The following is a 72,089-nucleotide window of genomic DNA, read 5'->3' as shown; positions in this document are numbered from 1 at the left end:
TCTTCTCCATTTTATGGCCTTAATCCATGACCTCCTAAGCCTCTACTTCACAGTTGTCCTCAATAGGGGTATAGGGTTGATATGTCAAAGACAAGCCTTCTCAATATGGGAGACGTAAGCCCTTGTTGTGCGGAGAAGTAAAGGAGGAGCCAGATGAATGAAGCTCATGCTGAGCAGCTGAGACTTGACAGATGTGTAGATGTACTCACCACCCCTGCTCATGGGACCAAATAAAAGTTAGTGCTGACAACCCTTCATACCCACCCTGCATCTCAGTCCTTTGCAGGACTGTGACAACACCAGGTGATCTTTTCATCTTCCCCAGCAGATCTTAGCAAATCTGGTCCTTTCATGCACAACAGCTCTCTGTTTGAACCTGACAGCAAATACGTATTTTTCTAGAGGGTAGAAGTATGCCTTTTAACAAAAAAAAAAATTGCCCATGATTGAGAATTTCATAATGTACCTTATCACTGCTGGCTATTTGATCTCCTTCCATTCCTGTAGTAAGAACAGAAATGTTACCTTGAAACTGTGAAAACTGAAGGAGAGATGTTGCATCCCTTAACAGCTTGAGGATGTTCAACTGTCAAATGTGCACACAGTTTATTTGATAACCCAGCTTTATTTTAATAAATTTTTTAAATGTCATATGTCAGTTTTTCACTTGATTTTTCAAGATAATTAACTCCTTGGGCGTGAGTATATTAAAGAGAAAATTTTAACTGTTCTATCCATTCAAAAATTTATACCTGAAGTTTTGTTAGAGTTTATTTGTAATGCATGGAGTGAAATCCTATCTTCTGATCTGGAAATAACAAGTATTAAAACTGTATACAAAACTACATGAAAATCCTATAGCTTGTCAGATTTAAAGGGATTAACACAAATGCAAGTGCATCCCAGCACTCTCTCCTTCATCTGAAAGGCTGACAGGAAAATGTGGTTTAAACACAATTTTACATAGAATATATTAATAAAGCAAAGCCAAACAATAGGAGAAAATGTGCATTTATATGTGAAGTAAACGAAAATTTGCTTACTGGAATGCCAGGAGGAAAACAGGGAAAGAAGCAAGAATCCCTTGTGGTTAGTTACTCAATCCTTGTGCTAGAAAAACTCAGCATAAAGCCACGTTGTCTGTGGTGCCTGCAGAGGGATGCAAATTAAACTACTTTTTCCCCCTCTTCTGTATTGATCCTGACCAAGAAACCACTGCACATTTAGGAGTCAGTGATCCCCATGACAGGTAACCTGAGCAGGCGCAAGCCTGTGCTGTACTTCACAACCAGCCTGGCCCTTAGGCTTGTGTGGTGTACAAGGTCCTTGGCTGCAGGATAACCTTGGCCACACTATTGCAACCAAGGAGTCTGCAGGCAGGTCCCACTTGGTACCAGTGCTGGCACCACTTGCCTGGCCACCCTGCTGCAGAACAGCTTCCAGCAAAACTCAGTTTAATATCATCGCATTTGAAAAAAGATACAAAATCACTATATCACTCCCCCAAAATATCTCCAAGCATTCCTCCCAGCAATGGCTCCTCTAAAACTAAATTTGTTTTTAATTTGGTTTTTTTGCATCAAGGATAGGTACATGAGCCACCGCCTCCCTCTAACAGGAAGGCAATATTGACTCTACCTGTTTGAAGAAGGTACAGGCAGTTTACTGGCAGGATACCAGCACAAACCTTCCATCTGCATTCCCTTACAGGTGCTGTGCTGACATCTATAAATTGACTCTTTCTGTTTCCTTCAATTAGAATCACTCCATTAAGGACAACAGTGAAAAACATGTGACTCCCAAATAAAGTGTCCTGTATCTTTTCAGATGTACAGTGCATCACAGGCAGGGAATAATATATTTTATTTGAAGTTCCCTAGTAAAACAAGCAATCATTTCAAAACATCAGTGCAGATTAAATCCAGTACAATCTGCAATACCATCAAATCCAACTGTTTGGATACCCATCTCTCCTAGGAAGGCTAAAAAAGAGTTTATACTTTTCCTGTATCAAATTATTTTTTTCAGAGGCACTGTGGATGGTGATTTTAATTAAGGCTGCCTGCTCATCACCCCAGTTCCTCTTATTTTTGCTAAATTTTAGCCACTGGTTAATAATGGTAAAGTGGACAATAACCAGTTTTGTACAATCTAATTTAGAAGTGCTTGACCTTGCAATCTTAATCTACTCTCATTAATGATGATCATGAGCAGGCAAAGTCTACTTATCATGGTCAAAACTCTGCACGGATACTATATACTTAAATAACTTCCTGATTCAGAAAATCTGGGCAGAATGTGTTTAAAATTACTAGCTCGAGGCTATAAAAGTAGGTAATATCAAAATTGCCAATGGATTACGGAAGTTTCTTACCTCCAATTTCGTGATTTATCCACTAATACTTTTTATTAAATAGAATTTTAACTCAGATTTTATTCTTTTGACAGTCTATAGTACTAACTTGAAATACTAGTTAGTTCTTCTATTTTTATGTCAGATGATCACAGAGTAAAATTCCCCTAGCTACAAGCAAATGGAACAGCTACTTGCTGATGGTATTGTGAAACATTACACAGGACTTTCACTTCTGCTCCAAAACCGCAGTTTACTAAGGTAATGCTTCATATACCATAGCTGGTTCATTAACCATACAAGGTCTGATAACAGCAAATATAATTTAAAATTTAATCTATTAAAGCAATAGCTAGGTACAACAGTGACAGGCTCCAGAGAAAAGAAAAGGAAAAAAGAAAACAAACCACAACTGTTTATTGTTATTCAGAGGACATTCCCACACTCTCTCCTTTTTGCTCTTGCTATTTGCAGAGAAAAACTTACTTCCCTCTCAGGTGTTCAGATATCGGTGCACTGAGTTTTTATATCATTACCCAGCATGGTGGGTCTTTTAACTAGAAACTCCTTCTCAAATAAAGGAAGGCTTCTACTACCAATTATAGTATCTGTAATACAGACATGAAACATTAAAAACAGGCTAAAATATATGTAATGTCAACATTTTGAAGCAGAACTGTCAACATTAAAAACATTACCAAGATAAACTGGCATATGCACTGACATTAAACATTCTAAAGCCACATTCATTCTTCTAGGATAAAAGCTATAAATAGTGTATCATTTTTAGAAGTAGATGCACATTTAACAGCAAGATTGTTTTTCTATTAGCATAGTAAATGTAGCCAAAAATATTGTAGATGGAAAACTGAAGCAGCATACAAGAATTTGGTGAGGCTGATCTGCTGATACACAAGTCTATGGAACAGCAGTGTGAATACATACCCATTCATTTATCAGGTACCTGTTGGTTGTTTCCATGTCTATTCTGGTGATTATGAATTATTTATGCTTCATCCATAGTCGGTTATAGCAATTCCTAAGTAAGCAGATGGTTATAGAATGTTTAAATGTATAGAATAAGAACACGACTGATGCACAAAGGAAAAACAGGTTTGGGGACATCAAACTGATTTTAGACTCACTGAAGCAGGATGATGACATACAGAAATCTGCATGCAGATTCAGCATGCAGAAACATGTGCACACATATACATATTTGCATCATCTACATGCGCATGCATGCTTCATAATTGCTTGCAAAGAGGCAAGATATATAACTACAATGATGTCTTCATTTGATTTTGCAAGCAACAGATATAACTTTTGTACCATATAGACACTGGTATATGGTGAATACGTACAGAACCATACACTGAGAGTACACATACCCTTACATAGATCCAGAAGATGCCATTGCTGCTCTGTAACATCAGGTCAGGACAGCATCTATTTGTGCCCTACCTCTTTACCACTGGTAGATCAGTTCTACCTAAATTAATGAAAAACTTATCCATAGATCTCAAAGCACTTTATAGAGATAGCTAGATAATATTTCTACTCACAAATGTGTAGTAGACATGCCTAAACTCAAGCAGTGAGCTTCAAGTCTTTAACCACATGCAACTAATCACGACACCCTTCATGCAACAACCTTAACTGACATCTAGTCCCGAAATCCATTTCGTTTCTCTTTGTGTTGCACCCTCTTAAACCTGAGGTCGTCTGAAATGTGTGATCACTCCTTTCCTGAGGGCTAAACGTATGTAGTGAACTTCGTCATTCCATTTGCAGGAGGAGACTCAATTCACAGAGGTAACCGCTAGAGGTCAGGCAGGATATAATTCATGGCCACAAAGAGATTTTTTTTCTACGGGTGTTCTCAGCAAGAGAAATGAGTGACCGGAGTGACGCTTCTGCAAGAAGACTTTTCCTGCTTTTCATGTCAGAAAGCAAAACCGTGCTCTTGGAAAAAAAGGTATATTCAAGACAGATCACATGCACTGGTATGAAGGTAATGGTGAGGAAATAGTTTTATTAGATAGAAAACAGGTGTACAGTTAAATATGGGCATTTAATATAAGTAGACGTTGGTCACAGTAAACATCTCACTCAGCAAGTGTTTAAATCTACCCAAATTTTACTTGTTTACTGGATCTTCAGTTGCCACCTGAAGCAGTTTTTCAATATTGCTTTCCTTATACAAGGTGTGTGTGGAGAGGAGAGTATGAAGTAGAAAAACATTATAATACTCTATTTGTCTCAGGTGAAGGAGAAATGCAGTCGCAGCCTTGGAATACATGCAGAATATCACACTGAAATATTCAATATAGTTCGGCAGCTACTTCCCTGAATCACTCACTCTGCTGTGACTCTTTTGGTGCACTCTGTGGTGACATTCATTCCTTCAGTGAAAACAGGTGAGTCAAATTCAGTAGGTACATAGATGACCACTTCTTGTCACAAAACAAGTAGCACCACTGAGTGGGAGAGCCGATGTGCGGCTGTCATGGCTCTCTTTGCCTCACTGGCTTTTCCTGTCCACAAAGTGCTACTTCTGAACAAAATGCCTCCCCCCTCCAATACACATGCTCACATTCCCTAGCAGCGTATACAGGGCTTATAAGCTCAAAGGTTTGGTAGCAATTTTTACTTCACAGAATATATTTCAGAGAACTTCCTCACACAATCACGTTTCTTTTTCCCACATACCATTTCACTACCTGATACACTCTTCATCCTGCCTGACTTGCAGCTGAGTGTTCTGTTGGCACTTCTGTATTTCTTGGAAGCTCATTTGCTTGGAAGAATTTAAAATAATTCCACCAACATTGATGTTAAGGTAGAAAAAAAAAAAAAAGCTGCAGTGTCTTTGGTTAGCTTATTCACTTGCAAATGTTTTATCAAGTACTAAACCCAGAACGAACAGAAAAAAATGACTGAAAATCTGGTAACAATTACTAAGCTTCTCATTTAACTATATGTCATATGTTCCTAATTTAGTATAGACCTGTAAATCTATACTTAGACGTACCTGTCTCTGATAGCTCTGTCAAAAACAGCACATCCACCAGGACCGTTATTTTATTCAGGTTAGCCAAAATCTGCATAGGTACTCATCACCTACTAGGCTGTGAGATAGTTAAGTATGTGAGTCCTTAGTGGTATTAGGCAAAATTATATACAATAACTTTAGCTGGCAGTATATGAAAGTAAATAAAAAAAGGGAAAACACATGCCATATGTATTACTAGTTAAAAGAGAATCTGCTAATCTTTTAATACTTGTCGATTTTTCATAAATCTTTTCCTCCTCCTGTAATCTTTAACAGATATTCCTCCTCATGTAATCTTTAACAGATAGTCAATAATAGGTCCTGCATCTTCCATGCAGCTGCTTCAATGTCAGACTTGGCCTCACACAAAGTGGGGAAAACCGAGAACAGGGAACTCTTCTGGTTTGGATTTGTATCTGAACAGAGGAACAAAAATTGATGTCTAATTGTTACCCATGACGGCGTAAACTTGTTTCTGCAACTGTGGCTCATGCTGACTTATTTATTTATAGTAGGAGCAATCTACCTCTGATCACTATGACTAGGGACTACAGAAGTAAACTGAAGGGTGCTACAAAAATCTGTTCTTGTTCCTGTGTCCTTATACATTTTATATATGTGATATTGCTGTTTTCATAATTTCGTACCATATGCATAGACAAATATCCACGTATCCTTCAGTTTCCTTAGATTATTGCAAAAAAAAATTAAAACAGAGAGGGTCAAGTGTTCATCAGTTTCCATGGAGAGGGACAGGGAAATATGAAGACACAGGAAAACTCACTGTTTCTCTCTTGATTTTATTTCTACCTTCCCTGTAAAGCCCTGAATTTCACATCACACAGCAGTTAGAAGTTGGAGAGTAACACCTGGTGGATGGAGAGAGAAATAAATGTCACAGCTCTGTTCACAGGACAGTACAAGCTTTATTATCAGCACGTACACAATGTAATCTGCAATTGCATTTCAAATGAGAATTGTAAGAAAACAGTCTCAATACTCAATGAGCTGCAAGTTAACAAAGGCCTTACCAGAAACAGAGCACAGGTATGGAATGAGGCATGCACAGTATGTGATCAATACAGGCCAATTTATCCAGATAGGCTGTATTGACATGCTGCTTCTATATACCATCCTCTTTGGTAGAAACAGAGAATGTATCTTCACAGGAAAAGCTCCTGAGCGCCACAACTGGATGGAGTGAAGCATGGACAACAAGTGGCTCCGCAAACCCACAGTGGATGAGCACAAAGCTTTAAAAATAGCTGGAGCTGCAGAAATATTCTGAGCATAGGACTCTCCCTCTCCTTTTCTGTGCTATTTGAGACTTTATGATCTCATGAATCTGCTAAGAAATTAGACCAAGGTGTTCATTAGTATATGCACAGTTAATCAAAAATACAAATAAACTGTAAGTGGCAGAATCAGGAGAGGCTACAATACACAGTCTTTTCCATTCTCTAGGGTAATGCAGACACTTTGGGAGGCCCTGGATAGCACTGTGCTGAGACACCTGGGCTGGTTCCACTGCTCCAGCAATGCATCTCCTAGGAAGAGAAAGACGCAGATATTTGTATCCGTAGTCTACTAGCAGTAATGATGATGGTATACTATGTCACTGTACCTACCATCACGATCATTAGCAGCTATGTCTCTGAAGCGTGACATATACAGGACATGCAATCTGACAGAATCCACTATTACCTAGCTGTCTTGTTGAGACTACCATAAGGGCCCTGCAGAATTCCCACAAGTTATGCTGGAATAATGCATGTTGCAGGTTTGCCAGAGCTTTCAGTAACTACACTAATAAAGTGACAGCTATCATTTTAAGCTGTTTAATGCTAGGATGTTATTTATTCTACAGGAAAGACATACAGGTACTAGAGAGAGTGCAGAGGAGGGTGACTAAGCTGTTGAGCGGCCTGGAGCACAAGTCTCATGAGGAGCGGCTGAGGGAACTGGGGCTGTTCAGCCTGGAGAAAAGGAGGCTCAGGGGAAACATTATCACTGTCTGCAACTACCTGAGAGGAGGTTGTAGCATAGAGGGTGTTGATCTCTTCTCCCAAGTAGCAAGTGATAGGATGAGAGGAAATAGCCTCAAGTTGCACCGGGGAGGTTTAGATTGGATATTAGGAAAAAATTCTTCATGGAAAGGATTGTGAGGCATTGGAACAGGCTGCCCAGGGAAGTGGTGGAGTCACCATTCCTGGAGGTGTTTAAAAGGCATTTAGATGAGGTTCTTAGGGACATGGTTTAGTGCTAGAGTTAGGTTATGGTTGGACTTGATGATCCTGAGGGTCTCTTCCAACTGAAATGATTCTATGTTTCTATTCCTCCCACCCCCTGCTAAAACCATATAGCAAAAACATAACTTGGGAGGATCATAGAATCACAGAATGCTAGGGATTGGAAGGCACCTCGAAAGATCATCTAGTCCAATCCCCCTGTCAGAGCAGGAACACCTAGATGAGGTGACACAGGAAGGCATCCAGGCGGGTTTTGAATGTCTCCAGAGTAGGAGACTCTACAACCTCCCTGGGCAGCCTGTTCCAGTGCTCTGCCACCCTCACGGAAAAGAAGTTTCGTCTCAAGTTTAAGTGGAACCTTTTGTGTTCCAGCTTAAACCCATCACCCCTTGTCCTACCATTATTTGTCACTGAGAAGAGCCTGGCTCCATCCTCGTGACACTCACCCTTTGTATATTTGTAAACATTAATGAGATCACCCCTCAGTCTCCTCTTGTCCAAGCTAAAGAGCCCCAGCTCCCTCAGCCTTTCCTCATAAGGGAGATGCTCCACTCCCTTAATCATCTTTGTTGCCCTGCTCTGGACTCTCTCCAGCAGTTCCCTGTCCTTCTGGAACTGAGGAGCCCAGAACTGGACACAATATTCCAGGTGTGGTCTCACCAGGGCAGAGTAGAGGGGAAGGAGAACCTCTCTCGACCTACTAACCACCCCCCTTATAATACACCCCAGGATGCCATTGGCCCTCTTGGCCATAAGGGCACAGTGCTGGCTCATGGTCATCCTGCTGTCCACTAGGATCCCCAGGTCCCTCTCCCCTACACTGCTCTCTAATGGATCATTCCCCAACTTATACTGGAACCTGGGGTTGTTTCTGCCCAGATGCAATACTCTACATTTGCCCTTGTTATATTTAATTAAATTTTTCCCCACCCAGCTAGGAAGTTACTGTTTAACTGACAAAACTGACTTGCAGAAATTTGCCTTGCTCAGCAAATATGTAAGTGGTTAACTATTTTTTTTTTGTACTCAATAAACAGCAATATTGATGAGAGTCTATGTTTTCTGAGTTTGTTTTGTCGTAATGCCTTTTCAGAGTGAGTAAGCATCCTAACCAGTGAACTGACATACTCTCTCTGTCTTTATTATGCCAATTGTTGAGAGAAAAAACCTTGGGATATCATGCCATTTTTACTGACATATGCAAGATGTAATGGATCTAACTGACAGCAATATTTGCAGGTTTTATTTTTAGTTTGCTGACAATTGCTAACAACAGCCACGGCATCAGTTGTGTATTTATGACAAGTTCCATCAGATTATTGTGACTGTTGCAGACAGCACAAATCTTTGACAATAATGCCACAGCTTTAATTAATTCAATTTAATTTCCTGTATAAGATCATTCTAATATGTGTGGATAAACCATTGGCAGCTTTCATACATCATTTGAATATCCAATTAAATAACAATAAGTAAATAATAATCTAAGGACAGTTTACAAAACTGTTAAGGTCAATGATAAGAATTCCACTGACTTCAAAAACATTTGAAGAAGGTTTGTTTTATACCAAAGAAGCATATGCTTAACCTTTTAGTTTAGGCTTTGATATTATACTTCATCATATCTCTTTCCAACTGGATATAAGTGAATAAAAATAATGCCTAGTTTCTTTCACTGTCTCTCTTTAAAGCCACATGAACAACAATGTGTAGATCCTTTGTAGCAGTTGATGGTAAAGGGTCAAATATAGTAAAGGCTGAATTTCACTTTCTCAGAGTTATGTTAAAAAGAAACAAAATCCAAGTTTGAATGGAGGGTCTCTTTTCCCCATACCACTTGCATTGTAGGATGTTCAGTGCCAGGGCTTGGGATAACATCAATAGGAAGATTCATTCAGTTTTAGAGGGGCTTTAAGTTCCTGAAGGCTTTTCTTCATTTTGCAGTGCATACTTTTCTCCAAGCCAATTTTCACAGTATCACAGCATCATAGTATGTTTGGGATTGGAAGGGACCTCAAAAGATCATCTAGTCCAATCCCCCTGCTGGAGCAGGAACACCTAGGTAAGGTCACACAGGAACATGTTCAGGTGGGTTTTGAATGTCTCCAGCAAGGAAACTCCACAACCCCCCTGGGCAGCCTGTTCCAGTGCTCTGTCACCCTCACTGAGAAGAAGTTTTTTCTCAAATTTAAGTGGAACCTCTTGTGTTCCAGCTTGATCCCATTACCCCTTGTCCTATCATTGTTTGCCACCGAGAAGAGCCTGGCTCCATCCTTGTGGCACTCACCCTTTATATATTTATAAACATTAATAAGGTCACCCCTCAGTCTCCTCTTCTCCAAACTAAAGAGACTCAGCTCCCTCAGCCTTTCTTCATAAGGGAGGAGGAGGGAAGGGGCAGCATTGCAAGACAGCACTGCTCCAGACTGTACTGTACTGGAGATCCTCACCAAACTGAGAGCAAAATGTTTCATAATCCACATAATCCATTTACCAAGAAGAGATATATACCCATTCAAGAAAGCTATTCCCTCTTGCAAAAGAAGAAGAACCCAGGCCAAATGGTTACATAAATAGATTATGCTAAGAGCATTACCACAGTTCTGCCTCTGTTAATATGAAGAGATGCTCCATGTACTAAATAGCGAATGGACAAGAGAAAGAAAAAATATGGATTGGGTTGGACTAGATGATCTCCAGAGGTCCCTTCCAATACCAACCATTCCGTGATTATGTGAAAGAAAGAAAGAAATCAAGAATAAAAAGGACAAAAAGTAAAAGGTTGCTGAGTAAAACTGAACACCATGTCACACAGGCATCTCAAAAACACCACAAAGAGATCTCAGGTGCAGCATTTTTAGTTGACATACCCTATCTATGTTTTTACAAGAAAGTCACAACTGGAGACATGATTGAAATATAAATTATGCAAGAACATTTATCATTATTGTGAATGAATAGCATTTTTGTTAACATACAAAATCAAATTTTTTCCAGTGCAGTACCAGAACAAGTGTCTGTGCTGCAGTTAAGGCTTTTCTTACATCTGTTGCCAAACATATTTATTTTTTGACACAAACAGCCTGCAAAAGCAGGACATGTTCCACTTCTGTGAAGAAATCTGCCCCTCAACAAAGTATTCTAGCTCTTTCTTTTTTTTTTTTTTTTTTTTTTTCCTTCAAATATGAGTAGTAACAGTCATAACTGATTCCTTACACTTATCTATCCTGCATCTTGGCATATGATTGTCAGGAACAACCCCACCAACCATATAATATTTTTTCACTGTTATAGCATCCTTCATTTGAGATTCTGAAGGCTCTTCACAACTGTAGAAAAATATTGGATTATGGATGGGAAAATGAAGGCACAGGAAATGATGGTTTGGACAACGGTGTCTCCCTGTGACACCGTGACTGTTGCTGTTATTGCTTGCTGTTTGTTAAACATCACTAGTGAAAACTTCAAAACCTGAGAAAAAAAAAGGAAGTTATTGTCCTTGCCCTTTGATTTATAAGCAGAGACTCAGTTTATTAAACACATTACAATATACAAAATATTCTTCAAAATACTAGGGTGTTTAAATCAGCCACTAGTATTACATAACTGGCTGAGTTTTGAACGACTTCCACTGATCCTCTGATGCTCACAGGACAACCAGTGTAACAGCAAACAATCTGCACAAAGCCAGGACCATACTGGTCTGAAACGGTACATCTCAGGGTGGAACCAAAGGACCAGATTTTGTTATGGTACTGAATGGAATACTAACACACTTTTCATTGATGTTTTTGAATGTTCAATCAATAAATTCCCTGTATATAATCAGTATTATTAATCTGGACATTCTAAACCTGAAAACTGTGGTTTTGATTGAAGATTTATTTCATACTCCATAATTACAAGCTATGTACTTAGAGCAATTATAGCTTACAGCAAACACACAGATCATATACACCATAAAATCTGTGTACAGTACTCAGGCAGTTGCATTTCCTTCTAGTGTTTGCAGCTAGGTCCATAAATACTGTTCCATAAAACATTCAAAGGCCAGAAATACAGTGTATTTCAGCTTTTTAATGTGGGTGATATCAATGCTTGTGTTTAAGTTTCATTTTGTAACTTGGGATGCTGAACTAAGGTTGTTCATTTTCTGATTTGGTTTGAAAGTGGAGGGCTTCAGAAAGTGCTTAGAGCACACACACACAAAAAAAAAAAAAACAAGACAGTTCCAAATCTAACAAGATTTGGAAGCCAGTAGTCAATGTCTCTCCTGGTTGTAAGATCTTGCCACCATGAAAAAAGGGGGTCCCAGGAAATTCCCATCTTAGTAGAGGTAAGGAAATGGTAACACCTGCTGAAGTACACAGTCCATGAATGGAAAATTGCAGACCTATCAAGTAGCACCTCCAGTGGCAACTGTCTCTACTGTATTTGTAGAAACTCAAAGTGTTCAGCACCATCTTTTTAGGTTTTCCAGACAGAGCTGTTTCCTACTAAAAGTAGACCTATGACTACTCTCCAAATAAAAAACTGGAAGATTGCATTTGTATGCATGTTATCTTGAGGCACTGATCTGGATCAAAATACAAGCGGCAGTAAAGAAAGTTTGAAGTATAAAATGTTTTATTCTGGATTATCTTGAAACTTTTAAACATTTAATTTGTTTGTTCTACTTCTCATATTACCCAAACACTCCAGTCATTCATTCACCCAACACATAAATTATAACAACTTACCCTCACTTTCTAAACTGTAACTTTTACAGACATCGCCTCTGAATTAGGGTAATAATGCAGAAGTAGATGTCATTCTTTTTCTCAATGGCTATAATTTCTACAAAAGGCAGAATTTCACTATCTGCAATTCTTCCCATAAAGCTGGGAAAATTCAGTTTTTCAACTTTTTCTAAAACCCTACAATTTTACCTACAGTACTAGAATCTATAATTATCTATATGCAGCTGACCAAGTTCAATAATTATTTATTTTCATTTAACTAGAAAATCACATTGGTATGACTGTCAGTAGCCGGTTGTTTATTGCTTTAACAATGAGTACTGTGAAAAAAAGAGATGTTGCTTGTGTTTCCCCTTTGTTTTTATCAGTGTCTAATGCTCCCAATTCTCATTTGCTTACTAGCAAAGATTTCAACTTTGTCAGCACTGCAAAGCCCATACTGTTGTGAAAAAGCAAACTGTAACCTATTCAGACTCTTTCACCATCAGCAAAGCTTTGGGCTAAGTTCTCCTGATTGTGATACTCAGCTATACTGAACAGTCCCTTGCTTTGGAAGAGAGACTCTGCTGTCACTCATGCCAGCATAAGCTCTCGGGTGTTTAACCCTTCATTGCAACAGTTTGCTTGAAAGCAATTTCAGTCTCCTAAGGAATAAACAGTAATAAGTGACAGCCTTTGTAGTCATCACTTGTGGGGCTGCAGATGGAGTACTGCTTCCAGTCTGGGCTCCCCAGGCTAAAAGAGACATTGACATACTGGAGGGAGTCCATTGGAAGAAGACCAAGAAGATAAGACAACTTAAGCACACAACATACAACAAAAAGCTGAAGGAAATTGGCTTGTTCTGTTCTGAGATGACATGGTTAAGGTGGGGGGAGAGCTATCTTACTACTGTCTTCAGCTACGTCATGGGAATATAGAGAAAAGACAGAGCCAAGCTCTCCTTGAAGAGGCAGGTAGAGGATAAGAGGTAACAAATATAAAGTTACAACAGGGAAATTTTTATTAGATATAAGGGGTTTTTGTTTGTTTGTTTGGTGAAAGCAATCAAAGATAGGAACAAACTGCCAGGAAAAGTTGTGGTTTCCTTGCATTTTGAGGTACTCAGAACTTGACTGGAAAAGTACCTGAGCCATCTCATCTAAATTAGCCCTGCTTTGAGCAGGGATTAGATCAGGTGAGCTTCAGTGGTTTCTTACAAGCTAAATTATTCTGTGTTTGTATAATTTTATTATTTTAATTTAGAGAAATAACTGAGATTATCAAGAGAGAATTTCTTGAACTTGAATTTCCTGTGAACTGCTCCTGAAAAGAGAAATAAGGTTATAGCTAAAAGGTAAAGGGTAAAGGCACAAATATATTAGTTTGGTTTAGACATGCAGACAGTAATAATTACTTATACCCATACTTTTGTAAATAGGAGAACGTACAGTATTTAAATGTGAAATAAACAAAGAAAACCATAAAAACCTACTGGCATCTACAAACAACACTGAAAGAGAGAAGGCCTAAGCCAAAAGGAGATTTGTACTCTGTGTTAATAAATAAGCCCAGCCTGGTTATTTATGGGTCAAACCCCCAAACCATTATGCCCCTACTGATCTTGCTGAGAGTATTTGTCAGCACTGATACACTCCTTGCTTCAGTCTTCGGAGCCAAACTCTTGTTTAGTAACTGACTTCTAGATCATGTTTGCTAAGCAGTGTCCAAGGAAGGGGCAGTTCGACTCCATGGGAAGATGCATTTCCACAGTCCTTCCTGGCTACCAAAGGCTGGCACTCAAGTTACTGCCTTATTCTCCAAGGTCCAGCCTCACTGGAATTAATGAACAAGTACCAAAGAACTGGAACTGTATGTCTGACCTGTCTGCTTCCCCTGCTGTTTCAACTACCACAATAAATACAGCCAACAGTTGTTTGGTTTCCCTGGCTGCAATCCCGCTTGACTGCAGGAGGGAAAAAATAACTCTTATTTCCTTTTCCTTTCCACTCCCTCTTCCTTCAGATGCTTCGTATCACAGGCAAAGCAAAACTTGGCCCTATATCTATATATATACATACATACATACATATATATATATATATATACTTTTCAAATATTTACACAGATTTTCTAAAGGTTAGGAAGAAATTTATTTGCAGTAATCTCAACAAATACTAAACTATTTCACTAAAGATTCACACAGCTAAAGAAAGAACTCAGAGAGAGAAGATACTTGTCTACTTGTCTTTCATATCCTGTACAATAAAGTTTGAGATGCATGGACCAAAACCCAAAACTTCTATGGCTAAAATGAAGTAAATTCATTGCTAGATTCAAAAGTAAGTGGAATAGACTAGCATTTCTTCTCTGACAATCTCCACAGCAGACAAATTGCATCAAATAATATAACTGTGACCAAATAACAAAAAGAAAGCAAATCAATTGTATAGTTTTCACCTGTCATTCCTAGGTCTCAATTCCATAACTTCATCCAGCCTGCTATTTTCTGTTAACTTTATTATTTTCTTCTCAATAGACTGCAATCTGTATGGTGATATTTTATATAATATTACTGCTTGGCTATTGTTGTTGAACTAACAGCTGTTGTGTATGAATTGCTAGGCATTACACAAGGGGAATTTAGTATATACAAGATCAAACACACATTTTTAAATAAAACCTGCAAGGGTATCAGTATGTATTAAAGTATCTTTCTTGGTTTTTTATGTTGTTCTTTTTCTTTTTACTTTTGGATAGCTAAATTCATTGGATCATCTTGTATTCTAGATTATTTGTGTGCTGCATTTATGATTTATATAAGCATATGCATTATATAATAGTAACATTGTGTAACTGAATAGAACAATGAATTACGATTTATTTGTTGAAAGAGATAAATGCAAAACTACATTTATACGCAAAAGTATGTAGGGAAATATATGAAGATATATGCAAAAAATTATGTTAGATTCACTTGTGGAAGTGAAGCTCTGGTCAGCAGAGGAGGATGCATCTATGAGACAGTTCAGTAGTGATGTAGGTGGTCGAAACAGGGTTTAACCAGTAAGTAGATAGATGAATTTCATCTCAATGGGAATAATTGGGCTGGAGAAAGCACAGTTCATTGATCTAGCAGTCTTCCCACACCTTAACTCACTATCATTCCCTGGCTCCTCCAGCTATTCATGGGGAAATGCATCTCATGCTGCTTTTCAAATTTTCTGGAGGATGCAGAATAGAAATAACCAGTTTTTAATCAGAAAATGAAGCACAGATTCATTGAGAACATACAAAGAAAGGTATGCTATGCTGACTGAGATAATCACAGAATCATAGAATAGTTTGGGTTAGAAGAGACCTTCAAAGGTCATCTCGTTCAACTCCCCTGCCATGAGTAGTTCAACTAGACCAGGTTGCCCAGAGCCCCATCCAGCCTGGCCTTGAATGTCTCCAGGGATGGGGCATCTACCACCTCTTTGGGCAACCTGGGCCAGTGTTTCACCACCCTCATTGTAAAAAACTTTTTCCTCATGTCTGGCCTGAATCTCCCCTCCTTTAGTTTAAAACCATTGCCCCTTGTCCTGTCACAACAGGTCTTGTCAAAAAGTCTGTCCTCATCTTTCTGATAGGTTCCTTTTACACACTGAAAGGCTGCAATAAGGTCTCCCCGGAGCCTTCTCTTCTTCAGGCTGAACAACAATACATTTGGATCTTATCTTTATCAAAATACAAATAGCACTTTGTTTAGAGGTCTCATTTAAATCTTCTGGAGTGTGACTTCCATGTTGTGTTGAAACTTTTACTGATGTGACTAAAATGCTGAAGTAGAGAATGTCACCAGGTGAAGATTTGTATCTGAGAAGCCAATGTAAACTCTACAGCTCATGGTTATGACTCCCTCTCAACAAAAAACTAATTCTCTAAACAACAAATTTGCAGCTGTCCTAGATCTTTGGGTAGTATGGTAAAAGAAAGGACAAATGGAAAGTGATTCTACTACTGCTTACAATAAAGATAAGGTAAGCACAGAGAAGTGTAAAAGCAGTTCTGATTTTAAGCATTACAATCAAACCCAGGTCTCACAGACTTTGTATGTTTAGTACTGCATTTTTTTTCAAGTATTTGTAACTTTATAGTACTTTCAAAAGAAAAAAAAATCTATTTCAGAAATTCCTTTGCTAAACATTTATTAACTGCATTTCTTTCACCTTTTTTTTATTTTTCTGATAATATGTCTAAGTCCTTACATGCAGACAGACTTCTAGGAGCTGGAACTAAACTCAAAAGAAGTAAAAAGAAGAGGGGTAAAACAGCGCATGCTTCTTTTAAGGCATATATGAGAGCATCCCACTGTGAGACAATGGTATTAAGTATGGATTTTTATATCTGGATGCATCCTGAGAGATCCACAATTCATCACTAAGCAGACAGAAGCCATTTAGAATCAGCGCTTGAAGCTCACAGATAAATGTACCTCCAGAAAAGGCATGTATCAGGTAGAAGGGGAGAAATGTCCGAGTAAACCATGTACTTTAGGTAACAGAACTTGTAGAGGAACAGGGAAGCTTGAAAGTTTTTGTGGTTTTTTCTTTTGCTTCAGTGATGAGCTAGGAGTAAGGATAACATAGGCAAATTGTCCTAAAATTGAAAGATTAGAATTCACAGGCTAGTGAGTACAAATATGGCAAGAAAAGTGTTCAGCAACATTTAAAAAAATACAGTCACAACTTGTTTCCTTGATGCAAATTCAAATATCTGAGTAAGTATCCAGAATTTTAAATACATTTTCACTAGACTTAATAACTCAGAATTATTTAGTCTTCCTAAAAAAAAAGAAAAAAGAAATGGATTTAGGTCATTAAAAAATACAAACTTGTTTACCATTTCTGTAGAGTGAAAAATAAGCACTGAAGATGTTGTATTTATGCATGTAGTGGGTGCATTTATGAAACAATGCAAGGACACTTGACAGTTTGCCTTTCACAGTTTTTTCTTTTTTCTTTAACAGCATTAGAAAGAACAAGGACAAAATCATGTGTTCTAAAACCTCTCATTTTATAAATGAAATTAATAATTGATCCAGCTTGAAAGGGTACAGACTTTTATTTCTTGGAAATGAACATTCTAGCTATTTCATTTAAATACCATGCAATCCTTGACGAGAATCTGTAAAGCCCTACATAAATGCAACACTTCTATCATTTAGAAATACAAAGAAAACAGAGAAAAATCATGAGCTGTATGATGCCACAAATCTTCTTCTGTTATAGGGTGGAATGCCCCCAGCTTCTCATTAATAAGAGCATTGCTGCCCTTAAACAGCACCTGTACGTTTTCATCCCTTTGCCAGGCTGGGTCCAGTCCCAGAGAGCAGCTCCAGCTCCAAGGCTGCTCAGGATGCTGCTTGCCACAGGGGGTTATGAAGAGCGGCTGCCTGTTCAACAGTCAAGCATGATTCACACAACAGGCTGCTCGTTCCATAAGCAAAGCATGTGGTTTCAAAAACCAGATGCAATCCGAGTGCCAACGCATTAATTAATTATCACACACTTCCTTTTATGTCTCCCCGCTCATGTTTTGGAAGCATTATGATAATTATTCACAGCATGTTCGGTGCCTCGGGTTTTGTAGAACAGCTCAGTGGGAACAGATACTTAAACACGCAGTTCCTCAGCCGGTTGAGATGCAGGAGCCAGCAACACGCCGTCTCCCGGAGCCCAACCCGGCCTGTTGCGTCCCGGACAGAGACGCAACGCCCCACGCACATCTTCCGCAGGGTCCCTGGCAGTGGGTGAGGTAAGCGCAGGGCTGCCCCAGGCTGAGTTTCCCAGGGCAGGCTCAGCGGCGAGACGGTTGTCGCGGCCCGCCGCAGGCCGCGTCACCATGGCAACCCTCAGGCAGCCGGGGGCGGGGCCGCCGGCTGGGCGAGGCCGCGGGAATTTAGAGCGCATGCGCCGCGCCGCTTCTCCCCGCCCGCGGTATCTCCGGGAACGGAGGGACGCTTTCGGCATGCGCATGCGCAAAGTGGATTCGGCGGCAATCCCCGGGCGGCGCATGCGCCCCGCGCCCCCCGGTCCCGCGTGGGTGTCTCGGTGGGGTGGGTAGGGGCTCTCGGTGGGCGGGGGAGGGGAGCTGAATGGAAACCGGAAGCGGAAGCGCTGCGCGCAAGTAAACCGCTTTTCCCTTCAGTCAGGCGGCTTCTCCCGTGCTTCCCTCTGTCCCCGAGCCACAACCGCCCTAACTGCCGCCGCCCCGCCCAACCGCCCGCCGGCAGGCAGCGAGAGAGCGGCCGCCAGCCGGGGGAGGGGCTCCTGCCCTCCGTGCCGCCGCCCTCGCTCCGTGGAGGTGCTGCCGGCCCCTCACCGCCTCGCCTGCCCGCGTCTGTGCTAGGCGACCGCGATGTCTGACAAGGAATTCATGTGGGCCCTCAAAAATGGAGACTTGGATGAGGTGAAGGATTATGTGGCCAAGGTAGGAAGCGGCGAAGGCCCGGGATGGGCGAGGCGGCGCTGTGAGCTGAGGAGGGAGGGATGTGCCCGGACGCTCCTCAGGGCCCTGCGTTCGGGGCTCGGCCGGGTGCGGCTGTGGGGGTGGCGGGAACCGCGACCTGCCAGGGTACAGACTCTGGGAACTTTCCGCGGCCGTGAGGGTCCAGGCGGTAGGGCACGCTTCCCCTCCCCCCCTCGAGGCCCTTTCGCTTCCTGGGTTTCTTCCTTTTCTCACCGGCAGCCCTACACCCCTCCTGCCCCTCTGCCCCCCAGTCGACCCTCGTGCATGCTGGTGAAGTTTGTTGTAGGTCAGTACGTGAAACTTTCTGGATTGACAGCCAATATCCTTATTCCTGCCCCGCTAATCGTGTGTGTATAGGCATATGTGTGGCCTTGGTTTGGTTATCCTTCTTCTTTATGCCTCAGGGCTCATCCTTAATAGGGTGATGCTAAGCTACTGGGTGTGTTGAGGCTTAGTGAATTAACCTTCTGTGAAGTATTTTGATATCTAGTTAGAGTGAGTGCTACAGGAAGAGTAGACATCTGCGTAATGGGTGAAAGGTCTTCAGGTACATTGTAGTATTTGGAGGCTGGATTCTGCCCTCATTTGCCTTGAGTTGTCAATGAGGTTTGTGGGGAAAAGTGCCCATACATAAGGGCAAGATTCTGCTTTAGTGAATCCTTAGTGTTCACATGTTATCTAGAAACTGTTATATCAGAGCAGAGGTTTACGTGTAATTTAGCTATAACTACTTAGATCTCTGAATAGTTAATGGTTGTCTTTGGGAGCCTGACACATGCTGACATATCTTGCTGTGATGATTTAAGTTCTTCCTACTCCAGTTGTCAACTGGTTGAAAGTTACGCAAACTTGCAGTGCTCTTGGAAGAAAGAAATGCATGCAAGTACTTCCAGCTGCTTTAGTACAAAGTCCAACAGCTTAGCTTGAATAGTCCTCTCTGAGAGCTTCAGCTGAGCTACTGGACTTCGCATCAAAGTGGCTGTGCACTCACATGCTCTGTCTATAAAGTGCTACAGTTAATAAATGGGAATAATGTAATTACCCCACTTGAGCTGTTTGTTAATGGTCCTGTACCTATGTCTATGTTGAATACTACGCTGATGTGTCTTATTTCTTCTCAGGTTTGGGAGCCTCCAGAGTGTTTCAGCAACAGATTTAGTTTTTCTTTCTACAGCTTTTACAGGAACTCCATATATATCTATAGAGAGCTCTCTGCACACCAGCAATTAGTGAATCCTTGTGTATGTATTGCCAAGGCAAAAACTTTGGCAGTAGCCACCTAGAGTCAGTTTATATCTACAAGATCACTGCAATACTACTAACAAAGCTTTTTTTTTTTTTTTTTTTTTATTTTCACCCTTCCTGAATGGCACTGAAACTCCTGTAACAAATGGATTTATGTGATGACTCCATCCACTGCAGCAAAAAAAAAGTCAAATAGTTAGTTCCATCTGCTATTGAAATAGGCTTGAGGCAGCTTGGATGATGCCATAGTAAAGAGACTGAAGTGCATCATCTCACTGCACTGATGAGGTAGAAACTTTTAAAAGAGAGATACTGTCTGTGGTTAGATGATTACAGTAAAAGAAGCCTACAATCCTTGAACAATCTTAGTATTTTAGAACTACTTCTAATGTAGAAGATGAATAAACTGTTGGAATTCTCTGCTTATTTGTGAGCAAAAATTGTTCATTATTTTCCCCCACTTGCAAATATGCTTTCTGTCATCAGCTGTTAAACATCCTACTTGTCAGTAACACAAGAAGTCTCATGTTTTCTTTTCAGTCCATTATGTTTGCTTGACAGATTGTGGGCTAGTAAACCCTTAGCCTGGTTTCCTGGGGAAACAAAGCTTATATAAGCAAGTTTTGATGGACCTTCTTCCTTCCTAATGGTTTGTTATTTTTCTTTGCTAATTTTTGTTAAGTTTTACAGGAGTACAGACAGATGCTGGTTGGTTTTGTGGAACTAAATGATGTAGAGGGAGGTACCTTCAAGGAATAAAAGAGTACAAGAATGAGCTTACGTTTTACTGCACAACAGGAAATGTGCATTGAGGGAGTGAGAGAACTCTCTAAATCCTCTGATGGTATGAGAAGCCTCAGTTGGAACTTCACATTCTTGATTCCTAAGTTAATGAAATATGTGAGGGCAAACTGTGCTTTGATAGTTACAGTTCTCAGAAAAATCTTTTCTGTGCTGCTTGTTTTCTTTTGACTGTCTTCCTTACCAGTTGTATGGCTTCTGCTCCCCACTGCTTTCCTGTTTCGAGTATGATATAATGTTCAGGAATTTTACTTTATATAAACTTTGCAGTAGTAGAAATTTCCTCTCCTTTTAATGTGGGAGACAGTCTTATGTATCTTACAGTCTGCATCTTCATAGAATTTTTTCTTGTCGGTCTTCCTGAAGCTTTTGATTTCCAGCTTCTCTTTTTTTTTTTTGTTTTGTTTTTTTGTTCTAGTTTTGTTTCCCCACTAATTCACTGGAAACAGAGCAGCTTTTAACTATAATCATGTGTGCTGCCAATTACAGCATAAAGGGTTTGACCTCTGATTTTGCTTCGTATCTGAATGGCAGAGCTTGAAATGCTAACTAGATGACCATGGACAGGTTAAAAATAAAGAGTATAAACTGATGTAATCAGTCAGGTCATAAGAGTTCAGCTCTGATTATCAATCATGGCTTTTCTTCATTTGTGTGCAATAAGCTCTGGAGGTTGTGTCTTTGAAGTCATTAGAATATCTTTTTGTCATCTCAGATTTGGTTAGTAGGTACCAAGAAGGAGGTAGTTTATTGGCCCTCAGACTTTGATTCCAACAGCAGGTGAAACTTAAAGTATAATGTGAAAAACTTTCTTTTCAATGGCATGGTTTATCCTGTTTAAGTAGAGAAAGTTTCTGCCACTTTAACAGTTCTTGTACAAAGAAAGAATACAGAGGCAGAATGAAGAGTCTCCATTTGCATTGTATGTATTTCTATGTAGAGAGATCTTGCATTCTCCTGAAGATACTTTCTTCAGAAAGAATCTTTCACAGAAATGGGTAGTTCTGGAGTGCGGCAATGAAACATAGAAGTGCCAGATGATACTGCTTTGCTGCTTAGCCAAAGAGATCTTAGTGCTGCAAGTCTCTGCATTTGGAAGGTGGTGTTGGCTTCTACTTCATAAAAATGTGAAAGATTATTTGTATAGTTTGAATATTCCCGTAAAACTGCTTTCATTTTTGTAAGAAGCATTTTATTAGTCTCTACATCTCTCAACTTGTACTCATGTCAATATTTTCTTTATGGTAGGTGTTAATTTCTACTTAATTACTGTAGTTAGTGTGTTATGCTAGCGTTTAAGTATGGCGTAATGTATTTTTTATGATTACTAGATTAAAAAGCAGTTTTTACTGCATCTTTCTTTGGTGTCTTCCTTTTGAATACACCCAGCATTTGTTGGCTTCAGAGATGTCTGCAGGAATTGAAGGGATTGAAGGAATTCTGCACTCTTCCCACATACATCCACTCAAATTTTTAAAATTCCACCAGGAAGCAGAAACTTTCATGGTAACAGATCTAAGAAATATGCAGTTAAGTGAGTGGGGAGGACTCATGCAGGTTAGGGAAATCTGTTTCCCTTGACAGAGGGAACAGGGTGTTAAAAAGTACTAGTTAGAAGAAGAGCAAGGTGTATTAAACCTGTAGAACTATTTAACATTAATGGTGTTTACTCTTTTTCCTTTATCCTCATTCCTCAGCGGAACGAGATAAGCTTTTACAATTGCTTGAAAAGACTTCTGTCAACATGTACATGTAATGTTTGCAGTCAGCAGTAGATTTCTCAGGCTAAGTATAATTCCTGTTCAGTCACTAGGCACAAATTTTTTGGCAAGATAAACTTGGATTTGTAAGAAAGAGGTTACAGTAGATGTTTGTTCTAGAGTAATTTCATCTCCCGTAGTTTAACTGAGAATTCCTCACGTAGCTGCTGTAATCATCCCCTATATCGTTGCTTCCAAAACATACCACTGCTTATAGTTATGTTTGGTGAATCAATTTGCCTAATACTATAAGATAGGGCAGTCAACCAAACTGGAAGCACCAGATTTTCATTACCGAGAGGACTGGGAGGCTGAAGTGATAGTAGGCTGTGAAACAAATGTTTTTTAGAAAGTATATGTATGCTATGCTTGCCTAGTAGGCATTTCTGGTGTGGAGTCTTTTGTAAAATAACAAACCAAACAACCAAAATAAACAAAATCAGATCCTTAGAAGACCTTCAGTAACTCAGCTAAAACCAGCAACTACCTATTCATCCTTCACAAAATTGTGATACTACAATCTTGCAGGTTTGGGGATATAATGATGTTTGAATACATGTCTTGATAAATGAGGAAAATGTGAGTACTGCAAAGCTAACTGGAGAGACTAAAACAAAAAACACAGTTTAGAAATACCTTTTTGAAAAAGTGGTAGCAGTCAGGCATATAGTTAAGGTCTGAATGTTGTGAAAAAGAGAAGACTTAAAACATATCTGGGAAAGGAATCATTAGAATGGAAAAAATAAATAGCTTTAACTTTTGAGGGCTAATCTATATTCTTTTGAGTGTCTATTGAAATATCTTCTTCAGGAACAAATGAAATGAAAACAAACACTTACCTGGTCGTTATAAATGGGTGGATTACTTGAGTTACAGATTAACCATACCATGGATATGCTGGAGTTCACCTTGTATCACTATGTTGCATGCTGAAGTGTACTTCATTATTATGGCTACATTGGATTGCCTCTGGTTTGGAAACAGTTTTCTTGCTCTTAAGTGACAGTCTGAAAACCTTGCTGGTTTACAGGTAAGCATGAGTGTTATCTCAGTGGTTTGTCCAGGAGCATATCAGAGTTAGCACTGGCCTGGGAGCTGCTGGACTGAGTTTATCCCCTGTGGAGCCTCTTGGATATCTCTACATTGTAACGCATCAGTGTTATGCTGATACTTGTTCTATGTGGGTTTTTCTTTATCTAGAGTGTTCTAGGCCTTCTATTATTTTCATCATGGTTACTGTTGAGTGTGTTGGAGTGTGATTGCTAAAGATAGTTTATTTTACTGCTTCGTATTACTTAAACTTGGTGTTCAATTTACATTTTGTAAATTTGAACATGATGACCTAAACCTTTCTTTTATGAAACAAGACAGTTGCTATTGTAACTTGCTGCTAGCAGGTTCTATATTCATGGCAGAGTTATTCTTAACTAAAATGCCATGAATGTACTAGATAAACTTTCAGCGTGGCAGCTGCTGTTTAGTAGTGAGTACAATAAGGTGCATGAGGCTGATGAAAAACACCTTTTCAGCATGGCTAATTGATTTCCTCAGTCTGATCTGAAAGAGTCTGAGAATATGTGGCAAAGAATTGCTTGAAAATATTATTGATTTGTGCATCAGTTTTTTATATAGTTCATAGGAACAGTATGGAGTAAAAAACTAACCTGTAAACCTGGCGTTGTGGTGGAATCCATGACTTGCTGGCTGAATGAACATCCCAGATTTCTCAAATCTCTCTGTTTTGTGGACACACAGATATAACTGATTCTGAAGCCATTTTCATCTGAAATGTAAATGGAGTTCATAAGACTGATCATGAATCTGGGACTGCTAAATGTAGTAGAACCTTTCTGAGCTGTTGTTGTCAGGCCTATTGTAGTTTTATTCATTCAGTTGGCTTCTGTGCTCTGAAACTCCTGGTGGCTTTAAGAAATTGCCTAAGTATGTGAGTCATGTTTGACTTCTTTATGCCTAAATAAAAAATTAAGTACTTCCTTATTTGTTTCTGTTTGGGCTGTTCTTGTCATGCTGATTTGTCTGCTGTGTAACTGGTGTCTGCTGCAAAAAGTAGAGACAAGGTGATCAAGATAAGATTTTAATAAGACACTGGATTAAAATTTTTGTTACTGAAAGTTTTACTAATGCATTCCATTCCCTAAATTGAAAGTGAATTTTATCCCTGCTATGAATATGTCCTGTTTTATCTGAGTTTGTGGTCTCTAGCATATGCTTTACTAAGTATGACAGCACAAAGTTAGGAATAAGTTATGAATAACAAGCAGAGAATTCAATGGTGTGAGGAAAATATTTACTTCTAGTACTGCTCCTTTTCTTCCCACCCTCCTTATTCTAACCTCAGTTTTCCCTCTTGTGTCTGTTTTGTCTTTACTAAATGCTTGTTTTTCAAGCCTAGCTCTTGTCTTCCAATTCGGTTAATGTTGATTTCAACAGGAAGGCATATGGAAGATGAGCTAAGCTTTCTAAAAGTCCAAGAGAACAGCTCTGCAGTGGTTTGTGTCCTGTCTCCATATGGAACAATATGTGGAAAGTTGTGTTAGTTGTGAAGGCTATGCATTGAATGTTGACTTAGGTACCATGGGATTGGTGAGTCATGCAGGCCACATAAGTAAAAATACTGAATAAATAGATCTTGCAGCACTGTGAAAATACATAAATAAGGAATCCCTTGGACAGTTCACAATAGACCAAACAATTTCTGTATGCTTATTCTGAAGGAGCCTATGCTTAGCTGTTAAAGTATCAGACTTAAAGGTCAAATATTCTACCCAAGTTTAAGCAGAACATAGTAGACTGAGAAATGCAGGATTCTGAAGTCCAAGAATTTTTATGAGACTGAAAGGCACTTTGAAGGTGTAGATGACAGGTCAGAAGAGGAAATTAGGAAAGATACAAAAACCTAGGGGATGTCTAAAATTGTATTGTTTAAGTCACATATACATGGGTTTTTTATGCATCCCTAGATGAGTGTTCATAGCAGGCTTTTTAGGGCTTATGTTTATGCTTGTTTGAGCTTCTGAATATGCATCCCAACAAAAGTGTGAACAGTTACTTCTTTGTACCTAATTTGTACACTTCCAAAGTGGAAGGTTTGTACTGTTGTTCTTAATTTTTCTTTCTCACCCCCAGCAAAAGCTTCACATTGAATCTGGTGTTTACCAGCCAATACAATTCTGTGGAAAGAGGCAGTTGTCATTTATGTAGACAGATCTTCTGTTACTAGGACAAAAGCATTAACTGGAATTAATAAGTGCTGATAACTGACCAGTCTGTTATATAACAATTGTTTTGCTTACAAGTTGCAGTTTCAGCAGTTTTGAACAATTAGATATTTTTCTGCTTTAGCTTGTTATGAGGACAGTAGGTACAAATTAACACAGTTCATCTTAAAAAGAGTTTGAAATTTTTTTTGGATACTGGATATGCTATCAGCTCCTTTCTTTTTACTGCAAATTGATACTAAAACCTATGTTGATTGTGACCACCAATAACAAATTCTGCAATCACATGCCAGGAATGGGGAGGGGAAAAATGGTTTCCTTTAAATGTTTAAGGGACCAATATCTGTGTTTGTGTCTGACGCAGTGAAGATCTATAGATCTCTGACTTGGAAAGCAATCAGTTTTAATAAGTTACAGTTGTTGTCTTAATTATCAATTTGACTGGAATGCTCCTGCATGTGTTTTGAGGGTTTTGATTGGTTTTTTTGGCTGTTTGGATTTGTTTTGGTTTTTTGTTTTGTTTTGGTTTTTTGTTTGTTTTGTTTTTTAACGAAGAAAAGGACAGCAAATAACTTGGTGTTATCCTGAACAGAGTTAAAATCTGGATGAAGGGAGTGGGAAGGGAGAGAAATATGGTCTTGTAAACTCATAATGCATATGAATATGGCTTTGAAGTAACATGCGGGACTTGGGGTTTGGTGCTTTTTAGCACTATGTCTGTTTTTACAGTCTATATTAGTCTTTTTTATGCAGTGTAATTCCTTAATTCAGTCCAGTACATAACGTGCCAAGGATTATTGCATTTCTCCAAATAAATGATTTTTGGTAACTATTTTGCTGCAAGAAGCATTAGAGTATTTTTTGTCTGTACTTATGTACATTGCTGCCTTCCTCACTGGTTGCAGGCCAAAAGGGAAATGGTGAAATCATTTTACTTAGCCTTCAGCTACACTTTGAAAATCAATAGAGTAATTGCATGCAGTGGTTAATAAGCTGAACAGACAAAAACATCACTAGAAAGGTATTCAGGAGATGTGTGTATCGTACTTGCAGCTAAAGTTCAAAGAATATTCTAATGTGTATCTAATTATGGACTCAGTTTATAAAACATAATTGTGTGCTCAAAGCTTTTTGTAAGCTAAGATCAAGCCTTGATAATTATTGTTGAATGACTGATACTTTCACCAAACTCCAGTAATTTATGAACTTGCTTTTTAAGATACTTGTTGCCTATAAATTAGTGATTAGCTTCAAGGAGGAAAGATGAGCTGGAATGCCATTTGAGACAAAAGAGAGAACTGTCCATAGAACAGTTACCATAGCATATCTCTTCTAAACTGGTTTGTTAGTGATGCTATGAACACAAATACTGTGGACAATAAATGTTTAAAAAGGATCTTTATATTTGCTCAGAAACACTTCCAATACTTGATTCAGGTAATGCAATCAGGAGAAGGAAGTTTCTATGAAAAAGACAGATCAGGAGAGTTCCTGTGAGCTCAGATCTGCATTTCTATGTATGCCATGAAATAAATCACAGGATCCTTCACTTTTAAGTGAGGTGTTTGGGAGAACCTTTATTTCTTGGATTGCTGACTTCTCACTAACTTCAGTAATAGTATTAACTCTTCCTTGGCTAAAGGGATGGATATTTAACATTGTTTAAAAAACTGGAATTTGGCTGGTAATAAAGCATTAATTGTCTATTACTTAAATTTGTCTTGGAGATTGAAATTAAATGTATTGACTGTTAAGTTACTAAGTATGTTCCATTAGTTGGAGTAGAACATGAAATACAGTGCAGTTCTTGTTACAAGTTAGTACATTACTGTTGAAAATGCTTTAGTATATGTGATTCCTGGTGAAATCTAAGGAAAATAGCATAACTGTCTTGGATGGATTATTTACATTTGAAAAGTGCAGTATCGATATTGGTAAGTTTCAGTTGAAGTATTAACAGTGAAGCTGAATACATCAAGTGTATATAGTTGGTTTACATAGTCATTCTGTGTATTTAATGTGTGCTCTTTTAAAGTATATGCTCCTTAGAAAGCAGCATTTTTTAAATGGTTTTTAAAATAACTTTTCTGATTAAGTTTTTTACTTCAATGTTTTGTTTCTTGTATAATTCTAATCATCAGCTGCTTCAGCATGTCAACAAAGATCTGTGTTAAGGCACAAAACTTCTAGAACTCATACTGCTTTTGATATTTCTTTTTTATGTATTGCTGTGTGAATAAAATGTAAACTCAATGCCTTTTAATCTTATGTGAAAACCTCGTTAGAAACTAAACTTGATTTCTTTCGCAGAACATTTGATCTTACCTTGGATATATCCTTTGCTCAGTTTCTAGAAAAGTAAGTCATGCTTATGATGCTAAGCCCCAATTATGACATTTAAATTCAGTATTATTTTTAAACTATACTAGTAATTTTTGGAAGATATACTCATCTTCCTGTTTATCTTCTCATATTATCATGAAGGAGCACAACATTAATTTTGAGAACTCATATTTATTATTGTGGGGGTTTTTTTAATTATTGTTAGTTTTTCCGATCATGCATAAAGGTCAAAATATGAAGCTGGCATAAATTGAAACTGAAACACAGTAGCTGGCGCCTACTGTTCTCCTAGAAGGAAAACAGTCACTTCCTATGCATTCTTTGGACAGCTTGTACTGAAGGATTTTAATACAGATGTTGATTTGGGGGCTCTTACCATAACTGAAAATGCTTTAATTCAGAACTAACAACTAAGTGCAGATTGGATGGTGATGACTTTTATTCTTTACTCAGCTTGTTAACTTTTGGAGCAATGATCTAATGATGGAAATAGCCAGAATCCTATTACTAAACCTTTGGTTTGTTTTATCCCTGAACTTATTTTTTTACTCTAATACAAACTTAGTGGTACCAAAGAAGTGAAGCAAGGTACAGTGTATTTTTGTGTGTCCAGACTTTCCTTCAGAGTTCTACAACTAGATGATCTGTCATTTTAAGCTTGAATTTGTGAAACTACATGAACAGGTGTTTTGTAGGAGATTTTTCTGGTTTGATACTGTCATCTGTTGTCAGTCTGCTGATGGTACATTACTGAATTACTTGAGACCTCGTCTGGTTCCTGATTTAAGTACAGTTGTGTTTAATGGATACAGTACTTAATGCATCTCTTTAGAGTGAACCTTAGTTTTGTGTCAATGTATACAGTCACTAGATCTGGCAATGATTTCTTAGGAATTGGTGATTAAATGGTTTTATTTTTGGTTGTCCCCCCTCTGTAGTGTCTGACAGGCAGGCCCTGGTGCTATAACTAAAGCATGTTAACTTTAATTCCAAGTTCAAACAATTCTAAGCAGAGGTAGTTTAGAAAGCATGTCTGATCATCAACTGTTTCAGTTCATGAACTGGAATATTTACTGCACTAACGTTCATCAGTTGAAGTAGTAGTTTGGACAGAGAGTCTCTCATTAGAAGCAATAATACCTTTGTCAGCAACAGCTTATTTTGTCCGAACTAGTTGTTGCCATTGCTCTGAGCTGTTGACTAAGAGGCAAGTGCTTTTGGACAAAACTTTTGAACAGGAGTTCATAAGAGCTAAGAGAATCTGCAAAACTGGTCCCCTCGTTCCTGTTTCATCACTTGCTGATGCAAATAGTGAGTGGTTTCCACTATTTCTTACTCAAATCTTAATTAGATTGCAGATTGGGGGTAAAGGGGAAGTAGTGAGAACAACTTTTCAATAATGCATATATTTGACACACTTCTGAAGTTGGGATTGTAGCACAAGTTTCTAGAAGGTGTAGCTAGGAAACAGTAAGTTCACTATGGTTCTACATAGTAATCTGTATGTCAGGTTTGTTTGTTTCAAAAATGCTGATAAAACAACTGAAGCACAGATGTCTCAGTAGTTCAGTTTATTTAGCAGTTTGTTTCTAGAATTGTATTATTTTGACTGAGATAAAGGACTTTAGATTGCATTTGACTATAATTGGACAAGCTAGATACTTTTTTACCACTAACAAATAAAACCTGTAAAGTATGCTTATTAAGTGTATTTTTGTTGACTTAAGCCAAAACAAGTGTAGAGGTGCTTATAAAAGCTTTTCAGAGTACTTTAAATACTGTATCAGGATAGGCAAAATCCATCATCACGTTCATCATTCATTCTCTTAACTTGTGTAGACCAAGTACTTGTGTTATCATTAGCAGTTGAGGCTTCTATCAAAGTAGAAAATTGCAAAGTAGATACCCATTTTAAACATACAGAGACATCTACATCTGTCTGCTCTGGTTGTAGAATTTGCTGTTGATTGCCAACTGGAGAGACTCACATTATCATCAGAACAGATACCTCTTTAAGATAAACCTGTGAGGGTCTTGTAGAAAGAATGTTATGCTCAAGTTCTTTGAGCAGCCTTTTTTTCAACTTTTTAAATACTGAAGCTAAGATGGATGTGGTGAGCAAAACTTACAGCAAAGACTAGATGTAGATCCAGAACAGCAATGAAAAGTTGCTACTGATATCTGGAGCCTCTTCCATAGAGATTTAACTTTCTGTATTCAAGGAAGGTGTAAAGAGAGCTCATACTAAATATTTCCCAAAGCATACAGGGTAGAAAGAAGACAGCTAGGAGAAAATTCCTTGTTTCTCCAAAAGAGGACAGGGAAAAAAGAAAACCTGGTAGTGTGAAAAAAGATGTTATTAAATGTCTCTTACCATGAAAGCAAAGATAATCAATAGAAAGGCTTAGCTAATACAGTTGCTCTTGGACATTAAACAAAAAACCAAAGAATTTCTAGATCTTTTTAAATTCTCTAAGTGGAAAGAAGTTATCCCATACAATAAATCTAGCTCATTTGCTTTTGTTCCATTGTCTGTAGACAACTGTGGTGTACCCAGGCTGCAGTTGGAAAACTACTGGAATGGTCAGAATTTGCTGAACCACCGAGCAACAGCAGCAGTAGTGTCTTTGCTGCAGGCTGAATGAGACAGGTTTACACTAATATATCTAGTGGACTGAAAGTAAGTAATTTTTTGAAAATTTAAATGAAAACTTGGATCCTGCACAGAATTATTGCAGTTGCCATGGGAAACTACCTACTTGCAGTTCAGTGAGTTCATTTCTCAGCTTTGACAGGCACTTATTGCTGGTTTTTAACTGAAGAAATCTGCTTCAAAATCATAAGCAGTCCACAAGTTGTAACACTTAGTCTTTTTCTTTCCCTTTCTGCTCTTTAGACTTAACCCAACCTTTGAATTATTAGTTGCTTCACCATGTTCCACTCTTGTTCTTAGGCTGAATATTGATCAGTGGCAACTGGATCATTTTTCTTGTGAATCAGAAGATAGAGATAAGAAAATTTGAGACTCAATAACCTTGCTGAGCAGAATATATAGAAAACTGTTGCTTCTCCGTAGGCCTTGTGCATTGTTTACCGAGTATTTATTTTTACACATCAGGTTGAGTGGAAATGTGGATATGTGGATATTATCTTCCTCATCTGCTCTGTATTTCTTAGTTCTGTAATCCCTGAAGCATCATATGTCAAGAGTTTTTTCCTCTTACAGGAAAAAAAAAGTACAAAATTTTAAATAACATGCTGCACTGACTTGTGTTACAAGCTGGTCATTTGAATTGGTTTTGTTTCCAAATAATAAAAATGGGCAGGAATGAGAAAATGGAATGTTAGTCTAGGGTTATGATGAAGTACCCAGAAGCTTACAAAAATGGTTTCCTTGTCTACTAAACTAGTGGTTCAGTTATCTTTAGGTTTGTATTAAGACAGCTGATGTGAGGGCATGTCTACTGTAGCAATTTAAAACTGAGTCAGCATCAGTACTGGATGCAGATGTTTAACCTGTCTGCTCTACCCAGCAGAAACTGTTTCAGGCCGGTGCTTCATTTCAGTTACCATGACTAAATTTCTAGATAAAATTGTATAACCAGCTTGTAGGAGGAGATTAATTTATTGTCTGACTACTCAAAAGTGGTTTGAGTACTGTAAATTTTAACACTTGAAAACTAGAAATAAGTTTTCTGTGAAAAGCCATTAGGCTTGAATTACTGAATTAATTTTAAGGGTATTTCTCTCAGTAATCTCCAAGGACCTGTGAAAGTGCCAGTGCAGATTTTGGTTGACTAAATCAGTTTATATGTTGGCAAGAATGAAAACTACTGCTTTGAAGTCAGTGCTGCTTATTAGACCCTCTGACTATTCTATAGGGGGCAAAAGTCAGTTGAACTACAACACCATTTTAAAAGACTGGAATGTTGTGGGATCATTGAACATAATGCCTCAAGTGCAGAGCTGGTGAATACTTCCACATAGTGAGATCTGTTGCTAAGAAATGTGTTCAGATTTCTTCAACATATTTTACAGAAAAACATTCGAACAGAAGACACCTACAAATCCAGCTTTGAGTTCAGGTAAGCAGTATGTGAATCAGCTCTTTGGCAGTCATTAGGTGAGAGGTAGGGTTAAAGGACAGAATACATATGGAGCCATTCCAGAGGCACACTGAGGAGGATAAAAGCACTCCATCAGGTCATGGGGGGTATCCAGGCTCTCTGCATATAAACCCCTAGAAAGTTTTAATAGTGAGAAAATTTCAATAGTAAGAAAACTGGGGTAGTACCACTTGAGTTTTCAATGGTAAACCTCATCTTAGGTTTTTGTGCTGGCAAAAGTGAAAAATGAAACTTTCTTTCTCATAGCATTCAATTTTATTTTTTCTCAAGTCTAAAGTAAGCTACTTGAAAAATGGGTTATTTGAGGTTCAAGTTCTGTGCTTAAGCAACTGATTGGTAGAAGAATAATTCAGGGAATCATAGAATCATTTTGGTTGGGAAAGACCTTTAAGATCATCAAGTCCAACCATTGATCTAGCACTGTCAAGTCCACCTCTAAACCATGCTCCTGAGAACCTCTTGTACACATCTTTGTAACACCTTCAGGGATGGTGACTCCACCACTTCCCTGGACAGCCTGTTCCAGTTCCTGTTTCTGTGAAGAAATTTTTCCTAATATTCAATCTAAACCTCCCCTGGCACAACTTCAGGCCATTTCATCTTGTCCTGTCAAAGGTATAAAATTCTGTTTCTGGGATAGAAGATCAGATTTCCTTTTTTTGGTATTGTTTGAATATAGATGAGATGATACTGCAGCCTGTCTAAAGAAGGTTAAGGTGCTTCAGGGTCTTCCATTTGCATTCTAGGACTCACTTACGACAGCATGAGAAATGTTGAGTTGAGAGAGTGCTTTTCAAGGCCATTACTTATACGTACAACTTATGTCCCTGGTCACATATTTTGATGAATATGTAGCCAGTACATAGAGTTACACAGAAGGTGAAAGCAAAATGGTCCACTGGGAGGAATGTAGAAGCATAGCACAAATGCGTAGCGGTGGAGGTATGGCAGCCAAAGTTCAGTTGAAGCTGAAACTAGCAAGGAATCTTAAGGGCAGTAGAAGTGCCTAGTACATTGATAATTAAAGGAAGGCAAGGGAAGGTCTGGACCTACTACTGTATGACTCAGAGGACCTCCTGATAAATTATGTAAAAGTTTTTTTCCCTCTGTTCTTATTGGTAAGGCTTTCCAGGTCATTCCTCCTATTAAGAAAGTCTTTGGTAATGAAGCACTATCCAGAGTATGAGAAGATGGAGTTAGGGAATTCCTTAAGTAGACTGGAACATATATCAGTCCATGGGATCAGGTGAGATGCATCTGAAGGTGCTGATGGACCTATCTGGTGTCTTTGTGAGACTGTCCTGTCATATTTGACTCGGGGAATGAATGTTCCTGATCAATCTGAAAAAGCAAACATCATACTCATATTCAAGAATGATGAGAAGGAAGATCTGAGGAGCTGTAGCTGAGTCATCTTAGCCTCAGTCTCTGAGAAGCAAAGACTCTTTGTCCTAGAACCCATTTGACAAGAACTTTGCTGTAAGGATACGGTGAGAGACTATGCCAAAGTTTGGTGTATAAACTGGGTAAGTGGGCTGTAAGGTTGGTGGAAGATTGGCTGGGCTGTGGGATTCAAAGGGTTGTTATGGCAGCATCACTTTTAAGTGATGGCTGGTTACCAGTGGCATCTATCAAGGGTTGCTATTGGTAGTATTGCTTAACATTTTTATTGGTAACCTAGGCAATGGGATGTCCTTGGTCAGGACACCAGAATAGAAGGAGTAAACATGTACAAGTTGGGGACTAATTTGCTATGTAGGAGCTTTTTGGAAAATGACTTCAGAGTCCTCCTGGACATCAAACTGCAGATGAGTCCACAGTGCACACTTGTGTTATTGAAGGCCAGCAGCATACTGGGCTGTATTAACAAGAAAATAGCCAGCAGGTTGAAAGAAAATTTTCCCATATGACTTCTGAGGCTGCATATGAATATTGTGCCCAGTTCTGGGCTTCCTAGTTGAAGAAAGGCATTGGCGTACCAGGACATGTACAGAATCAAAAGATTTGGGGGCTATCAGGATTGCTGAGGACAAACAAGGTGATGGTGTCAGAATTGTGGTGGTTTGGGGTTGTTTTTTGTTTTTTTGTGGGTTTTTTGTTTGTGTGGGGTGTTTTTGTTTTTGCTTTGTGTTGTTTGTTTGGGTTTGGTTCATTTTGGTTTTTTTCCCTCTGAAGACAAGATAAAGGGAAGATGTTATTGTTGTCTTTCTGTACCAAGGGCAAGATAAAGAGAAGTCTGCTTAAAGGTGCACAGTGAAAATGTAAGAGGCAACAGTTCTAGTTGGAATGTGAGACATTCCAGTTAGGTATAAGAGAAAAATGTTCCAACATAAGGATGATCAAGCCCTGGGAATAGCTTGTGTCTAGAGAGCTTGTGGAATTGTCCATCCTCAGAAGTGTATGGAACTCAGCTGGGCAATGTCCTGAGCAGCCTGATCTGATTTGACCTACTTTGAGCAGTTGTTGGAGTAGATAGCCTCCAGAGTTCCCTTTCAACCTTAAATAGTCTGTGATTCCATGAGTCAGTAGACTTGCAAGCTTGTAGAATTAAACTGTCCTTATATTTTTAGATTATTAGTCAGGTCTCAGAAGTGTGGTATTTGAGTTTTCTGTCATTACAGCCAGTGTTTATGACCCATGGATTAGTTATGTAGAAACGTTGTCCTACCATCTTTACTGTTGCAGGAAGCAGAATAAGAGCAGAAGATTTTGGGTTATTTACAATATTCTTAAGCTCAGAATTATGTCAGAAATTATAGAATCATTGACTTTGAAGAACAGAAGTCTTAGAAATTTTTTTCCAGTTGTTCCTGCTGCATTGTTTTTAAGGATTCTCAGTCATGGTGTTTAGGTCTGCAGTGTTAGAGAGGTAACTTCTGGATTAGATGACCACAGAGCAAAAAATGTGACAGCAATAAACAGTTAAAAAGTCTATGCACATACAATACAGGTTAAGCAGTGAAGTTCAGATTAAATTCTTAAAATACAGCTATTTTGAGAATACGACTAGAATGGCAAAGATAGCTAAATGTATTTTTATCTACAGAGTTGTTATATGTTGTTTGGTTTTGTGGTGTTCGGTTTGGGGCTTTTTGTTTGTTTGTGGGATTTTTGTTTGGTTAGTTTTGTTTGTTTTGTTTTAAGTCATTCCAGAGATGGATGAACCTGGAAAAAGTTATACTGGAGAATGATTGGAGGGGTGTGTGAGTTGACTCAGACATTGAGATAAGGAAGGAGAGTGTTAGAAAATAAATACACAAATTCTTCCATGCCTCCTGGTTCCCCACTGTGGAAGTGCAAGATTGCCTACTAAATCCTGTTAGAGTATATGGCTAATTTTTTTCCAAGGTATGGTTTGCCCAAGTTTGCTCCCCCTTCAGAAGACTAAGTGTTTTCAAATCTTAGGTTATCTACGTTCCACTTAAAAACATAAAACTCAGTCTTTCAGACAATGATTTAGGTGTAAAAGCTAAAAATAAGTTAGATTGGAAGAAAATATTTCATTCAGTGGATACCAATATAGTTTCTGTTGTGTCAAACTGTGTCTTCAGGTTGTATCCAACAGCATAAATTACAGCTTACTTGTGCCAGTTTCAGTTTACAGAGTAAAATTTAAATTGGGACACCTAACCATGCTATTTGCAATCTCCGCATTCAGAATATCGAAGTGTAGGAAAGATTTTTACATTTCAGTTATACCTTGATCATTGCTATTGACTGTATCAAAGCTTGCCTGGATAGCTATGAGGAATTTCTATTTTTTTTTTCTTTTTAAAGATATCTTGTGAAGATGAACATAGAAACCAGGTGCTACACTGAATTTTACCTGTTTGTTTTCAAATGCTTCTACTGGCATAAAATCCCAGGAGGATTTTTTTTTTTTTTTCCTTTTTTGTTACATCATGCACTTTAAAGTGAAGAATGTTGCTAACATTGCATAAAGGAATATTACACATGTGCTCCTTCTGATATAATGGCCATGCACTCTGATGTGATGAAGAAACAAAAAGGTATAAGACCTAAAGTTTACTTTTCTCTTTCATCCACACATATTGTTTCTACACCTGAGGAATACAAATGCTCAAAACCTGGGATGCTCCTGCTTTCTGCAAGTTGAATCTTAACATCTTTTGCTTTAGATCTGTGCAATGAGGTTGGTTGGAAACACTTCTGATGAACTATCTCACTTAATTACTTTGTTGGATTTTTAAAAACAAATATGACCAGTATGAACAAAAGTCTGTGGGGAAGTCATGAAGTGTTATGTAGAAGTAGTGTCCTCAATATGCCACAAGATATTGCAAATATCTCATCCATAGGACGCGAACTTTTCTTTATAGACAAAGGATTTTTCACTCTTCCTCATTGCCACTCAGACAACAGCAACGAAGTTATTGCTATATTTAAAATGTCAGAGTTAACTAACACTTCATAAGAATGGCCAGCCTTTGTATGTGAAGAGATGGAAGTAATGCAAGAGACTGTGCAGACAGTTCATCTTTTTCCAGACTAATGGAGACAAGAATGACCTGGAGTGCTTCCTTGCACTCTTAAAGGCATCTGACTGCATGGAATCTGGTTTCCTTCATTAAAACTGGAATGGAAGAAGTGCATTAAATGAGGAGATAAAGTTATTTTTGTGTGACAGGATAAGTACAGATGGGGATATAGAGTTGTTTCTAAATATGAAAGAGCATTTTAATGCCACCAGTATTACAGATACTGCTCTACTAATACAGTTAACCTATGCAATAGGATTTAATGAGGTCACAATTTTCAGTTTCTATTTCTGTGGTAGAACTGCAGTGTAAATCCCAGCTACTTATTTCTGGTGTGTTCAGATGCCAAGTGGTGAATCAGATGAAGGAACAGATTCAGCTGGGAAGAAAACTATCAAGTTAATTCTCAGACTGATTAGCTCATCATTCAGCCACTAGTTCTGATGCAGGGGTGGGAAGGATCAGGCTGTGGCTCGGAGTAATGATACTGCAACTGCTACACAGGAGAAAGTCAGTTCTAAACTGATGAGTGAACTGTGACATTAGTAGCATGGCAGTAATGTTCTGGAGCAATATTATTGTCAAACCACTGTGCCCAGGTGAATAGCTGCCTCAGATTTGGTTTTGGTTGGTGTGCCACTGCCAAGTAAGCCTGTGTTTGAAGTACGTGGATTATGCTGTAGGGATGCTAGAGTGGCGCTAGATGAGTTTAGTTTTAGCTCATTTGGGTTTAAATGTTAATGCTTGTGAAACTGTCAGTAACTGGGAAAGAGGGGAGTTAGCAGGTAAAGCAAGACAAAGGGAGATGTGGAATACAGTCTGTGTAACAGAGAACCTACAGAAAAGGTAGGGGCTGTTCAAGGACAGCGTTGGTTTGGTGTGCTTAAATAATCTGCCTGGAAAATAATGAGCTTTGGAATTTTAAATTTATGGCTAAACTTGTTAATTCAACATTTTCAATTATCTGAGGTCATAATGTGTATTAAGGACAAAGTCTGTGACATCTGATTTGTTCTGCTAAGTAGAGCTGCAAAAAAATAAGGAATTAAATTTGGCAGAATTTATTCAATCTGTTAAAGTGCTGATCCTTCTAGACTGTTCTGAGACATCCAGCAGGTGTAGCAGGAGGGCAGCTTGGCTGCCAGGGAACTCTTCTCTGAGCTCAGATACAAAGAGGGGGGACATGAAAAGTGAAGGTGAGGGTGGGTACCCAGGAAGAATATAGGCCCTTTCCCAGGGTATAACTAAAAAAGCCAAAGATTGATTGGAGTTAAACTGGAAAAGGACATGAGACGCGACCGGAGTTTTTGTGCAGGTACATTGCCAAGAAAAGGTGGAGCAAGGAAAATGTGTGTGATGGAGAGCAGTGGAAGAATTAAGTTCAAGGGTAACTAATTTTGACAGTACTCAAGACATTAGTTAGAACAGATCTTCTTATGGATTGAATTGCTCGATTACAGAAAGAGGATGGTAGCTGCTTTCAGAGGATGCTATAATGAACCCTACTATTAGTTATTTTAAAAGCAGAGAAAACTCCTGAAAGTATTTAGAACTGAGCTTCCAAGTTTTTCTTTTCTTGTCCTTCCGTGATAAGTTGATAGCCAGCTTTCAACTGAGGCTGATACTTGAAGTTCTTCTAAACAAATATTCTGCTGTTATCTGTGTATGAGTAAAGAGGTGATTATGTCTTTCCTATTTAAAGGGCAAATTCCTTTCTGAGGCTTTGCACAAACACTTACACAATTGTTAGTGAATTTTAAGTCCACTCTAGAAAGTGAAAATAAATAATTTTCTTTCAGGAGAGATGTGGCCTTCAACTGACGATACATTTTCTTGTGAAGTTGGGGTGAATCTTTGATTCTGACTTAAATACATCTCTCATAACGTATACTCTCATAACGATTAACCTTGTTTCTGCTCTGTTAGGTTCCAGAAGATGACAAAAGTCCCATAAAACTCCTGGGAGAATCATTCTATCACTTTCTGTCTAATATACATAAAATTTTGTGTGTGGGTGTGAAGGAAAAGTCATGCTCCCCTTTGGCAGGTTCTGACCATATGCCTGTGTGGAGTATGGCCTTTTTTAAGGAAACCTTTAGCAGCTATTTAGTACAGTCTTGGTTTCAGCCTCCCAAAATATTGGTTACTTTGCTGTCTCAGAGGTCTGTATTGAGAATCATCACCTGATAGGATTGCTGATTGCCAAGTTCTTAACGTGCAGTATGATGTCTTTGACTGATATGATTTAAAAATACAGTAATTTCTGAAAACTTTACATAGAGAACTCCTTTTTTTTGGAATCTTCTGTGCTGTTTCCTGCCTCGATCTGTTGCAGAGCTTGAGAGACTGCTTTGTGTCATTCTGTGATTCTGTTGTCATAATTAGCCACACTTTCACCAGAGCTATGTTATTTATTTATTTATGAGAGGGGCTCAAATCTTGACCTGTGCTTAGATTTTTCCTTTATAATATGAAGATGTGAATTGGCATTTGGAACTTGTTGCTATAGCTACAATATATAATTTCTTGGCTAATGTGAACCTTTGAGTTCTCTAGTCCGTTCTCTAGTCATTCATTTTTCAGATGCCACCATATAGAGAAGATGCATTTCCTATACAAAATGTAGTCTGTCATGGCTGGCCAGTCTGTCAAAACTGAGAACCCAGCTGCTCATGTATGTCAAAATCTCTCCCTGGCTTAGCTGAATGGAATGTTGCAAGTGGAAGAGCAAGAGAAACCAACTTGGAGTGCTCATCCAGTGAAGACAAAAATCAACACCCACAAGATTGTATATCCTAATCTTAAAGGAGAACAGCAGCTTGTTTAGATAATCATTGACAACCTTATCTAGGATGTTAGATGTGTTTCACATCACTGTCTAGCCAAGTAAAGGGTTTATTGTGGCAGCTGTGGTAACTACCTTGTTTGACACAAGTGTACTACCAATTTGGATCATGACAGTTCAACCAGTTTTCTGACTTTCCCATTTTATAGGTGATTTTATATGCAACTTGTATCCTGAAGACTTAATTAAACACATAAATGGCAGCTGGTGAAGATAAAGACTGAATATTTTATATATTGAAAACTGTGAAAAGCCCTGCAAGTTTTCTGACATACTTGTGTTAGAGACTGCATTTAAAGCAGATGCTTGTGCTAGGGTTTGGTCCCTGTATATGAAATTGATTGATTTGTCTTTATACTTCTGTGTGTCTTGGGTGGGGAGCAGGAAAGGCCAAATGAAGCTTTATAACGTTCCGTGGTCTGTTTTACAGTGGCTTTTCACACCCATGAAACAACTGGATATTTAGCTTTGTTTATTGTAGAACCTAGGAGTACTTGCTTATTTTTGTAACTTATTAGATATCCTTGCTTTATTAATTTGGACTAAAAGGTTATGATGTTTGAATGCTGTTGATATATTTTTCTTAGTGCTAGTATTCAAATCCAGGAGTCTGTGTTTGGGACATCTTGTTTACAGACTTTTTGCTAGATACTCCCCCATAAACAAGCTTTCATCCTCTTTAAGGGAAACTTGGGAAACTTGGTGTTTGGGTGTTGGGTTTTTTTTCCCTTCCAAAGGTTCATTGTCCAGCAGGAACTTATTCCACAACCAGCTTAGGAGAGAACAAAGGGATCTGTGGTGTATTCTTTAAAATTAAGAAGAAAAAAAAGAAGCAAACCTATAATGTAAACCAATAAGCCAAATAGTATTTACAAGCTTAAGGAAGGGAAAGCTTTGCAGGACTGTCCTAATCTTATGATGTGATGATTCTAAATTTCTTTTTGAGTGTGGACTTTGTAGCTGTAGTGTGTGCTATGCCAGCAGTTAGCTCGCTTGTTCTTCTCCTCTGCTCCCTTATTTACTACTTCTTAGCATGCATCAGACATCGCAGGAGTTTTTAGAACCTGTTTTGGGGTAGTGATTGCATAGCTTTTAGATGGTTGGCTTCCTAAACTTATGCATCCCAATCCTTATGTAACTGCATACATCATGTGCTATTTAAATGCTACTTGTTTTTAAATTGATGGGAAGTGGCAAGGTGCGAGTAAGAATATGGGTAAAGCTAAACTTGGTAGATAAGCTAAGTACATGCTGCTTCCCTATGCACTTTTCCAACCAGTGTGGCTATTTGTGTGCTGTTAGTGTACTGTGATCTGGATTTTGGTTTATTTAATTGGAACACAGTTGTTAACATATCCCCACCAACATTTTGTACTGAAATTCAGCAAAAGAGAAATTACATTACAACACTGTTTACCAGTAAAGTTGTTGCAGGTGAAGAGTTAGACCTTCAGTTAGTTATATTGGAATTTTTGTTATAAACTATTATATAGTGTTGAAAGTCCACATAGCTAAAACTATGGTGTAGTTTGTTTAGAAGTACAATTTGTTGCTGTTCTGAAAATCATAGATAAAAGGAAAGCTATCTTTTTCTTGATGTCCAACAAGCTTCAGAAGCTGTGGTCGTATTTCATGGTCAGTAATAGCAGTTTTTCTGGTTGTGCTACTTGCAACTACTTCATGCTATTTTGAAGGCAGAACCTTCAATAGCATGAGGATCAGGTCCTGACCTCTGAGACCACAGAATGTAGAGTATTTTAGTTAAACACTTGAAGTTAAACACTGTTGTGTTGCTTTGACTTTCAGCAGAGCATATTATGAGAAGAATTGAATATTGTATTGATAGCAGAGGAGAATTCTGAGGGCATCTTGTTATTTGGCCAGTAGTATCAAACTGATAATATAGAACATCAAATGCAGGGTAAGATTCCTTCTGATGGTCTCCCCTTCCATTCTTAGAAGGGAGGTGAAATCTGAAAGATGTATGTCAAGCTCTCTATTCTGTGAACTTTCTATAGAGATCTGGGGCAGGAGTGAGGGAACTGCAGGGGCTCTGTAGAGAAGTAGGATTTAGTGCTGTGGCTGAAATTCTTGTGATTATTTTTCTCTGGAGATGGCAGGACTTGAGGTATGATGCTAAATTTAGCCACTCCTTAAAATACAAATGTTACTTGCGCATACGAACAAGAAGTCACTTACCACACAGCTTGTCAGTATTTGGTTTCCAGTAACTTCTTGTCATTACTGAAGTGCTGCAAATCAGTTTATCCTTAGTTGCACAACCCAAGGTGAAGAAACAAAGCTGATTAGGCACTCAGTAAATTAAATTTTGTTTACGCCCTAAGAGATGTCTCAATCCACCAGTATGAGTGGCATTACAATACAGCTTCCTGTGTCCTGATTTGGTTGTCTTCAGACTTTTTTGTATCATGTAGAACTGACAGGTGCTGTTTATAAAATGGAATGGACTGTATCATAATTGGTTTTTAAATTATGGGTGGGCTGTACTAACTTGCTTAGTAGTTACATTGCTGACTTATTTCTACGCATCTGGTTTCTCAGTGTGTAAAACTCCAATATGTGTAGAAGCAAGTGAAGTAACTTAGCTAGATAACTAGGATCCCAGTTGGAAGGAGAACCAAAATGAGACAGTATGTTTTTTACAAGCTCTAATGATTTTTTTATTTCTTAAGGACGTGAGTTGCCTAATGCACTTAGGTACTCACTATACTTAAGATGCAGTGTGGAAGAAGGGACCAGAGTTGTCCTTGTCTTAAATGCATAGCATGAGAGAAAGGAAATTAAGCAACTTAACTTTCGTTTTTCTTGGGCAATGACTGAAATATTTGAATGGTACATTCTTCAGCATGTTTGAAAGTGTTGGATTTTTTTCAAGCTCTTATTGATGTGTTAGCTCTAAAATTTTGCTTATTAGATTGTGTTTACATTGAAGGGTGAAGATGTCAACCGGACACTTGAAGGTGGGAGGAAGCCTCTTCACTATGCAGCAGACTGTGGACAGCTTGAGATTCTGGAATTTCTGCTATTGAAAGGAGCTGATATTAATGTATGTACATCAATTTGCAAACAGATGTTAGGGTGTCAGGATCTTACACCCCCCCTCCACACACACACACACATGTAAGGGGATTGATGTAAGTGCCTAAATGGTTATTGATCAAACTAAACAGGTTGATGCATTTAAAAATATTTGAGATGTGGTCTCCTAGAGCTTAGAAGCTTGAAATTACGTCCATTAAATATTTTATTCTTTTTGGACACACTAGGAAAAGTTGTTTTAGCTGTAAAAATTTAAATTTAGTTTGACTACAATTAGAAAAATAAATCTACTAATTGCATATAAAGAAAGCTTCTGTGAAATACATATTACATTTATTGGAAGGGACTTCAGAACACAGTACAATGCATCCTTGGCCAGAGCAGGATCACCTCTCTTTAAATTGGTGTGCTTCCCTTTTTTGGAGACACTCTTACTTTTACAAACAGCCGTTTTGGTATAACTTGATGTATATGGATTTTTGTCATGGGCTGTATTCGCAGTTCAGAATAATGTAGTTCTCTATAAAGTGAAGTTTCTAAATACTTTTAACCATATACCCCAAACACTGTGCTTTAGAATACTTGTCTTAATGTTCAACACATCTTAGCATTCATGCTTAATGAAATGGCTTGGATTTTTTTTCCTAGGTGTCTGGAAAGATTATCTCTTCCTTAGGTGTTCTCCTAACTGGAGGGGGGTGGGGGAAGAAATGGAAATAAAAATAAGAACATTTAATTTGTTCCATTTCTTGTTCTTTGTGGGACTGTAGTTTAGAGAAAATACAAAGCCCAAACAATCTTTCAGCCAAAAATGGTTTCTGAAGTCTGGCTGGATGAGAAATGGGAGAATTAGGAGTAGTGTTTTTAAAATAGGCAAAATTTGTCAGCTAAACCCCCAAATTTCTATCATTGCCTTAAAAAAATAGCCAAACTTTGGATAGCTAGAAGTCTCATGGAAGAAATATCTTGCTGTTACCTGACTGTTTATCAAACAATAAGTTTTTGTTTTAGAAAGGAAAGTAAAAAAATTCTGAGGGAATGCATTTGTGGATAATATTCTTAATTCCTTACCTTCACTCTACTGTTGATAAACGAGAATTTAAAAGTTAAGTGAAACCTTTTAATGCTGTGTGAAATTGTGCTTCAAATAACTGTGTCTCAATTTACAGGCTCCAGACAAACATAATATCACACCACTCCTATCTGCAGTGTATGAGGGCCATGTTTCCTGTGTGAAATTGCTTCTGTCAAAGGTGAGATACAAATGTTTAGAACAAGTTATCCATTAGCATGTTTGGTGGATATTTTTTTTTTTTTTGCAATAAGACTATGGATGCTCCAGATAAATTAAGAACATCAAACAAATGCTGTTCAGGAAGAATACTCTGATTATGGTAAAGATAGTTGAAGGAGACAGTTCCAGGACTTTTGTGGTGTAGCAAAAGTAATAGTGGCCACTAAGAGTACTGTGAGCTCCAGCTAGAGAGTATTAAGGGCAAATCAGGGCAGAAAGATGCACTCCTTCAGCAGACGGGGAGGAGTGGGATTTAGCTTTGGCAGCTGTTTAAGTGTTTTGTGCAATGGAATCTCCACTGTGAAGTTGCTCATAGGTGTGGTTTCCCTCTTATTTTGCCAGATGACTGAAAACCCATCTGGGTTGGCAGGGTGAGGGGAAGGAAAAGTAGGAAGAGAAGTTTTCTCTGTTAAAAGAGCTTGTAAATTTTGTCCTGGGGAGAATAAGCTTTATCTGTTTCTCTTCTCCCTTTGATTCATATTACTAAGGTGATGCATTTTATAAAGCAATAGTTAATTCAAGCAATGTTTTGTCTCCATTCATATGTGCTCCTTCTTGTTACACCTCATTTGCTTTGAAAAGAGGAGGTTAACAGTGCGTTTTCAGTAAATGAACCCACTTGAATCATTTGGCCAAAGGATTTCATACTGTGTAATGTTTTCATATTCCACTTCCAAGGTAAAATGGTTTTCCTTAACTGCCTTAATGCTGCATGAATTTCACTCTTCTTCACTTCTCTGATCCTGTCTGACATTAGTTATGCCTTTCTGTGACAAAATGCTGTGATTTTTAATTTAGGATTCAAATGGTGCATCCAACTTGGTTAAATTTGTTGCAAGGGCTGATCCTTCATTTAGAATTGTTATGTATGTGTTAGGAAAAAAGCTATCCTTTATTCTGTGTTGTATTTCCATTTCTATTTTGAAGTGGTTTGCATTCTAAATAGGTTGCTCAAATAATAAATAAGTTTCCTCAAAACCTGTGTTCACACATGAATTGTCTGGCATCTAGCAAGGGTTGTGCATTCATTATAATCTCTGTGAGAGAGGGCATTAAGCTTCCTCTCAAACCAGCTGTTTTTCACAGAGCTTGTGAAAATGAATTGACCTCTATACTTGGTACAACTTAAATGGCATTGGTTAAGTTAACAGTCATAAAGATGAGGCAATCTTACAAAGATGTGTAGAATGTTACAAGAAAGTGAACTTGGCCCAGGAGATGAGGCTAGAAAAATGGTACTGCAACCGGATAGTTTTGGAAAGCCTGTTTCAGATTTCTTCATGGAGAGCTAAATGTTGTACTGCATCTGCTTGCTTCCATTCACACGAGCTAGCTGATGAAACATTTATGACCTGGAACTCTGCGCATCAGCTCACTCTATTTGAGGCATATCTTATATTAAGAGGTTGTTCTTTCTCTTAATACAGTTATCTTATTACTTTAGTTTGAACATCTGTTGGTTACACCTTGTTTCTCACATAGTCTGATTTCATACGTTCTTTAATAGCAGATATGTGGGAGATCAGGTAGTTAAACCAAAGTTCTAAAAAGCAAAGTTCTAAAAATTACTCACTGTTCAACTTTGACTGTTTCATGTTCTTCCTCCTTACTTATGGAGTGCGGTGGTTTTTATTGTTACTCCAAATGCAGGACAAGTATTCAGTGTGTGATGTTAGTGTATGTAAATAGTGAAACTGCAAATCATGGACCAATATATTTAAGATTTTTCTTCAAAGCTCTTCTGTGGTGCTTTTGTGAATACTAAACTTCTACTTACTGCTGAGAAGTTTCATGTTTTTACATACACCTATTCTCAGCTGCCTTCATTTACCCTGTTAGTTGATCTCTTGCATATGTGGCCCCTGTCATAGAATATCCCTTAAGCTGTTGAACTAGAATTCAATAACCTCTTCAACATTTTTAATCAGAAATAATGAATATTCTTTTGTACTTTCACTGTTTTTGAGATCTGATAAACAGTGATGAATATCTCCTTAGTGTGTTTGCATTCCACAAGAATTCCAACAAATGTTTTGGACGTTAATAGGACATAAAATGCAAAAAATATACCTTAATAGAAGTACCAAATATGAAGGTTAGCTTAGTCAAAGTGACTCCAGGACTTTTGTAAACTCTGTTACTGTTGAAGATTCAGTCATCTGATAGAAGTAAGCTGATTACTCTCTAGTGTAGTGTGACTGCAGTGCATTCTTTTAACAATCTTCCACTAAAAGCAGTAAAGGCATTAAAAGTATTTGGGCATAATTCACTGTCAGAGGATAATAAATACATATACATAGTAGAGACACTGAATCAAGATTCTAAGCTCTTAAACTGACTAGAATGATTAGGGTGACTACTTGATCTTAAGCTAAAGTAGCCTGGGCTGCTACAGCGCTGTGCTTTCTCTTTTTGAAACTGGTACAGTTGCAGAGTGAAACACAGCCAAGCTGCTTCTAAGCTGATGTTAGAAACAGTTTACATTCATAAGAGCTTAACTTGAAAAGTACTGGGGGGTCTGTGCTGGCTCTTATCAATTCAGTCTCTACAAAAAAAATTTAATGTACATGTTACATGACTAATTCGATTTCCTGTAGATCAGGGGTGTCAAACTCATCTTCACCAGGGAACCCATCAGGCTCATGGTTGCCTTCAAAGAGCTGAATATGATTTTAGGACTGTAAAAATGTAACCACTCCTACATTTATAGAGTCCTAAAATTACATTGCCTTTGAAGGCAACTGTGAGGCTGATGTGGCCCATGGTGAAAATGAGTTTGACACCCCTGCTGTAGATGATACTAAGAGTTGAAGCTGTGATACCAACTGTTGTGCCTTAAAAAGCAGCAATTTATTTTATAGAATTTCAAGTAACTTCCAGCAAGGCTTTTGTATGATAAAGCACAGTTGTTACTCTTGTTATTCCTCAGAAAAGACTGTTTTGGGGTTCTTAGCTAATGCTTATCATTCATGGAAGTTGAATGCTGCCATGACACTGTGTCTAAAATACAAATTAGTTTTTGGAATAGTGACGGCAGGTGGTTTCCCTGGGAATCACTGGCAGCCTGTGTACAGCTGAACTGATAGAATCTTAAAATCATTTAGGTTGGAAAAGACTCTTAAGATCATGAAGTTCAACCATAAACCTAACACTGCCATGTCTACCACTAAACCATGTCCCTAAGTGCTACATCTACACATCTTTTAAATACCTCCAGGGATAGTGATTCAACCACTTTCATGGGCAGCATGTTTCAGTGCTTGATAACCCTTTCAGTGAAAAAAAATTTTCCTAATACCCTATCTGTACCTCCCATGGTACAACTTGTGGCTGTGTCTTCTCGACCTGTTACTTTTTGCCTGGGAAACACGACTGACACTCACCTTGCTCCTTTCAGATAATTGTAGAGAGCAATAAGTTCTCCTGCTAGACTCTTTTTTTCTAGGCTAAACATATGGCTTGTTCTCCAGACCCTTCATCAGCTTCATCACTCTTCTTTGGATGTGTTTCAGTAGAACCCAGTTTCTCTGTTTTACTGCTCTCCTAGTCTCTGTGTTTTTCCATGGTAAATGGCAGATGGTGTTTGCTTGTTTCCATGTACTAAATGCTTGCTCAGCTGTCTCTGTTGTGGCAGTTTTTTTATAGGGGATGGATGAATTTCAGATGAAACTTGAGAGTAAGAGACATGGAACAGGTGAAAAGGATGAATCTGAAGTCCCTTTAGCTAGCCCTGTAGTGTCCTGTATACCCATACTGGCCTTATACTATTAGTCACAAAGACAGAAGTGGTCTCTTTCTCTCCATTGCCATACTTCATGTTTATTTTTACAGAACTGTGGGGAAAATATTTTTGCAAGCCTATTTGTCGTCATAATTTTGAAAGCCTGGTTTGATTTTATTAGTTTTGATAAGCTAAAGAAGCACCAGCTATTGTCATTGGACAACAGGTACCTGGGATATTGTCATACCTGAAGGATTAATGCATCCTTACAAATTCTTTTCTGAGAGAAAAAAATATTCAAGGTTAAAGGTTAACTAGCCCTTGCATAACTTTTACCACAGCTGTATTTCTTTTGTTTGTTTGTTTGCATGCAAGTCTTTATTCCTTAATTGTGCATTGTAAAATGTATGGTAATTGAAATATAGCTGGAAGTATATGTTGGGAGGCCTCTATTTGAAAGTACCTGATCACACGAAATAATGTTGTTTGGATACACAGTTTCATTGTGTCCTGGATTAACCAGAGTTAGCAGTACAACCACAGCAGCTGCTTGCTCACTCTCCTTTGTCCCCCACCAAATGGGGGAATCAAAAGGGAAGGGAAAAACTTGGATTAAGATAAACAGAGTTTTAAAAAATAACAAAATACTAGTACACTACTAGTAAATATATATATATATATATATAAAAAATACATATATTTTATATATATATATAAGAGAAATAGAATATAAAATAAAAGATACTCAGTGCAATTCCTTGTGAGTTCTGTCTACACTGAGCAGCCAGTCTCAGGAAACAGCACCTAGTCCTGACAGCTAATCCTGGAGAGAGACAAAAGGAAAAGAAAGAAAGGGGGGGGGGGGGGGGGGCAGGAAAAAGGCAGAAGGGCCCAGAAGCCTCTGCAAAATGGCAGGATGGCAAAAAGCTGAACTAATGAAAGTCCCGAATAGAACTCCCCCGAACAGCTCTCCAAGAGCAAAGAGACGAGAAAAGAACACGAGAGACTGGAAGATCCAGACTCTCCTTAAATATGAAGCATGATGCTAATGGGATGGAATACTCACATTGATCGGTCTGGATGTCAGTCAAGCTCTGCCCCATCTCTGTACCCCTTCCTCGATGCCTCACACCTGTGGGCAAAGGTCACAAAATGACCTTGGCTTTCAGACCAGAGCAATTAAAAACATTAACTCTGTCCATGGGGTGTTCTCTCTTCTCAAACTAAGTCCAAATAATGACCATGCTAGGTATGAAAAAGAAAGGTTTCTAACTACATGAAGAAAATTAACTCATTTTCAGTCAAACTGGTGCAAATTTCCTGGGAGAAGTATTTGTAATTAACTATATGCATTTGCTAAGAAAAGAAAGCTTTCTACTCCTTCATTTTAGCAATGAAAATAAAACCACTAAAAATCCTTCTGAAAAAATAGGCTGGGTGAAATCTGAATACTAATTTGGGTTAATAATAATGGTTTTGACCTTTGTGTGGAAAGTGACATTCAGCTACAATTGTAGGTGGGGTGAGACTTTAAGGAGGTGAGAAGTGAAGTGAAATAGATGCTTGAAAAAGGAGCCGGAGCTGCATGCTCAATGAGAAGGGGTTTCACTGGATGAAGAAAGTCTAGAATATTATGCCTGCCAAAACAGAGTATACTCTGCCGCTACATCTCTTGTGCGGTTTCAGGGAACTGGAACTGACTACTTCTGCATAAGTTCAGATTTCATAGATATTATTTCCTGCCTCTCCTTCCCACCACTCCCTAAGAATGCATTAACTTCTGTCTTGGCTCAGCCATGGCTCCAAATGATGATATAGTTAACATTTACTAAACTGCCTGGTGATCCTATAGCATTTGGCTACATATTAAAACTGCAGCGATACAAAAACTGCAGGAGAGCTTCTTCCTTAATCCTGTGTGTTATACCACTTATTCTAGCATTTCAAATTGCTGTCTCTGGAGGGTATTAAGAGCTCCCTAAACCAAGTCATTAAGTTTCTTCTTACAATCCTGCAAACATGTGACCTTCTGTGAAAGACAGGTAATCCCATAATGTTTGGTTTGTCTTTGGAAAGTACATACATCAAAAATGGTGAACTAAGGACTCTGAAGAATCATTTGATGGAATTTCATGGTGGGTTTTACAGGAAATATTTGAAATGTGGTTTTAATATTCATTAGTGGTTGCAAATAAGTACTCTGGAGGTTTAAGCAGTAACTTTGCAGCTTCAGAAAGCAAATAGCTCTATGCTGCTTTTACTCTTTGGTAAATCCTTTGTTCAGGTTTAGCTTTTTTTTTCCCCCCCCAGATTTTGATGTATTGTAATGGTTGCATGAATTTAACTCCCTACTATTTGTTTTTATTTCTTTTTTCTATTCATGAAGCATAGCAAAAAACAATTGTTGAATTATGGTTTTATGATTAAAGCACTTCAAACTGTTGCTTCACATTACCATAACTTATCTTGGTATTGAAGTTCAGACATTTCTTCCAATATGAAAAGATAGCTATAACCAACACTCAGTTATTTTGCGTAAGTAAAACTGCTTCCATTGTTTAAAACAAAATGAAATAGTTCTATGACTTTGCTCTGTAATTGCAGTGCATAAATAGGATTACTGATAAACACTTAACATGACTTAAGGGTCGCTATATTCTACTCTTCCAAAGGTAGTTTCTCAAAAGGGCCTTTTTCATGCACTTTATTCTGAAGTCAGTTTTTCAGTGAGATCTTCTTGATGCCTTGTTCAAATGTTTTAATTTTGGAATCAGCAATGCTTGGTTTGATTCATTACACTATAAGAAACTTAAGTGTGATTTGAAAACCTCAAAAGTTGAGTTCACAAATGATTGTTTTCAAGCACTGCTGTTGTATTAAGTGTAGTGATCATCCATAATAAATTACTATAAGGATTTTTTGACAGATTGAAGTCATGACATAGTTTTTACCTTGGCACAACTGTGATCATATCTGATAGTTCAGGCCTGACTAAAAGAAAACATTGATAAAGTGGTAAATTAAATATCAAAACCAGAGTTTTTGTTGGCATGTTCAATATTCAGATAGTGTCACTCCTTCCAAACCTATAGAGATTAAAGTTCCAATGTTGTCCTGCAAGAAGTAGGGAGTTGGACAATCCTTATGAGTCCTTTCCAACTTGAGATATTCTATGATCCTGTAAAATCGTCCATTCATTCTAAAACTGTAAAACATACTAAAGTGGGGAAATAAATTTAAATGTGAGGTTTTTTACTTGTAACTTTTCTGTACATTTGGAAAGACTTTACTTTCCATGTGGGCACAAGATTTTAATGTTTAGATTAAGAAACAGCTGCTACAGGTATGCTAGATCAGCCTCCAAAAATCTTAATTAACCTACTATTATCAGAAGGTAATAATATAGCATCATATTAATTCTCAAAAATTGAAAGATCCCAAGTACCTCAAATACATAATGGGTGAAGATGTTTTTTACTGCTATTGACAAGGGATAGGTGAATTTACTAAATTAGAATTAATTTAGTCTTAAGGTGTTATAGCTACTAGAATTAGCATAAACCTTCTAGGTCTGAGTTGACACATACTTTTCTAATACACACTTTTTTTGGTCAGGCTTGAGATCAGAATACTGTATCCTTCAAATATATATCTTTTGAATAATTAATTTTGCATACTCCTACAAAACTGCCCTTTTTTATAATCCTTCCCTTTTAAACTATCAAACCTTACTTACACAGTATATAATACTGAAAATACTAGAAATACTTTTGGGACATTTTAGTATATCTTTCAAGTTTATGAAAATGTGTGGGATGTCATACTGTAGACATCCCAAAGTACAGACCTATGGAGGTTTGTAGTGCTACCTAGAACTGCTCCATCAGCATTTGAGTTTCAGCTGAACATGTTGTTTTTCTCTGAGTTACTGTATTACATGCAAGTAATTAGCTTTAGTCTAAAGTTCAAAGGCAGGACTTGTTCTCTTACTACTACATTAACAGTACTTACTACTACATTAACAGATTTATTAATCTTAAAATATATTTCCAGGAATTTGAGGCATATTAAAATAGACTTTAATTTTAAACAATAAATTGGTTTGCAGCATGTAATGACTTTAAAGTGAGGCAGAAATGTCCTATCGTGTGTTCATTTTTTCACTTTTACCTTTTCAGTATTATTAAAAATGTTAAATAACATCATAATATTGGAAGATATTCTACTATTAGTGAGGAAATTAATTTTTAGTAGTTTTTGACAAAATTAGAACTGAATTGTCTTCCAGAATACCGGGTTTTTATTTTGCTCATATTATGTACCAGCCTTCTATAACAGATGAAGTACTGAGTGCTAAGAACTGAACTGAAGGAACATCAGTCACTGTATTTCAGTTTGCTTCCAGGGAATTTTCAGATATAGCAGATTTAAGGGATACCTGTTTGAAAAGCAGAAAGATATATATAAAATTCAAATTGTTCCATGGTTTTCTTTAAGAATTTTATATTTGATTTTTGTAATGTAAAACTATAATTATTTTTGTCTAGGAGAAACCAATACTTTGTTATAATAGACAATTAAACCATTTCAAATGCTTCTAATGGAGAATGAGGTTTATCATGAAAGATCATCCATTTGTTCATCTTTCAAAGTTGTTCTGGTTTTGTAAAATATCTAATGCAGTTTAATTTCTACTTTCTACTAAAAATGTGTTGTAAGAAATACCCTATTGAGTTAGGTAATTTAGCACCTTTTTTTCTCTGCTGACAGTGGCAGAGATGTCATTTGGGAAGAGTTGTGAGTATGACCACTTCTGCTCACTTATTCCCCCTATTCATAATTGTTCTGTTGGAAAATTTAGAGCTACACGCATCTGTCCCCTTTCATAAGTGGTCGTAGATTTGTTGCCCATGAATACATCTATATTCTTTTTGAACATGCTGATATCTGCCTCCGTAACTTTGTCTGGCAACTTGTTTTGGAAGTTTGTTGCTTGTTGTGTAAACCAGTCTTCTACCAGCTTTATTAAGTGCCCCCAATTTCAGTTTCACAGGGTTTGGTGACAGCTCTGCACTGTCTTTATCTCATGCCTTCGTGGGGGGTTTTTCTGAGCTGCAACTGTACCCAAGTAGCTGTTGTGCTGCCTTCAGAGCACGTTTAACTTTTGTGCTTTGCCCAGTGGCTTAAGAGGGTAAACATTCTTGTTTGTTATTACCCTGCCAAAGAGAGTTTATATATATTTGTGTGTGTATTTTAAGAAGCGAACATATGACAAACATAAAATGTTAATAGCTTTTTACTTTGGGGAAACAGACAGTACTGTGGAATCATTGTACTCTGATGAACTTTCCATTGAACTTGCTTCCAGGCAGTGTTGTTCTGCTTCTAAAAGTTCAATTCCTCTTGACCTGAACTTTGTTACTTCCTTCTCGTTCTATTGAATGCAGGTAGGAATCATTCTGCCTAGCTGAGAAGCTAGTTCTTCTAACTTATTAACACTGAGTTTATTAAACTGTGTCTTCCTTATGTAGTCATGACCCTCCTATCCTTCAGTAAAACCATTATAGAAACTCAGGCTTTCCATGTCTGTAACTTCTCTGAAATACAAACGTGCATGGGGATGGAAACCAGTCCTGCATCTAAACTAAAGTTCTCTTTATAATTTAAAGTTACTTCAGTTAACAGTTATATCTTTTATACCCTAAATGCTGATACATTGAGGGAGAGTTTTATAAGTTAAACTCGGATTCAAGATGAATACTGACAGGTCAGTTACCACATAGTTCCATTTTTCTTCAAGTCTAAGTTCCTTCACGTTTTCCGAGCTTAACACCAAGGAGCAGCTTTGAAGGCCTTTTGATTTCCACATGGGCTCTCATCCACAGTTGTCAAACACACGGCCCGTGGGCTGAATCCAGCCCTCCACTTTGTTTTATCCAGCTTGGTGCTTTGTTTCAACCCAGTGGCAGTGACAAGCTCTTTGCCCCCAGGCTCCTGCCCGCACACTGGTCACGTGTGACGCGTGTTATGCTGCAGGAACTGTGGCTGTAGCTACAGGAGAGCAGTGAGCCTGTGTAAGAAGAGTAATAGGTGAGACTGATGGGGAACACCAGAAAGATTGATGCAGACGGAAGGCAATTTAACGAGAGATGGGAAAGTGAATACATGTTTGTGTTCCTAGGAGAAAAAACAGTATGTCTTTTGTGTTATGAGACAGTGTCAGTGATAAAGGAGTACAATGCATGTAGCCAAGTGGCAAACACAAGGCCCATGGGCCAAATCCTAAAATTACATTCGGCCCTCTGAAGGCAACCGTGAGGCTGATGTAGCACACGGTGAAAATGAGTTTGACACTCCTGCTCTAATCTGAGAGTGCTATCTAAGCAGTAGAAATAATCAACACCTGCAAAATAAACCATTACTTTCCTGGTTGCCTTTCTTCTCCCAGGACAGCTAAGATAATACCTGCCAAATATCTCAGGATTTTTAAGAGAAAAAATAAATGTTTCACAAGCAGTGAATTTCTGTGGTTTCCGCTTAAGCTGTGTTTGCCATGACCAACTAGTCACTTCTCAGGAAGAGAACAGTTCAGATCAGGTTCATACCCAACAGAACAGTGGTACTGTAGCATACTGCATACTGTTTGGGCCAAGGATGCTACATGGTGACAGGAGAGAGATAAATATTATGATTGCTTCTGTTACTGGAGTGAATTTATTGCATATGCACAAAACATATGCCTATATTCTGCTACCTGAAAGGTATTAGAGTCAGCTACCTGGAGGGAATTACGGCAATTTTAAGTATCCCTCTCTGAATTCTTTACTGGAGTTTTCAGACCACGTTATTTTCCCCGGCTCTTTCCCTGATAGCAGAAGCCTAATTCCCTGCCCCACACCTGATGGCCACCAAACAAAACAGTCTGTTCAGCTCACGTCTGGCACTGGGGGTCTCTGGGGGCTACAAAGAAGATGAACTGCTGCAATGGGATCAGCTTGGCTGGTGGGCTGCAGAATGGGCACTGGTGCCTTAGAAACCACTATAAAGTCATCCTTTTAGAATGTCAGAATATTTCCATCTTTGAGACCTCTAAACTCTATTTAGAAATATTCAATGTTATGAAAAGTAATATTGGCAGCAAATCATAGTAACGTCAGGTCCAGTTTATTGGATTGTTAGAAACAGTTACTGTGGGAAGTTAGATGGGCTGAGAGTTGATATAGTATTACATATGAAAGTTTAGTGGTGTTTTATGTGTATTATCTTTTATCAGTAAAGAAGCACTTGAAATTCTATGTCTGTTATGTTATGTTATTAGAAAACTATCAGGTGTCCTTTACTATTAATCTGTGTGCTTCCTTCCTTGTAATGTGATTGAGAAGAGATTATTCAACTAAGAGTTTATGTGTAAAACTAGAAACAAACCTCTGCAGTACATGCTCTTGCCACCCACAGTGCTTTTCCCTGTCACTTGATTGAACAGATACACAAATCTCACTTTAAAATATGTGTATCTTCTCAAGAGGAGGTGTTCTGGAATCTGTCTTATTTTCAGGAAACGTCTCTTGATCTCTGTAGTCAGTCCTGTGTTCTCTAGTAACTTTTATCCCTTTATTTAGCTATCCTGTTTACAGTTTAGTCTGCTTTTTCACTTTTATTTATATGACTACACAGTGCTCAAAACAAACATGACTAGGTAATCACTCTTTCCTTCTCTTCTTTTCTCTTTTGTAATTCTAGCGTGGAGGCTGTGTTTGTGCTTACTATTCTGCAGTTTGTCTAGTTCGTGTATTTATGTTATCCTCTATCCTCCTGCTGCCCTCCTATTCTGTTTTGTTGCCTTTTAGGTGTAGACATAACTTATTCAAAACAAACTGGATCACTTTTTGACTGGGAATGATTTGAGCTTTTTTTATGTAGCAATAGGGATTTTTCCAAAATGGGAGAGAAGCACAGTCCTAGATGGATGAAGTCTTTCATGATATAAAAAGAAAATAGTATGATTCATTAGTAAGCTCTTCCAGAAATCACCTGTTTAATATGGCATGTGAAAAACCTTGCTGAACCATAGATTTCATGGAAGTATGTAATAATAAATTCTTGCATTCATGTGAGTAGTTGCTGGAAAAAAATCAAATCCTTCTGTTCCTATCAAAGATGAGTTGATGATTTGTTGATCTTGCAACTTACTGTGTGACAAAGACATGACTTTTTTTTCTTAGTTCTAAAGTAAATTTTGAAATTTAGAGTAGCTGTGTACCAAATCATTTTGCACATAAATCTTGTCTGTTTGGTTTCTAAACGAAAAAAATGCTCTGCATTAAAAAGCCTTTTGTAATCAATATAATTATCCAGAGTAACTTTTGTGACAAATGTAATACTACAACAGCCTGACTTTATGAATTGACAATCCTTCTTCATGTCTTTACAGGGTGCTGATAAGACTGTGAAAGGCCCAGATGGACTAACTGCCTTTGAAGCCACTGACAACCAGGCAATCAAAACTCTTCTTCAGTGACGAATGGACCGATATCTTAAATGTCTCTCCTGTGGCCTCACACTGCTGCCTGTCTGTCACTCTTTGCATCTTCCAGCTTCTTCAGCTAAATACTTTGGGGGGAGGGAAGTTCTTTATGAATCAGACTAGTTAGAGGCTTGTATCAAAGATAATCTGTTAGGAGAGGGTTGAAAACTATTATGAACAGTGTCCCTCTAGGACTTCTTTTCAGTGCACAATCTCTTCCTGGTTCTAGTGAAAATGGAAGAAGGAAGACAGACCATGATCTTGAATTTTTGGCTTGTAAACCTCCTAGGTTAGTACTAAGATTTTTGTTGAAATATTATTTTAGGTGGAAGTACTGTGCTATGTACCTGAAACTAATTGTGAAGGAAACAATTGTCCCATGCTATTAGTGTCTGCCATAATCTGAAGTGTAGTAATGTAGGTGGCTGGGTTGCTTTTCTCACTTTATCTCACTGGGTAGCTTTATTCTTCTTCTGCCTAAAGCTTATGTTGCAGTTTTGAGGACTTTTGATACTAGTTATTGGAGCTGTTCTTTATATTGACTAATTGGATCTGATACTGATGTTTTTCTGACTCTTGAGTAAGCCAGGAAAGATCAGTTGAGGCATGGTGGTGTTAACACTCCAGGATATCTGTCAAGGTACTTTTGGATGCTTGAACTTGATTTTTTTTTTCTTTCCCATGTTTGTTCTAGTCCAGGACAGACCTTTTAAGCAGCTGGTTTTTGAGAGAGTTCAAAATGTCACTGTAGTTACTTCCAAAAGTATTGTAAGACAGAATTTCTTTACTCACCATGTCAGCATAAAATTTATAGACATGTGTGAAAGCTACAGGCTGTTTGGTACACAAGGATAATAAAGTCAAGTGTGGAAAATGAACAGTAATTATTCAAACATTCCTGTGAGGTGAAAATTGTTGCTAAACTTTTTTTGTAAACTTTTAAAATACATGTAAGCTTTCTAAGTTCAGGTGTTAGGAACAGGAAGACATACAAGTAGAAGTCTTAACTTGCTTTAACTACTGGAGGAAAAAAAACACAACACTTTTAATTGTGCATATCTTTGAATCAGTGTTTTGTTGCTTGCTGAATGAACCCCGATGTTTTATTAAGGCCTGGGGCTTGTTCTGAAAGTTCCTAGTGCAACTATACCACATTAACCATCAACTTCTAGATAAGATTTACTATACCAGTAAGTATGACAGTACTGTGACAGCCTTGATATAACTCACAGGAAGGTGTTTAACAAAGTTTTAGGGTTTCCTGTCCCATCTTATGGTCCTCAGGAACATCTGAGCTTCTGGCTTTCACCCTGAAATTTTCATTAGACTGCTGATTCATCCAAAACTGAGTAACAGGTTTTATAACAGAAAAATGCATACCACAAACTATACATCTTCCTCTTTTTTGGAATACAAATTTCAAACTTTCTGATACCATACACAATACAGAAAAAAATGTATATAATGTCTCATACTGAATTATTAAGGAAAAGTAGCTCATATTTTGATATCACTGTTGAAATTGAAAAGATGTAGAAGTAGGCTGGTGACTACCACTCATATTTAATGGAGACTTAGTTTTACTTGAATAATGTTGCTTATTATGGTTGAATGTCTCAGCTATAAAAAGCCTTGCATTTAGACTGTAAAAGGAGAGCAGAAACTGATTTACATGTACGCATCCCGTAAGAAAAGCAATGGAGAAAACAATCAACTCTGGCCATAAACTGTAGAGTGCAATTACTCTTTGCTTTTTGGAGATAGATGGCAAGGAAGAGCAGAAGGGTTGGAAATCAGTGATAAATCAGTTGGAGCTGCTGATAAAAGAACAAGCATGTTTGGTGAACAGTGCTTTTAATGACTATTTAAAGAGAACTCTTTAATCTTATCTCTGATCAGTGCTGGATTGTCATGTCATTGTAATAGTGTGGACATAGACTATAGGTTTAACTCTTTATTCAGCTATGAAAGTAATCATCCTTGGCATAAATTTGCCTCCATATTATGCTATTAAATACTTAGCTAAGAAAATACTAGTCTAGAAAACTGCAATCTGTTTTTATGTGAAAAAAAAAACTTGATTATTCAAGTTTTTTGTGTTGATTAGTGTCAAGTTGTCTGGCCATAGTGGTTTGGTTTTTGTTTTGGTTTTTTTTTTTTCCTCTGTATTCTTTCCTGCCTTTCCCTTCCATTCTCATTTTAGTGAGCATTACCATAGTAAAGAAAGATCATCTTTGTACTAACTCTTCTGCTGTTTCACTGAGGCAATTTTGCCTCCTTTTTTCTACAATTATGTGGACACCTAATTTTTTTCTTACTTGAGAGGAAAAAAAAATGCAAACAAACTTGAGTGATACAAGTGTTAATTGGCTGTAATACATACCCAAGCTGCCTTTCAAGATAGTTAAAAGAGGGCATTTAATGTTTGGCTCATAAAGAAGAAATACTTCCATGCTTTTTGCACTACGTGAGAGGTGTTTGATCATTTTGCCCAGGATTTAAAAAAAGAAAAAACAACAAAAAAAGCAAGTAAGTAATAATAAAAGCTTATGCTTTTGTATTTGTCTGGAAACTGGGCTTGTTTGTTTATTCCCTTGCTAGCTCTACTTTGGAAAAAACAAACAAAAAAAAAGTGGCTGGCTGTATCTTTGAGTAGCCCCTAACTAGATGAAAATACCAAACTGTAAATGATTTTACATTCTCTAAACAGAATTTAAATTCTTTGTCAGACTGGAATCACATATACTTGGAAATCCACTCTGTTCTTAAACCTTTTCCTTTTAAATTTATGCTGAATAAGTTATAACCTTAAGTTTATTTTGAATTTTGTACCCTCTGCTCCTTTTTCCTAAGAGGGGTGCGGCAAATGGGAAAAGGAGTACGATAATTAAGTGGAACTTTATCTTTGAACATAATGTTTAATTATTTGTAGAAGAAGCTGGTAAGAGTGGAGTGTCCTAGGTCAAGCAATTGCAGTGTTGCATGCAAAATTTCAAAAGGAACTTGTCTTAATTATATTTTGTAAATGGATAAACAATCATCTTTCTACGCAGTGACAGAAGAAAATTAGTGCTCTCTGCATTTTGATATTTGACTTCTCTTTACACCATTGTTAACTGTTTTGACACAGTTGGGTCCATCATTATCATGGTTCATAGACATCAGAATGCTAAATGATACTGTATTTTTAAGTTTGTGTTGCAAGAATGAATGGAATAAACTTGAATTGTGCGATATGAGAATGTGGAGCTTTATTTCCCTTTCTGCTCCTGTGTTTTATTCATCTCTGGCTACAACTTTTTATTTGCCTGGAAGGCATCTGAGCTCCAGCTCACATGTACAGTGATTAAAATCTTCAGGTACTTATAAGACTTAAATGTGGAATGGAAGCTGCTTTGAGAACTAAATATATTAAGTTGCTTTTGTTTTGTTTTACTTAGATTCATTTAAAAGAGGTTTTGATTAATTCTCTGGTCTTGTAGTCTGCATTAAATGGTAATGCATAATGTCGAAGATCTCCTATGTTAAGTTCTGGGAGGCGGTTTGTAGATAGAGGGATGTTCCTCTTATTACCTGTGAAGACTAAAGCGATTTATTCTGTACTTTATCGAAGAAACTGAAACAGTTATTTACAGAAAACACTGCTGAAGTATAAATAAAATGTGTATTCATTATTATTGTTGCATATTTATGGTGACTGGGTCAGAACTTCCTATTATAACTTTGTTTGTCAGTAGAGATCTAGTTCCTATTGCTTGTTTGGTAAGATTTGTCTAGAATTATGCACTTTTAATGAAAAAGTACAAACAGGTGTTGTGTCAAAGTGGGAAAACTATAAATATGGGAAAAAATATTTCAAAAGAAACTTAATCTGTCTATTTCTCTGTGCTGAACTTTGAAAACAGGGCCTTTTAATGCTGTATGAAGAACCTTTCCATCAAATATTGGAAAAAAAGAGGGCTATGTTCATCATTAATACCAAAGCAGTTCAAACAGTATGATAGCAATTGATGTATGTGCTTCAATTCATCTGACCTTGTTTGTTTGTTTTTAATGGACAGCTTTTCTGTAGGACTAAATTCTAGCTAAGGTTCAGAACACAGATTCCATTCATTCACATTCCTCAGTGCCTGGCTAACCAAATTCATCTGTACATGTAAACACTTTTCCTAATATCTGTTTATGGCTGATCTTTTGGAACAAATAGATTTCTCAGCTCCTTTCCAAAAAGGAAGTTGGGCAAAGAAACCAGTTTTTTCAGTTGGATCACTTGATTGTTTCTTTGTTTTGAGAGAAGTATATTCTCAAAGCTCTGCTCAAAATATTTTTGTTCTACTTATAATCACAGAATCATAGATTAGTTTGGATTGGAAGGGGCCTTCAAAGCTCATCGAGTCCAACCCCCTGCCATGAGCAGGGACATCTTCAACTAGATCAGGTTGCTCAGAGCCCCATCCAGCCCAGCCTTGAATGTCTCCAGGGATGGGGCATCTACCACCTCTCTGGGCAACCTGGGACAGGGTTTCACCACCCTCAGTGTAAAAAATTTCTTCCTCATGTTTAGCCTGAATCTCCCCTCTTTTAGTTTAAAACTATTACCCCTTGTCCTGTCACAACAGGCCCTGCTAAAAAGTCTCTCCCCATCTTTCTTATAGGTTCCTTTTAAGCACTGAAAGGCCACAATAAGGTCTCCTTGGAGCCTTCTCCAGGCTGAACAACCCCAACTCTCCCAGCCTGTCCTCACAGCAGAGCTGTTCCAGCTGTTCCAGCCCTCTGATCATTTCTGTGGCCTCCTCTGGCCCCTCTCCAACAGGTCCATGTCTTTCCTGTGCTGAGGCCTCCAGAGCTGGACACAGGACTCCAGGTGGGGTCTCACTGGAAGGGAGCAGAGGGGCAGAGTCACCTCCCTCCACCTGCTAGCCACGCTGCTTTTGATGCAGCCCAAGATATGATTTACCTTCTGGGCTGCAAGCACACGTTGCTGGGTCATGTCCAATCTTTCATCCACCAGTACCCTCATGTCCTTCTCCACAGGGCTGCTTTCAATCCCTTCACCCCTTCATAATCTGACATTTTGGAACAGTTTTCAACTAAGTTAATGCCATAGACTTCCTAGATAGAGCGCTTTGTTTTATGTAGTGCCCTGAAGGGCTTCAAAAGCATATAGTGGTTTGTGTGGGAAGTGAATGAGCATTTTTCCTAGGAGCAGCACTCCTTTCCCTGCTTTAGAATCCAAAACAACATTTCTAATAATTTAAAACTAATAAAAGTTGTGTTTATGTACCATTGCTTGTGGTTGTGATCTGATTTTAATTTGAAGAGCGTTCTTTCAAACAGAAGTCTTGGAATGTCTTGATTTTTCACTTTTCTAATTGTATTTGGAAAGCACCTGTGTGCACATCTCCATTCTCTTGTGTCCTAAATGTCTCTGTTTTCAGGAATACTGCAGGCTGCTTCAGAATACAGGATTCTTTTGTACTTTTTGGTGATATTCTGTTTTCCACAAATGTACCTTCATTTTGCAACATTGCAAAATTATTAATAGAGGCCTTCCTTTTCATGCACTGAGGTCTGTCTCAGGGCCATTAAAGCTGAGTGGCAGGACAGTGTGTCTGAAGCAGAATAGTTTGTGTATCCATCGTACAATTTGTTAAAGGAAAATTTCTTTTAGTTGTCTCAAGCTGAGCACTAATTTGAAGGATCCAAAACTCAGTTTAAAAAATAATTTCTTGACCTACAATAAACTCAACTTCATTTCATATATGAAATTAGTTGCCTTTGAAACATTCCTTTATACGTGCTTCTTATCATTTTCCTCGGAAAGTAATACTTCAGTACATTCAGAAGAAACTTCGGTTTGTTCACCAAAGCTTTTTTTTTTTTTTTTTCAAAGTAAAAGAAACCATTTTAAAGCTTTGATGAGTGTTTATTTTGCCTCAAAAGTGTTTAGAGGTTGGAGGTCTTAAAAAGTATGTCATTTTTCCTGGAAATGAAGCTATACTTCTTTTTGGAATAGACTTTTAATTAAGAAACGTAACCTTTTATTTGAAGAGCGGCAGCATATAGAATAGAATCATTTCAATTGGAAGAGACCATCAGGATCATCAGGTCCAGCCATAATCTAATCTAACTCTAGCACTAAACCGTGTCCCTGAGAACCTCAGCTAAACACCTTTTAAACACCGTCAGGGATGGTGACTCCACCACTTCCCTGGGCAGCCTGTTCCAATGCCTGACAAGCCTTTCCATGAAGAATTTTTCCTAATATCCAATCTAAACCTGCCCTGGCACAACTTGAGACCATTTGCTCTTGCCCTGTCCCTTGCTACTTGGGAGAGACCAAAAGAAATCCAACCACCCACTTCTTTTTTATGTATTTTTAGTGGAGAAAAAAGCAGATATGTTCCAGGTTGACACAAAATGCCTTTTTTTGTTGTTTTCTTTGGGTTTTTTTCCCTTCTAGCTTCACCGTGCAGCCACCGAACTTGCACGTCCCTATGTAATTATTCAGCTTGGTTTCCGTGTGAGAGTGGTAATATCCTGGGGAGAGCTGCGTGATGCCTTGGACTTTTGTAGTGTCTTCTAATTGAGCTTCATGCTGCAGCGCACTGTAGCACAGGGCAGATGTAGAAGTTTAATTAGGACTAACATAGAGACAGATATCTGAATGGGGGTTATTATTACCTAGTTCAGTTTCTGCAAAGAGGAATGCTTCTTTCATTGCTCCTTTGTATAAAGCAAAAGTGTAAGTTCACCCTTTCTAACAGAAATGTATCTTTTGCATTATTTTTAATGAAAAGTAATGTAGCAAATGTTTGTATTCTTATCTATTATATAAGAACAGTTGTGCTGAAGTTTACTTCCCAACTGTGCTGTTGACAAATTACTATGAAAATCTAGTTCTACACCTGATGACAATATCTACATGTAGACAAATCCTGAACACTGGGCATAAACATAATATGGGAGGAAATAGTTTTTGTTTGAGCCATTGGATGAAATATCATTGGAACTGAGATCAGTACAACAGCAAGAGATTTATTTTGTGACTATGCACAAACCTCTGTATTTCAATTCTCCATAGGAAAACTTTTTTTTTCCTCCTTTTTGGCTTTTTTTTTATTTAGCCTGTAAGGTGATGGAAGAATTATCTGTCAGAACCTGACACACCTTAAAGGAGTTACTTTTGTGTGTTTTGCGATCAGTGTCAATAAGCATCTCAAAAGCACAGGAAAACTTATTTAAAGAGAGAGATGAAACAGATGGGAAGCACACCAATGTCTATTGTCAGAGGTTTAAAATGTAAGAACAAAACCCAAGCTTATAAATTAATGAAAGTTCTGAAGATAACTATGAATTAAATATTTACAAAGCCATATTAAACAATAACTTGAAAGAAATAAGACTCAGCCTAGGGCAATAAAGCTGCATAACCTGTACAGTTAATACAGAGATGTTTCTAAGACTGTGTTCTCACTATAAACAGCTGGATACATGTTGGCTATTCTCTCTTGTCTTTTTAAAAAAAGAAAAAAGAATTGGCACTTAGTTAGCAGATGGTCGCTTTGGGGCAAAGAGAATTCCTTTGTTCCCAGTTTGCAAAGCTCAGAGGCTGGGTTTGAAGATTTTGTTGTGGTTTTTTTTTACTGTCAGAGGTGAGATTTACAGAGATGCCCGGAGAGTGAAACATACTATAATGTCAAAGTCTCCTGGAGTGGTTTCTAGAATTCTGTCAACTGCATTTGTTCCCCACATGTGGGAGCTGACCGGTGACACATGCTCCCATTCTCTCATATTTATCTGCCCTTCCTGAATGTACAGCTTTCAAAAGCTGTACTTTACCCCATCACAGCTTTGTCTTTTTAATAGGTGCCTAGAAAGGAGGCTGAGAACTTGTTTGTAGATGTTACTAGAAAGTTCTCCATCTAAGGCTGTCTGTCATCTGTAAAAGGAAAGGAGGAATTAAAATCACAGGAGGAAAGACTGAGGAGAAATTAAGTGAATTAAAGACTTTTTCCACCCTATCTCCATGCTTGTTCTCCACATCAAATATTACAGTAGTATGTCCTGTTTCTTTTTGTATCAGATGCTTTATCTCTACTGCTTTGCTTCACATCAGGTGTACACTGAGTAGCTGTAAGATTAGAATAATGTGGTTTACTTTCTCCTTGTTGGTTGGTTTGGTTTGGTTTTTTTTCCCTGAAAACTACTGGAAGGCAAAGTGGTTGTGAAATACAGTAATATCAGTGGTGCCACAGAGATCCTTGGTGCTATCCTGAAATAATGTGGATGTAACACAAGTGGTTTCACCAGCACATTGTTCAAATTCTTGGCACCCTTTTGACTGCTTCTCTCCTAATGCTAGAGGTTAATATGAAGAATGTAAATGACTCTATTTTGTTTCAACCTGTGGAGCAACATAATTCTCTTAAAACCACAAGGTACTTAATTTGCATACTGAACTGTTGATGGTTAATATATCATACTCTGGCAGAAATAGAAGACATGGTCTGTGTTGTGGTCCTACTGCTTTTTACAGTGTAGTTGACCTTATGACTCCAATTTTATTGTTATGATACAGCACAATTCAAAATATACCTGAGCAAATGCACCCCTCCAAGATTGGACATTCTAACAGCAGGATGACTCAGCAGCAGACAACTTATTTTTAATTATCTAGACAAAATGCCATAGTGAAGATCAGGATTTTAAAAAACAGCTGTAACACAGAAGGGTAAAAAGACCAAGGAGCTTGAGTAGGCTTTGTGGTATTTTAGACTTTTACACCAAAAAACAAGGCACGCAAGCGAAGGACATAAAAATGAGATTACATAGCAACAAGCTATTTCAAGCTCATTTCCTCACAGTTATAATTGCAGACAATATACTTTTCAATAACAATGGTAAGAGAAGTTCACAAACATCTGAGCTTCAGTCTAGGGGAATGGAGGGTGATAGTTGTTGATGTGATAAGGCAAAGAAAAGTATTACATTCAGGTTTTATGTTCAACAAACAAGCCTGTTTCCCTAAGCATTTGACATTTTAATGAATAAGATTTGTGTGTGCATTTGAGAGATACAATCCACAATCCAGATGACTAAACTTGTTTACTTTTCTTATCATTAATATTTTGAATTACAATGTTCTATAACACTTTGGTGTGTTCATGCCGAAGACATTATTTATTGCTTCCCTGCTCTGAAATGATAGATGCAACATGCTCTGTGAATTTTTTTAATTACTTTTTTAACTTTTTGCAGAAAAGCTTAGGTGTCTGTGCTCTATTGAACTGGAGTTTTGCTGTGAAGCAGACGCCCGTGTCAATGCAGAGCTACCTGCTGCATGCACAAGCGTTTTCACTGCAGAGAGCAGCTGCGACACATTGTGGACTTACAAATGCATTTTTCCCACTGGTGGCTCTGAAAACCCATCAATAATTTCATGGCCATCTAGGCAGAAAACTGTAACCTTTCTAAAAAAAAAAAGGTTTCGACCAGATTGTTGTTCTTGTCGTGTAGGGACAACTTAGTGGAATGAAGAAGTTATTTCAAAAGGTAACATGAGCTTGACCTGTCTAATGTAAATCTTCTACAGAAAAAAAAGAATGTATTCTACTGGATCGTCTCCCAAGGAAACATTCAAACCATTGCCAGGTAGTAGGTATATGTGCTAGGATGCACCTACTGATTGGTCATCATGTCTCATGCATTTACTGAGGACTTACAATATTAGTTTAAGTGTTTTGTGTTCCTGATGGGTGAAGCCAGCATTCTAAAGTTGCCTTTGTCATTCGTGTCAGCAGCTGTATTAAGAAAGGCAATGATACTTGCTGTGGACACATACTGAAAGCATAGCAAATTTCTTTTTGTTTTATTTAGTGTAAGAGCAGCAGTGATAAGGACTAATAGCTAGTAAGAGAGTCAACCTAGTAAGGTATTTGACTAGATAACAACATAAAGCTTGCCTTACAGACGTTTTGAAATTACACTGAATTTATTTTGAAGGGTTAATAGTTAGAAACATTATCACTTTTTAACATGTTATTGGCAGTCGGTTTTTTTCATAATGAAAAAATCAGTCAGCATTTTCCTTCTGTTCACAAATTCATCTATCTATAAGGGTAGACAAACTGATTATTCTGTCTCTCCATTCTCTGTTTTAAAGCTGGTATTGCTTGTGTGCTCTTTGATTGAAATAGAATAATCCCTTGTAGCCTGGGGGAACTTCTCTGTATGCAAACAGGCAGAGTAGCATCTAGAATATAAGTTATCTTTTTTTAGTTACTTTACTTTCTTTTCAGACAGAGAGAAAGAGAGAGGGTAATTTGTCTTACTCATGGACCATCGATTGCTAGTAACAAGAAGCAGGAATTTCCCTGATCCCTTGACTTTGATACAATTTTGTGATTAAAAATCGATACCTTCATCAATATGTCATTGGCAAGGTTAGCATAACAACAAGAACTGGTGAAATTTTTCTACCAGTTGAATTCTACAGAAATGGATAACATTGGACACCTTTGTTATCACAACTGTTACCTAATATATAAGAATTTTGGTTTGAGACTTGAAGAATTCAGGGCATTTTGATCCAAACACTTTATTTGTAATGAGAAGTTAAATGAATGTACCTGGCTTTGCATGGCGGATGATAAGCAGGTATGGAAATAGCCATAGGAATCTTACACAAACACAATCACAAACAAAACAACAGCAAAAATGAGCTCTGTGTTCCTGCCTGAGACAGCTGAGAGATAAATGTCTTGTCCACCAAGCTGAGAATTGCAACTTACTCAGCTTCTTATCTGTCTTTTGACACAATAGCGTATAGGAGGTCTCGTCTCCATTACTATCCAGTACCGGTAGCATCTTAAAACCAGTTTCCCCAAAGTTTTGTGACTACACTAGAGAAACGTGAAATATTAGGCCTCAAAAGTTTGTGTATTAGCAATCTGTTTTCTGCAGTATCTTCAGACAGATGTTTCTGCACGGCATTGTTTCAATCGATTGCCAGGCCAAGTGTCTACAGGAGGCCAGGTCTTCTCAAAATCTTTGATCTTTTCTATTCTGTTTCTGTGAGATATAGTGCCTCCCTTTCTTCAGAAATACTTGGGGGAAATATTAGGAAAAGTGTTAAATAGGTTCACTGTTTTCATCTGTGGTGTTTAGCTTTTGTGAAGGTAAAGTTGATTTTTGAGAGTCGTTCCTGGAACAAGTTATTTTTGCAGTAAAGGAGCTCAGGCTGATACAATATAGCTAAGTAGTATATAGTGGGGGGTGGGGGGAAATGATTTTGTTGATTTTTGGTTCTGCAATATATAAATAAGCTAAGTCTCCAGAAAATCTTTGCATCCTTCAGTTTCATTGTTATTTAGCAAGTCGCTTCTTGAAAACACTGGGTTTGACCTTGCCAATTATAATTTCCCTCTGGAAAGAGATGATGAAAAGTAGGAAATATTCACAAGTTTAAGTACTGTTAACCTGTGTAGTGTGGGTGCCCAGGATATTGCGACCAAGTTAGAGAATTCTGAATTCGTCCTGCTTGCATACCAAGAAATGGCATTTGGCTGGAAAATAAAATGTGGTTAAACAGTAGAACCAGTGGCAGGGAGGAATTTTCAACAAACACAAGACAGGAAGCTGAAGAATGATGCGGGATCACATGCAATGCCTGTGGCTATACTGTCGAAGTAGCTGAACTTCATAGGTGATGGTTAGACTGAATATCACTTTTTCATGACTTGTGACTCTTGTCACTGAGAGTAAATGTCCTTCCAGAACTAAGAATCACACCAGGACTGCGGTCATTCAGCTGTATTCATTGTACCTGCTAATCAAGGAAGAAAAATGTAAGATTGAATGAAACTGGGTCTTGCTCAGACCAGTGAGAAGTGGGAACACAGAAATAAAAATGGTCATCCTGGCCTGGGGAAAGGGTCCAAACCATTTATTTGATTATGAATTGATAAATTTTGGAGAAAATGACATTGCAAAGTGACAGCTGAAGACATCTCTCAAAGATCATACATAAGAGGGGCAAAGCAGGAAATTTTCGGTGTTATTAGGGAACACAGAAAACTATCAGGCAACATAAAGAGCAAAAATAATGGAAAGTATGCATTGCACCAATTATTATTCAATATATTCATTAACAATTTAGACGAGGGAATAGAGTGTACTATCAGCAAGTTTGCTGATGACACTAAGCTGGGAGGAGTGGCTGACACGCCAGAAGGCTGTGCTGCCGTCCAGCGAGACCTGGACAGGCTGGAGAGTTGGGCAGGGAATAACCTGATGATATTTAACAAGGGAAAGTGTAGAGTCCTGCGTCTGGGCAGAAACAACCCCAGGTTCCACGATAGGTTGGGAAATTACATATTAGAGAGCAGTGTAGGGGAAAGGGACCTGGGGGTCCTGGTGGACAACAGGATGACTATGAACCAACACTGTGCCCTTGTGGCCAGGAAGGCCAATGGCATCCTGGGATGTATTAGAAGGGGAGTGGTTAGTAGATCGAGAGAGGTTCTCCTTCCCCTCTACTCTGCCCTGGTGAGACCACACCTGGAATATTGTGTCCAGTTCTGGGCCCCTCAGTTCCAGAAGGACAGGGAACTGCTGGAGAGGGTCCAGCGCAGGGCAACAAAGATGATTAAGGGAGTGGAGCACCTCCCGTATGAAAGGCTGAGGGAGCTGGGTCTCTTTAGCTTGGAGGAGACTGAGGGGTGACCTTATTAATGTTTATAAATATATAAAGGGTGAGTGCCACAAGGATGGAGTCAGGCTCTTCTCGGTGGCAAACAATGATAGGACAAGGGGTAATGGGATCAAGCTGGAACACAAGAGGTTCCACTTAAATTTGAGAAGAAACTTCTTCTCAGTGAGGGTGCCAGAGCACTGGAACAGGCTGCCCAGGGAGGTTGTGGAGTCTCCTTCTCTGGAGACATTCAAAACCCACCTGGACATGTTCCTGTGTGACCTCACCTAGGCGTTCCTGCTCCAGCAGGAGGGATTGGACTAGATGACCTTTTGAGGTCACTTCCAATCCCAAACATACTGTGATACATACTGTGATACTTGGAAAAAAAATACAGAGCAGCAAATTATGGGCTGCATTCATATCTGTGATTCTTACAGCAGAGTTATCTTTTTGTCTAGGGCAGCAGAAAGAGTTTTTACTCTATAGGAAAGGAAAGCAAAGTGTCTGTAGCAATGCTTTGGCTAATAAACTTCAAGTTTACACAGTCCAATAGTTTCTGCTCCAGAGGGCATTAGCTCAGTATAGTAAAATGAGCATTGGGGCTTTTTTATGCTGCGACTTGGGAGAGAGCAACGGAAATAACTCTGAACTTGAGGATATTAATTAGAACCTATTTTCAAATGAATGAATTGTGCTTTTTGGTTTTCTTTTTGTTTTAGTTGGAATTTTTAAAACGTGAAAGCTGAGTAAGTGAATGTTGCAGCTTTGTTCTTCAGCTCAATATTTGCTTTCTAAATGGTGCTATTGTTTAATCTTTGACTGTAAAACCACTCTATTCTGCAGAGTTGGAATGGCATTGTTAATACAGTGTTGCAAAAAGCACAGGAAAGCAGTTGTAATGTTTAGTCTTGAAACAGACAGACACGGCAGCCCTTCTAAAATACAACAGTGGGTCTAGAATTGGCAGCATTATAAGTGAACACCAGTTACCAAGCACTAGTTTCAACAGGCTTTCTACACTTTCAGGCTCTGCCTCTCTTCCAATTGGGAATGACCAAGTTCTATTTATTTATAGCTGGTTGGAATTTGTGAAACTTTATTCTGGTTTGATGTAGACTCCTTATACAGAAAAGCTTGAGAACCAGCCACCCAAACCAGTAATCCTGAATACAGAAATAACAAAGATAAATGTATATTTCAACAAAATAAACAAACACTAAACTCTTTCCATTTTATAGTAAGCAATCCTGATAGAGGTTGGGAAACACAAATCTATTTGGCTGAAGGTCAGCTAATCCGATGTGACAAAGCTTTGGGTTCTCCTGCTTGGGTCGTGTCCTTGAGGCAGCTCCTGGTTTTCTAGCTAGCAGTGGCAGGAGTGTCTGTGTAGGTTGGCTGCAAATGACTTCATTTTTCACAGCTGTCACCTCTAGGTTTGCTTTTAGCACTGCTAAACACCTTTTTAGTGTATAATCTTGCAGGCTTTCCTTGATGAGCTTCTGTGAACTACAGTGGAGGAGGAAGAAAATCACTGTTCAAAGGGTAATGTATTGGGGTCTGGTGTAAAGGATCCTTATGCAACTGGTGTGACATACAGTGGTGTGAGCTGTCATGGCTTTTACAAGCGTGTTGCTGTCATTGTAGCAGTAGTGGGAGAATTACAGATATCTACAATACAGCAAGATACAGGAGACAGCCAGTAGATTATTGCTGTTCATTGCTTTTCCCCCGCTGAGAAGAAGGATGTTCCAAATGATTAAGTGGCTGTCTCCAGATTCAGAAGATCTGATTTCCTTATGTGACGGATTCTGTTTGATCTTCAGACAAATCATTTATGCTGCAGTTTGATTGAACAGTTAAAGTAGCAAATGCTGCTGAAAAGACAGATTATTTTCTTCCCTCATGTCTTGGGCCGAGCCCCAGCCTCTTTTCCTGCATTAGCACTAATGCTCACCTGGTCCTGAAGAGAGCTGAAACAGCAAAAAATGTAGCCTAACAGGAATAAGAAAAATATTATAAGCCTGAGACAATATTTTAGCTGTTCTTAGGGAGAAGAAGCAAATTTGTCTTTCTTAATTTACAGCAGTGACAAAAATTGTACATAGCTCTCTGTGTATTCCCAGCATCTGACACATTCCTCAGGCTTGCTAGGTCTTTCCAAAGTTTCTTGTAATCCTCACTGGCCACAAGAATCTAGAATAATCAAGGGGATATAGTCACCTTGCTGTTCACCCTCCCTTTCAGTTCATTAATAGGTGGATTGAATGTTCTCAGTCCAGTCCTAAGGCTGGTCCCTAGGTCACCCCAGTATTAACCTCTGTCAACAGTGAGAAATAGCTACTAATGTCCAATTTTCTCTCGCTCAGGTTTTAAACTGTGCCACAACTTTTCCCTGTGCCGGTTGCCAGGTTTCTTCAATAGCTTCTTGTGAAAGAGGTTATAAAAAGTCTTTGGAAAGTTTAAGCACTTTTCAAGCACTTTATATCTAGAAGTTTCTCTATTTAAAATCACTTGCATGGCGGGGAGGGCAATAGACGAGAAACAATATGGGCAATTTTTTTAGAAAGCATAGTCCCTTAGCGATCAGTAATTATCTTGTAACTTTACAGTCCTTCAGGGCTCTGGACTTCAAAGGAAACAGAGGATGCAAGCATCCCAAACACATAAATAGACAGGCAATTAAAATCAAGCCAGAAGTTCTGTTTTTCCCCAAAGTCCTTGTGAAGCATCCTACTCTATAAACTGTTCTTTACAAGGGTAAATATACACTTAGGGGAGTAATCGATTCCTTTTCTGAATGAATTAATCGATTCCCTGCCCCTGCCTCTTGTAACAAGCAACAAATTACCAGCTACTCTTGAGGCAACTTCAATACACGACTTCATCTCCATCTAAACTAAGTTTGGACAGATCGTTAATAATGCAGGCCCAGGAACGGAGTGAAATTGCATCTCTGCAATATTTTTCAGAAATCCATTGCAACTGAAAATCCAAGGTTTGCCAGCAGCCTGACACTTTAAAGGGCCCATGACAAGCCGTCAGACTG

At 38.1% G+C, this 72,089-nt stretch overlaps 1 protein-coding gene across 1 annotated transcript; it reads left to right on the top strand.

The window, feature by feature from the left end:
• The first annotated feature begins 18,624 nt into the window (after positions 1–18,624).
• On the top strand, positions 18,625–59,697 carry MTPN (myotrophin). Its single transcript, XM_080363903.1, has 4 exons — positions 18,625–18,849; positions 42,701–42,814; positions 43,977–44,060; positions 56,254–59,697. Exons 1-4 carry the CDS (start codon positions 18,778–18,780, stop codon positions 56,338–56,340), a joined length of 357 nt encoding a protein of 118 aa, XP_080220029.1. The 5' UTR covers positions 18,625–18,777; the 3' UTR covers positions 56,341–59,697.
• The last annotated feature ends 12,392 nt before the right edge of the window (positions 59,698–72,089 follow it).

This window comes from Nesoenas mayeri (assembly GCF_963082525.1).
Source record: "Nesoenas mayeri genome assembly, chromosome: 1".
Taxonomy (NCBI): Eukaryota; Metazoa; Chordata; class Aves; order Columbiformes; family Columbidae; genus Nesoenas; species Nesoenas mayeri.
The sequence above is the reverse complement of the archived record's forward strand: the minus strand, read 5'-3'. Positions and strand labels throughout refer to the sequence as shown.

What these genes read in the sequence shown, in the direction of transcription:
- MTPN (XM_080363903.1), top strand. Translation starts at nt 18,778, where the DNA reads ATGTCTGACAAGGAATTCATGTGGGCCCTCAAAAATGGAGACTTGGAT. An exon ending in TGAAGGATTATGTGGCCAAG is followed by an intron (nt 18,850 to 42,700) that starts GTAGGAAGCGGC and finishes TTTACATTGAAG; the next exon opens with GGTGAAGATGTCAACCGGAC. An exon ending in TGAAATTGCTTCTGTCAAAG is followed by an intron (nt 44,061 to 56,253) that starts GTGAGATACAAA and finishes ATGTCTTTACAG; the next exon opens with GGTGCTGATAAGACTGTGAA.